This window comes from Helianthus annuus, chromosome 14 (assembly GCF_002127325.2).
Source record: "Helianthus annuus cultivar XRQ/B chromosome 14, HanXRQr2.0-SUNRISE, whole genome shotgun sequence".
In the NCBI taxonomy this organism is placed as follows: domain Eukaryota; kingdom Viridiplantae; phylum Streptophyta; class Magnoliopsida; order Asterales; family Asteraceae; genus Helianthus; species Helianthus annuus.
In genome coordinates this window covers 34,342,107-34,414,195 of record NC_035446.2, presented here as the reverse complement: position 1 = coordinate 34,414,195, position 72,089 = coordinate 34,342,107, and the positions used below count along the sequence as shown (strand labels likewise).

The window sequence follows — 72,089 nt, the reverse complement described above, 5'->3', positions numbered from 1 at the left end:
CACTTGAGCATAAACGGGTTTTAATCATGTAAGAAACCCATGATTTGAGACTTATATGATAGGAGATATTGAAATTATGAATCTCATGAGTTTATAGATCAATTAAACATGTTTGTTTGATAAAAACACAAACGGGTCAAAATTTGGTAAAAAGGGTAATAAGTCGAGGACTTAAAAGCCTGAAATTTTATTAATCTGGATGTTGGATTTTAACTCCATAAGATGGAGAATTAAATTACGGACGCGTAGGAAAAAGAATCGGGTAAAACGGATTAAAAACGAGAGAGTTATGCTCGATTCCGTGAAATCGGGTTATGCTGGGAATATGCAGCAACTAGCTTCAACATTCTGTCGAAACAAGGCCGTGGCATAGCGCCACGGACATACCCTTTTGCCGTCACGCGTGGCGACGGCCTAAATGCTGAAAATTTTGATTTTTTTTTATTATTTCGATTATTTGACCCAATTTCCTTGTCGTACTTGTTATTTAACTATCAAAACTGACTTCTAAGTTGGTTTTGATCATAGGTGAATGTTGAGAGTCCTGGATGAAGATCAAGCGTCGAGCAAGAACCAAACACACGTTAAATGAAGCTTCCGCGTCAAATCTTGAATTGTGTTATTATAAGTGAATTATGTAAACACTTATAAATTTGTTTTTGAAACGTTGTAATTATTTGGGAATGTTAGTATAACAAGTTTTTTGTAAAGTCACATTTTAGCATATAAAATGTGTATCTATTTATTAAAATCTTGATAAATGGAGACGAGCGTTACAACAAACATGAGCGATACTGATTTTTTTTACTCCCGCTCCTCTTATGGTACGTGATGTCAAATATGTGGCCGAACTCATGAAGATTTAAAATGTTATTTTTTTAAATTACACTCCCCACTATATAGACCCATCGTTCTCCTGTAGCCTTAAGAGGGGCGAAAGTAAAAATAATCCCTATCTCTCCCTCGAATGCTCTCAATCGTCCCTTCTAGATGAAATGCTTCTTGAAGAACTATTTCAAATGGAAGAACTAATTCTCCGATGGATAAAAGAACTTGAGACGGAAATGATTAATTCATCTCAAGACAATGATCAAGGAGAATTAGTGAGATCGCATTCGGATAAAAACAACATCGTCATTCCCAAAATCACCTCTGACTCTTGCAAAGACTTGAGCAATAGTCGTCCCTGTGTCAATTGTGCCGTGAAGGACTCCCCATCGACTTCCGTCGATGCATACATAGACCTAAGCGATTTGACATACACTTTCTTTAACGAGAGCCCGGAAAAGGGTTGGACTTGTCCACCTACATTTAGCATAGGAATCACCCTTTCCGATAACCTCTTGCGTTCTCGTCTAAAACTAGGGCAACTTAGGTATCTCAGGCACTTCGGTGTTGTTCCATCCAGTAAAGAACCACCGGATCCGGATAAAATCCTTAAAATAGACAAAACTTCATAAAAAGCCTCTAGGCACGAGGCCGTGTCCAGGTCAGCACACCCCCGTGTCCACCAAAAGATTCCCGTCTGACTTTCGGTCAGAATACGGACAAAAAGTGTCAGAATCTTGTCTGCACACGGGGCCGTGTCCAGCCGACACGGGGCCGTGTCCAGCGTGCTGTCGTTTTCTATAAATGCAGCAAGATTCCTTCACACTTTAGACCATTCCAAAGACAGAGATTTGGTGGGATCTTCACACATACCATACTAGGTATATTCTAAAGAAGGTTCTCAACAGCCATCTTGTCTTTTCCACTTTTGTCCATTGCATTCTTCTTCATTTGCTCCTCAATACCTCCATTAGAGCTTGAAATCACCATAGATTCAAGCTTTATTGTGACATTTGTTAGATTTTTATTCAAGGAATCTTGTTAAAAATAAGTTTTACAACACCGTTTTAAGTTATTTCTGCTTAAAAATGCTTCAAAAGTCAGAAAAATAATTTAAAGCTCCAAGATTCCTTGTTCCAAAAATCTGCAGAGAAGTGAACACGGGGCCGTGTTCGAGGTACTCTTTCACTAAAATGAATTCTTTTCGGTTTGTTTTCTTAGAATGTCGAGCAGAAACAGTGGAACATCATCATCACACTCCAGAAACAACCGACAAGGGAGAAGGTCATCGGTAGAAGACTCCCTCGTCAACTATGTCTATGCCTTGAGAGAGGCCATAGATGAAATGACGGGGGTTGAGGAAGCTCTGGTCGACCGTATCAATCATTTATCGGTGGGCTAGAAGGATGTCTTAGAGAGGTCAACCTTTTGCACCAAAGGTTGAATATTCTTGCTTCTCCTCCTTTGGTACCAATCGTTACCCAAAGGGCATGGAATGTGGTACCGGAAGTTATCATACTGGCCGAGTGGTACGCCATATATGCGGACCCCCTCGAGATATACTACATGGGGTCCCGGTTGCCACCGCTCCTTCCCCACAAGATGTTGTGGAAAATGAGCCCGCATTCTTCCTCCCGAAAGAGATAGAGGAGTGGCTCAACGACATCTAGAGGACACCTTTCGGTTCCGAGTTCTACAATGACTATGAAATACCGGGAATCTATTTTCGGGCTTTTGTTATTCCTATAATAAGGGTAGAACTCGTTAGGATGATTTCACGTATCACTTAATCTAACTATCTTAGGAACTTTCTTTTTAACTTTCTTTTTTTCTTTATTTTTCTAGGACCTTATGTAACTCTCTCTATTTAATGAATGATGGTTTTAAATTATTTGGTGTTTGGATGATGTTGTAATGGATAAAACACACTCGGGATGGTGAAGGATACTAAGGGAAGCTTGAACCAACACCCCATGCACAAAAACAGAGCCACCCGACACTTTTTCTTCATTACAGCAAGTTCAGCACGGGTCGTGCTCAGTCAACACGCCCCGTGCTCAAGGATCTACATAAAAGCGCCCAGTTCAGGTAACTGGACACGGGGCGTGCTCACTGAACACGCCCCCATGCCCAGCCTTCTGTTACTTTTTGTTACTGGCAATCTGAACACGGGGCTGTGCCCGGTCACCACGGTGCAGTGTCTAGACGCCCAGTAACATAAATTTTTGTTTTTTCACACCTTTTTACACATTCAATCAACCTAAAAACTTATTTTTGGGAAACATTGAGGATAATGTGTAATTTAAGTGTAGGGGGATGCGAAAACCTTGAATTTTGCAAGTCCTAGTTACAAGCCTTACACAAAACTCTATTGGAACCGCTAAACACCCCAATTTTTTTCAAAAACTTTTCATTTTTTTTACTTGTCTTGGTTTAAATTGGGAATAACAAGTTCTAAAAAGGTTATATTTTTACAAATTTACAACCGATAGCATCGTGATAAAAAAGAACCAACATAATAAAATTATGAAACGGCATGACAAATCTAGTTAAAATTTGATTATATATACTTGATCACATTAATAAACCCATTCCCACAAAAAGTGAGTTTTAAACCTTTAATTAAGCATATAAATACACATCTTTAAAACTAAATACTCATCTTTCGTTTCTTGTGTGAATAGCCGCTTGGTTTCTTACGACTCTAGAACTTGCCATGATGATACATTCCCGGTCCTTACCAACTTAAACCCAAGTAAGTAAATGATGGAGGCATTAGGACTAACCCTTTTTCTTTCAACACCATTATTTTTTTCCTTTTTTACCACCAACCCAAAATCCCCTAGTTAACCCCTTTGAGCCTAAACCTTTTCATTTCTAAACCCTTAAAACAAACACCCTTTACCCACCAAAAACCCTTTTTTTCATTTTAAACCCTTTATTTTAGTAAAAAGCTCGGTCTTCATGTGACATCCTTATAAAAAAAAATTATGAAGTCTAGCAATAAACAAACAAGTTCATCAAAATAAACTTTGTTTGAAAAATGTTTCATTTGAATAAAAAGTCACAAAAACAAAAAGTTTTACGAAAACCGACTTTTTACGCCTTTTTCGCCCTTTTCTACTAACCACTAACCCAAAACCACCTACCTTTAACCCAAGCCTAACCCTTCCCCAAAGTTCTCTTGATATTTACAAAGGTTTATAGTTAAAAAGGATGAGGATTGATTGCTTGGCAAGCATATGGTAGAAGTAAGTTCCATGCTGGTCTCGAGTGTTTCACAAAAATACATCTTCGGCCGAGTGTTGAGTGATCTCCCGTGAGGTATGTGAACTTGTATATAAATGGAATTTTAAAGAGGCATGTTATGCCAAAATAAGTAATTTCTCTTATGAAATGTTCTAAATAAATCATAACTAATAGGACTGTAAATAACATAAAAAAAGCCTAATAAAGATCTTGGAATCCCGACACTCAAGACAAGCCCAAAACCTTCTCTTCTACCCATTCCACTTGGGTGTGTAAGCCACATTATAAAGAGTTTTGCTTGAGGACAAGCAAAGATTCAAGTGTGCGGGTATTTGATGTGTGTAAAATGCAACATATAAATTACATCAAATGAGGCATAAAACTAAACCTTTTTTTAGTACTAATGTTGGAAGAAGTATGTTTTTGTCATCCTTTTGTATTTTCAGGGTTAAATGAGCTTAAATGAACAAAAGGAGCAAAAATGCAGCCAAGTCTAACATAAATACAAGAAAATGAATAAACGTGGCATGCCCGACCCCTCGACAGCATCTTCCCAAGCAAAAACAGGATATCAGAAGGCTGAACACGCCCCGCCCCGTGCCCAGCGGACACGGGGGCGTGCCCAAGTGTCTGCAGAAAAGACAAAAGTGTAGAAGCTTCTATTCCCCAACACGGGGGTGTGCCCAGCTCAACACGGCCGTGGTCAACACTAAGATTCGCAGAATCTAAGCAAATCTTGATAGTACAGATACGCTTCTGCACACGGGGCCGTGCCCAACGGACATGGGGGCGTGGTCAACTAATGCAGACAAACTGTAATTAATGAAGAAAGAGAAAGTCGATGGACACGGGGCCGTGTCTGGGCTTCTGTGCAGGCTATAAATAGAGGTGCTCTCTCCCACTTCACCCACACTCCACCATCATCACAACACCCACATCCACCACCATCATCCATCATCCATTATAGAGTGTGTGTAGTAGTCTCGGGATCCAAGATTGATAGTAAGAGTTCTTAACAATCAAAGGCCATGTTTGCCTAAGTCTCTTACATCATTTGGTGAAGACAAGCATTTAGTGTGATACTTTTGTTTTTTAATCTTTTCACACTTTTTATTTGGTTTGTATTAATGACTTTAATAACTAGTTTCTTATGTTGAAGGTGAAACTTCCTTATCATTTGTCTGTGGTGTCTTGGCGTTATTTTACTGTCTGTATAAAATAAAAGATTTACACCATTCATATCTCTATGGTCTATATAGAGATATGTTGGCTACCTGGTCGGGGGTTAAGGGAATGGTTTGGTAAGGTTCTTGCCTTGTTCAGTGTATAGATCCTGCAAGGACCTGGGTCAAGCTTACTAGGACCTCCTTCAATGCCCACTGGTATTAGATGGCGGGGGTGCGAATGGCTTGATCCCCTCATATGTAAACTACTATTAATACATTAACCCGGCTACTTGGGATTGTATCCCTGCTGACTCAAACCAGTTAGCCGAGGGTAACGTCACCTTCAAAAGAGGGGCCTACCACATTACACATTAATAACTTAATTAATAATCTTTCAATAATCCAACCCTTTAGGATTGTATCCTTGCTGACTCAAACTACTGGGTTGAGGGTAACGTCACCTTCAAAAGAGGGGCCTACTACTATAACTAAGATAATCTCTTAAAAAGTGCAAAAGTGCGAAAAACATCAAAGGTTACACTAAAGGCGAGTCGGATCCATGTGATTCATCTTGTCTATCTGTTTTATTTTATTTTTATTTTCAACATTTTTAGTTTTTATTTTCATGTTTAAACCTTTTTCTAAAATTTTTATTTGATTAGACGTTGAGGATAAACCGGTATTAAAAGCTCTTGTGTCCTTGGACGACCTCTGTATCTTACCAACGCTATACTACGCTCACGATGGGTGCACTTGCCCATATGTGATTTTGCTGTTAGTAGAATATCGTGTTTTATAAATTTAAAACTTGACTAAAGTGTTAAAAAGGGCTAAAAATATAATAAAAAATATATAACGCTACACACGCATCACCAAACCACGGTTCGAGGCATCGCAGTACACCACGAAATCGTCATTCGCATCGGGAAGGATAAGGACAGGAGCGTTACACAGAAGGGTCTTAAGAGTCTGAAAAGATTCCTCTTGCTCGGGACCCCAAGCAAAAGGTTTCTCTTTCTGAGTCAACGAAGTGAGAGGAACGACGATCTTAGCAAAGTCCAAAACGAATCGACGGTAATAACCCGCCAATCCTAGGAAGGAACGAATCTCGGATGCAGATTTAGGCGTACCCCAATTCTTCACCGCCTCAATTTTTGAAGGGTCAACATGAATGCTCTGTTGACTAACAACGTGCCCTAGAAACTGTACTTCATCAATCCAGAACTCACACTTAGAGAATTTAGCGTATAAGCGTTCACCACGTAAAAGCTCAAGCATCAGGCGTAAATGGCGTTCATGATCAGTTTTATTTTTAGAATAAATAAGAATATCATCAATAAAGACTATAACAAAACGATCCAGATAAGGTTTACAAACTAGATTCATAAGATCCATGAACATAGCGGGTGCGTTGGTCAAGCCAAAAGGCATAATCACGAACTCGTAGTGTCCATAACGAGTGCGAAAAGCGGTTTTAGGTACATCATCTTCAAGAAAACGTAACTGATGATGATGATAACCAGATCGAAGGTCGTTTTTCAAGAAACAGGACGCGCCTTGTAATTGGTCAAATAGATCATCAATACGGGGGAGAGGATAACGATTCTTAATGGTAAGCTTCTTAAGTTCACGGTAGTCGATACACATACGAAACGAACCATCTTTCTTCTTGACAAATAGTACGAGAGCACCCCATGGAGAGGTACTTGGACGAATAAATCCCCTGTCGAGCAGTTCTTGCAGTTGGCTAGAGAGCTCTTGCATCTCAGAAGGTGTAAGTCGGTAAGGAGCCTTGGCGACAGGAGTCGCACCAGGTACGAGATCAATACGAAAATCAACAGATCTCGGAGGAGGAAGACCAGGAAGATCTTCAAGAAAGACATCAAGGAAATCACACACTACTGGAATGTCGCTTATGTTCTTTCCCTTGCCCTTTTGTTCCACCACGTGGGCTAAGAAGGCAAGGTTCTGTTTACGTAAGCACCTGTTCGCTTGAGTGCATGACATCAACTTCAGTCCTCTTGAAGGTCGGTCTCCATAGACATGCAAAATATCACCGGATGGAAGAGGCAGACGAACAAACTTCTCGTGACAAGCAATCTCGGCATGATTCTTAGGCAACCAATCCATGCCGATTATGACATCAAAACTACCCAATTGCATGAGTATTAGATCAATAGTAAATACGTGGTCGTTAAGAGTTAAGGGACAACCACAGAGAATAGAATCAACTAGAATCGATTTACCATCAGCAATTTCAACCGAAAACGACTTAGGTAACTTAGAGCGTGCACAATTTAACAAAGATTCAAAGTCTACGGACACAAAGCTTTTGTCGGCACCAGTATCAAATAGTATCGAAGTGCAAAGGTTATTGACAAGAAACGTACCATTAACGACGTCATTGTCATTACGAGCCTGATTAGCATTAAGGTTGAACGCTCGTCCACGAGCGGCTGGCTGTTGCTCCTGGTTCAACTGAGGACACTGATTACGAAGATGAGTAATATCTCCACACTTGTAGCATGCACGAACAACATTGACTGGCCTAGGATTCTGTTGTGGAGCTGGGAGTTCTGGTAGAGCTGCCTGAACTGGGGATTGCTGAGCTGGTTGGGCCGGGCTGACTTGACGGCAGTAGGGAGTCATGTGACCATAGTGATTGCAATTGGTACACAAACGACAAGCAGAAGTAGCAGGATGATGGAAGTTGCAAGTTGCACACTTAGGATGAGGCCCAGTGTGCTGCCTTTTGATTTCAGGAGCAGGAGGCTTTGGATAAGCAGCAGCAGGAGCAGGCTTAGCAGCAGGGTTTGCAGCAGGGACAATTGCATTGCATCCTGAACCCTGAGACTTTCTCCTCTTGTTCTTGCTGCCACTTGACTGCTGAGTAACCTGGTTTGCTGGCTTAGAGGGAGCAGGAGTAGCAACCAATAATGTAGCAAGTGTCGAGTCCACAGGTAACTATATATGAACACACTTCTTTTTCTCGCCTACCGATCTTTGAAGATTTCATTCGTTAAGGGCAGCTGGCGAAATACTAATACATGTACTACAATAACCCAAACATTCGCTCAAAACCTTAAATGTCTTGATCATTTACTGTATGTTACTGATCCTAGATTTTGTAGTTAATGTGATTTCTTTTATCTCATGGGTAACGAACGACTACGATTTTAATCCCTTCGCCGGAGAGGTAATCATTCTTATAACTGCTCTTGTTTGTAACTTGTGAGTTATGATTCTGACGATGACCGGTTTTTATTACTCGGTTAATTAGGACCTGAGCGCCAAGGTGAAAGAACTCGATGCCATGGAGATCAAAGTAAATCAACGGGAATAGGTGTCTATTTTTTGTGTCTTATAATCGTAATTTTTAAATGCACATTATAGGTTTCTGTCGAAATTTTATATGGTCAACAGTGCAATTGTGATTGAATCTTGATTATAAATGTTGTTCCTAATGGTCATAGGTTATAGTTATATGTGACTTAGTAATTTGGTGGATTATTCGAAATCCCAATCAAATGATTCAGAAAATCAAGAAGGACTGTGTGTTTTTTATAAGTGTCTTAACACAAAATAGACCAAATTAAGATAACTTTAATATAAGCATCGAATGATAACTTTAAATGGCACAGTGAAATCGATAATCGGATTAGTCTTCACACCTCCTAAGTCGTCAGATGAATTTATAACACTAAAATCTCCTACATCTTATGGTAGTAATTTTTGTGTAGGCATTAAAGAAGAAGGGGACGCATCACAAGAGGTAATTTCATTTCTTTATAAATTAAATTTGCTTGAATCGATATGAACTTGTATATTTTGCAGCTAGAATTGGTGTAGAAGAAAAAAAAACTGGCCACCTTTTTCCCCTCTAATTCATCATTACATTCCAAATGAAATCCCGATTCATCTACAAAGAACACAGTATGTTGCCTTCACAGCATTGCTTGGTACGTAAATCGAAAATTGTAATGTAATTTGTTATGTTCTTAGTCTCATGAAGATTTCCATGCAAAATGGGTAGGGGTGTAGTTTAGAAGTGTTTGGCTATATGCCTATGAATAAAACTAGATCAATACTGTTTCCCTGTCACTAAGTTGGAAGAATGACAATATGACATAGGACCGAATTGCAAACAGTCTCGAGTTGGAAGAAAAAATGGCTAGATACGTTGTAGCAAACTTAGAATTTAATTAATGTCCCTTTTAAACGTCTTAACGTGTTAAAGTTAAAATGTTTCTGTAGATCAAAAAACAAAATTCAGTTTAAAAATCTGCCTCATATGGAATCTTGTTGCAGTCACAACGGCCTAGTTTAAAGGTGCAGGTTATAACTACCCTCAAAGATGTCCTAAAACGCCCCACAATCGAAAAACTGGACTCGCGTAACGTTATTTAACTTGAAAAATGAAAAAAATTAAAGTTTACATGTCTGTCGCGACCCGCGACAGACTAAAGGAAACACTCCGCGGGTCGCAGAGACCCCATAACTTGCCGGACACTCATAGGGACACGTGTCGTATATGTGTCAAGTCTATACCGATGATTGGTCAACCCTAAACCCTAGCTAGAAGGTATGGCGGCCGCAGTAATTGTAGAATACGACAAAACTCCAATGTAGTTTACAAAGCATAACCTTTATCAGGCAGCGCCTTGGCATCCGTTGCTGGGTTCAAGATCGATCGGACATGATATCGAATCAGTGATCAGGGGTTAAAACACTTACAACGGGGGAGAGCTTTGTGAAAATATGGGTATTAGGAGTATTATTTTCGTGCAGAAAGTTTAAGAGAGAAAGAGATTTTGAATGATTTGAAACTGTGACTCGAATGCTCTATTTATACTTGTTTTTGGACCACGTCGCGCCCCGCGGAGCACAAGGCTAAGCCCGCCGAGACGAGTCGAAACAAACGTGTATGCCATTCTAAGCAAGCATCGCCTTATATCATGATTGGCAGAAGGGACAACACCTTGTGCATGTCACAACCTAAATGTTAAAGGTTACAAAGATTATAACCTTAGAAAATTCAGGAATTGTTCTTTAAAGAAACACTTTTAACTCTAAAATCATATTATTACATCCTAACAAGTAATTTAAACTTTCGATTCTTTTTTTAACCACCAAGGATATAAAAGTGTGGCTACCCAAGATAACCCAATAAGAAAAAGCGACTCATATGTGTCGTGACCGTAGACAAGGTTGGGTAGCCCATGAGTGGGATGAAAAAGGGGTGATGAGTCATCAGTCTCCGAGCGATAGAAAAGGGTGAGAGCCGACATAGACCACCATTTCCCCACCACCCACAATAATGGAAGACGCCAAATCTTCTCAACAACAACAACAACAACAATACCTGATGCTTCAGCAACAGAATCAACAGCACCAGCAACAACAATTTCTTCTCTTACAACAAATCCAGCAACAACAACACAAACAACAGCAAGTAATCTCTCGCTTCCCCTCCAACATCGACGCACATCTCCGCCCCTTACAACGCCCGATCGCCAACCACCACCAGCAGCAGAACTCCAACCCTAACGCTATGGCCTTGAATTCGCAGATTAGGGCTCCCAATCGGACGCAGGTGCCGTCTCCAGCGAACCAGGTGGAGTTGCAGATGGCGTACCAGGATGCCTGGCGTGTTTGTCATCCCGATTTTAAGCGCCCCTTTACGTCCTTGGAAGACGCTTGTGAGAGGTCATTCTTTTGCCTAATTTTCTTACTAATTATTTATATATTGATTATTTTGTTTCCAAACTGATTACGTGTTTTTGCTTAGGGTTCTTGTTTTCTGGTGTTGATTGACCAAAAAAATAGGTTATAATAAGTTTTTGTGATTTGTTAGAATCAAAATTGTCACCTGGTTGTCCAGATAAATGTGAAATTATATATCCATTGTTTTCTTTATATGTTAGGGTTTGATGTGTCAATTCTATAGGTATGTCTGGATGTCTAGTGCTGTGTATGCCAGATTTGTTTAGAGGTGTCGATGCCAGATTTGTCGAAGATATTTGCTGATCGTTGAAGCCATTACAGTACATGCAATAAGACAAGACAAAAAAATACGTTTTTTTTTTTTGAAAAAGAGATGTGTTCCTAGACTAGGATATAAGACCGTGGGGCATGGTGGGGCGAGGGTTTGGGGCATGGGTTGATAGGTGGACTTCGAGGGGCACCGCTGGTCAGTTGCATGTTGGGTCGGTATGGCGGGGCGTCGGCGTGGCTAGCCCGCGTGGGTTGGCCACGTGTTATAATTTTTTTTTTCAATTATTATAAAAATACACACAAAATTAAAAAAAAAAAAAAGCCTAGCCACCTATAGCCTAGCCAACCCAGCCAATGAGAGCCGGCCACGGAAGACCGCTAGGCCCGCCCAACGCCCGGGCTGAAATCCCCGCCCAAGGGGCCACGCCGAAACCCAAGCCCACCCGGGGTGGTGACTTGGGCGTTTGTACCCAACCCACGCCCCAACCCCCGCCCAATACCCCATAGTCTAAGACCATGCGTAGTGGTAAGGGTGAATAATGCCTCCACCCTTGGGCGTTTTCCGTCATGTGGCAGTACAGTCAGCAAGGGGCATTATTGGGCGTTTTTCTAAAATGGGTGTAGTGGGGATGTGGGCATATTATGTTAATAGTGGTGTAAACAATTAAATAAATTAAAAACCCATGAAAAAAAATTGATTGGCCAAAGGAAAAGGAGATAACTCTCATTGGTCACCCATTTTCTTCTCCGGCGTGATATATAAAACGGCTCAACTTATTTTTTGCAAAAAAAGCCCAAACACGCCCACGGGGGTGGGTTTGCTTGGCGTGATGGGGTGTGTTCCCAGTACGGGTGGTCTAAAAGCGGTTTTATAGGCTTTAAGTGTGGAATTCGCTGTTTGGCTAGCGGTTATCTTGTATGTTGAGTATATAATGAGAATTAACACACATTTTTCTCGAATATCTTTAAGTAATATGTAACATTAGTTTGTTAATTGTGCAAGACATCGTGTCAGTTGCTACGTTCATGTAGCTTACAGATTTATGTTTCTTCTTTGGTTGTTATTGGTAAAATGATGCGACTATATTTCTATTCAGTTTCTTAATTAATCGTAACTTGGCTTAACATCTTAGATTTAGTAAAATGTGCAAGTACTGGTATGTTGTGCAAATTCAACTGCTTTACTTTTTTATAAAAATGATAAATTTATTTTATAATGTCTCCAGGCTGCTACCATACCATGTAGTAGCAGACTATGAAGCCGAAGAAGACGACAGAATCCTTGATTCAGACACCATGGGCCAAGTTCTATCCCGCACCCAACAATGGGACCAAAGCATCGCCAACAAAGTCTCAGAATTCACTGCCACCTTCGAGAAACAAGTACTCGCCTTCAACATCATTTCTCGAAAACGAGCCATCGGGGAGTTCCGCTCAGAAGAAAGACTATTAATCGAACAAGCTCTCTTTCAAGAAGAAAGACGGTCATTAATGGAGGCGAGGGCAGAAATGGAAAAACAACAAAAGGCTGGCAGAGAAGCTCAAGCGGCTAATATGAGAATGGCAGCTATGGCTCAAGCCGAACAGGCTCGGGCCGAGATGATGGCCCGGGCCCCAATACGGGCCAGCGCAATGGGTGAGCAAGAACAGGAAGTGAATGCGGATGAAATGATGAATGGATGGAATGATAATAACAATCAGAGAGATGAGAAAGAGCCATCTGAGGATTTCTTGAATGATGAGGAAAGGGAGAATGGAGACACAGGTGTGCAAAGTGATTGGCGTGAAGGTGGTGAGTTTGATTTAAATACAAGATAATAAAAGAATATATAATGTTTGTATCTTAACTCCAAACTATAATTATTCTAGTAATCGAATTTGGCTTTTCGTTTACTAATTTAATTTAGTACTGAAATTCTTAAATATAGTTTGCGTTTATTTTTGGCATATTGTGAAACTGATTATTGTACCTGGCAAAATAGGCGGGTCTAGGCCTGTAAACGAACCGAACGTTCATGAACTTGTTCTTCGTTTATGTTTCTTTATTTAATAAATGAACGAACACGAACAAAAAAATTTGTTCGTTTAATTAAATTAAATGAACACCGTTTTCGAATTAACCGGCCAGGTATAAAAAAACCGGGTTGAACTGGAGAACCGCGAACCAGATTGTGTGGATCGTTTTTTTCTTCTTTGCTACATCATTTCACATCTAAACCAGACTTGCTAGATCCAAATTTCTTTGTCAGATCTAGACGCTTGACGATGTTTCTTCGTTTCAAATGCCAGTCATCAAATGCCATATTTAACATTGAGTTAATTACACAAATGGGTCCTGTGGTTTATACATAATTTCGTCTTTGGGTACTAACTTTTTATTTTAACAGATTTAGGTTCTATGGTTTCAATTTTGTAACACCTTTGGGTACTAACACCAAAATTAGTTAATTAATGACTAAAATACCCTTGCATTTTTTTAAGTTTATCAATGTAACACATTTGGGTACTAACACCTAATTTTATTTAAGTTTAAATCAATTTTACAAAATCTATTTTTTTTTATTTTCATCTTTTTATTATATCTCTTAATTAACATAACGTCTATTTATTTTTTATTTTCATATTTTTATTAAATTTCTTATTTAACATAAAATCTACTTGTTACACCAGTATTTTTTTAAATAAATTTTTTAAATAAAATCTACTAGCTATATAGTTTTATGTAAATTAAATTTTCGTTTTCAATTTTGGATTGAAATGATTGATAATAATAAATATCTTTCATGTAAAAAAATTTAAGCCTTTTTTTAACTAGTTTTTTTGTTCATTTACATTTTACTATTTTAGAAAGATATTTAATTTACATAAAACTATATAGCTAGGTATTTTAGATAAAACTAAAAAAAAATTAAACCTTTTTTTAACTCGTTTTTTTTTTTTTTTGTAAAATAGATTTTTAATTTACATAAAACTATATAGCTAGTAGATTTTACTGGTGCAACTAGTAGATTTTATGTGAATTAAATATCTTTCTAAAATAGTAAAATGTAAATGAACAACAAATGAGTTAAAATGGCTTAATTTTTTTTACATGAAAGATATTTATTATTATTATTATTATTATTATTATTATTATTATTATTATTATTATTATTATTATCAATCATATATATCCAAAATTCAAAACGAGTAAGGTTTACATTATTTAAAACTAGTAAGAAATTTAATTTACATAAAACTATATAGCTACTAGATTTTATTTAAAAAATCTATTTAAAAAAAATACGGGTGTAACAAGTAGATTTTATGTTAAATAAGAAATTTAATAAAAATATGAAAATAAAAAAATAAATAGACTTTATGTTAATTAAGAGATATAATAAAAAGATGAAAATAAAAAAAATAGATTTTGTAAAATTGATTTAAACTTAAATAAAATTAGGTGTTAGTACCCAAATGTGTTACATTGATAAACTTAAAAAAATGCAAGGGTATTTTAGTCATTAATTAACTAATTTTGGTGTTAGTACCCAAAGGTGTTACAAAATTGAAACCATAGAACCTAAATCTGTTAAAATAAAAAGTTAGTACCCAAAGCCGAAATTAGGTATAAACCACAGGACCCATTTGTGTAATTAACTCTTTAACATTAAAAGAAACATCAAAGAAAATTGGGAAAAGAATCATCATATTTATATTGATTGCAATAACTTTCATATATGTTGACCAATAACATCATTTACATTAATGGCATCTTCTTTCATGGCTGCTTCATTAAAATTCTCTTCAGTTTCTTTACATCTTCAACAGTCTCTTATGCTTTGTTATTTCACAGGTTTACTGTGTTCATCAAGAACATCAACCACAAAACATCATATTAACCTGTTTCAAACACAATATGTAACATTAATATTTAGATATAAAACAAATGTAAATAACATTTAGAACATTCAGTAATTCACATGTGAATTCAACAAAAAAAGATGTTAAAGATTTACAAGTGAAATTCATGCAAATCTTTATAATAATCTCCATACTTCACATGCAAATCTTTATAATAATTTCACATTATATTAATAAAGTATGAAAATAAAAACGAACCTCCAACTCTGATTCTTCTTGAGCCACTCTTTACTCCCAGATAAATTCTTAATTTCGCAAATTTCAAAATTTTCACATTTTTTCATCACTCCAAAAGTTTATTGCTTGAACGTCTTAACGATGTTATATCAAGATAGATAAGCTGAAAATATATGGGTTTGCATATGAAATAATAACTAATGATAATAATAATAATAATAACCAAGAATAGTTAAAACTTGAAAGAACTTACGATCACTACAGTGTCCTTCACGAGCTTCCACACAAAAGATTTCATTTCCATCATCATTTTCTTTATCTTTGTCACCATTATTGTCATTCTCCCCTTGAGCACGTGATTTGGATAATAACGAAGCTACTAACACTTGTAGTGTTTCGATAGCACCTTGTTGTGAATCCACGCTAGATTCAAGAGCTGCAATCTGCTTGTCTTTCTCTGTATCTTGTGACTTTGATGATAAACGCTTGTTCTGTTCTTCAGATTTTCTAATAAACGCTTTGAATGATTTTCTATCATTATCATAAACTTCAATTTGTTGTGACTTTGCCGCATCTCGTGCTTAGTTCTTTGATTTGTTCGGCTTGTTGATAGACTAAATGTGTTAGATAGAGCAGTTGCATTTGCATAGACATGTTTCCAATATCTTCAATGTTTGGAAGTTGAAACGGTGAAACATTAGGAGCAGAGCTAGTTATAGGTGCATTGACCGTTGTAATTTTTCTTTACGCTTCACCTTCTTCCCAAGATTCTCTGATAGATGCAGAAATAACATTCCCGAAAAGTTGAACGGTTTGTTCAGAACCAAAGCTACCAGTGCTGAAATCAACGTGTCACGCGCCACATCATAGCCTGATTTACGTGGCCCCAAGCAGCGGATGATAACATGTAACAGATACTTCAACTGTTTCGGGAAATTTGCTTTGTTGGGCATCGATTCTATCGGATCATTAGAATACTTCATCCGCATCAATCAACCTTTCAATAATCGACCCGGTAATGTAACAGGATCGTTTGGACTGTCATTGAACTGTAACGCGTTGCGTATGGTTTCCTCGGAAATAACAATGTCTTCGTCAAGAATTTGTCCTCGCATAACCGGCGGATTCACAGAATCGTCAACACGTGCTCAGTGGCGGACCCAGGAATTTTTCCCTGGGGGTGCGATATATTTTTAAAAATTTTAGGCCCCTAGGTATATAAAAAAAATTCGGTTCATATCGGGTGGGCTCGGGTCGGGCCATATAAACCAAAAGAACATCAAACTAAAAATTTATATAACCATCAAAACACGTCAAACGTCATTACAAATATGTTTAAAATTACGATCAGAAGAAGAGAGCGGGAGAAAGAATTGGAAGGGGCGGTTGGGTTGGGTTATTTTATTTAACTTCAAATTTAAATGGGTCGGGTTAATTGGCCTTGAGTTACAACTGTTTATTGGGCTAATGGCTAAATTGTTAAATGAAAGTTAATGGATTAAATTGTTAAGTAAAGTGGTTAAAGAATAATTATATAAACTAGTTTATATTTTAATAAATATTGAATAATGACTACATATAATAATATCTCTGTCATTTTTGGTCTTTGTCTCTTTTTGTATTAGCGCATATATTGTATATATTTTGTATAGCATATCTTTGATATCGTTTCCATATTTAGCGTATTGCAATGATGTATACATTGTAACCTTTACTATTGAATGAAGGCAAGAATTCACATTCCTATATGGTATCACGAGTCCAGTGACCAAAACCCTAAATCGCTGTCGCCCTCCCCCCTCTTCTTCTTCCCGTTGCCGTCGCACCCTCCCCCTTCCTTGCTGCCTCTCTCAATCTGCTCCTATGGAAACCAAGATTCACCCGGCCATGACGGTCAACAACATCAAAAACATGATTCCCATCACCCTTGAGGCCGAAACTTCTGACTACACCACCTAGACCGCCCTCTTTGAGGTCCACTGCAGCGTCTACCAGGTCCTTGACCACCTCAAACCCAAGACACCCGCTGCCGCCCCTGCTCCCGCCGCCGGCTCAGCTGAAGCCGCTGCCCTGGCCGAGTCGGAGGCCCTCTGGAAACGCCTTGACTCCATTGTCCTACAGTGGATTTATGGCACCATCTCTACTGATCTCCTCCGCATAATTCTCACCCCAGGCTAAACCGCATGCGAAGCTTGGACCGCGGTTGCTGATCACTTCAGTGATAATAAAAGTGCTCGTCAGGTTCAACTCCAACAGCAGTTCTCCAACATTCATCTTGATGCTTTCCCCTCCATGTCCGCCTACTGTCAACAGGTTAAGCATCTGGCAGACCAACTAAAGAATGTCGGGGCACCGATTGACAACCAACGTCTGGTCACCCAGCTTTTAAGTGGCCTGACCGACGCCTATGACAGCATCTCCACGGTCCTACAACACCGGGATCCCTTACCCGAATTCAGTGAATGTCGCTCCCGTCTTACCATGGAAGAAACTAAAAAGAAAGCTCAGGCCACACGCGCCGCCTCCGCCTCCTCCACCGCTCTCGCAGCCGCGGCCAGCCCTTCCGCATCGGCTGACCAGCCTTCTACCTACTCCTACACTACCTCTCGCAGCCGCGGCCGGGGCCGTTCCCGTGGCCGTGGTCGTTCCGGCTCTAGGGGCGGCAGTCGTGGTTACGGGGGTCAGTCCCAACATCCTTACATAGTTTTTCCCAACTCTTGGACGGCTCAGCAATGGGGTTCTCTCATCAATAACACCGATCCTCCCTATGGCACACCGCCTTGCCCCTACCCGACCAACCCGCGGCCACATAACCCCACTGCCGGCATCTTAGGGCCACATCCGAATCAAGCTCACACGGCTGCTGCATTCACTCCTACGGATATTCAACAGGCCCTCTACACTCTCTCTCTCAATCAACCTGACCCGCAAGACATCATGGATACGGGTGCAACGGGTCACATGACCACCCCCCAAGGTAACATCTCTCCGTCTATTTTTAATACTTGCACTAACAAGTTTATTACTGTCGGTAATGGCATGACCATTCCTATTATCGGACAAGGCAACATCACCCTACCACCTCCTTACCCCCCACTGAAATTAAACAATGTCATGATTGCCCCACATCTTATTAAAAACCTTATTTCTGTCCGAAAACTTACCACCGACAACTTACTTTCTATTGAATTTGACCCTTTCGGTTTTACTGTGAAGGACCTCAAGACTAAGGCACCCTGTAACAACTCTCACTAAAATCCATAATTAGGATAATAATTATCTATTAAGGAAACCCTAATCGAGACACCCAAGTAATTCTGCATTAACCCTAAAATTTTCAGAACAATCGGAATCAGGATCAGGGCCCCTAAAACCCAAGGGGGGCAAACCCTAGTTGGACGTTTATCTAAATAAAACGTTGCTACAATCTGATTGGTCAAATTCATTGATTCAGCCAAGCTAGTCCCGAGCCTAGGCAGCCTATAATTAGACTGCTTAGCTTACGGACCGTAAGGGAAATGGCATACGGTCCGTAAGCGAGTCCCAAAAATCAGTATAAATAGCCGACCTTGGCACTTGAAATCTGTTGTTAAAACGACGCACAAAGCTTCTGTGTACGTCGAGTTATACTCAAAACAGTCCACAACACACACACGATCACGAAGTGCTGCCGCAATCAGGGTAATAACTCGATCGCTATTACGATTCAACGTCCGATTGATTATAACTATCCAACGATTGTCCGAGTGCTGCTCAAATTGAGCTTGTACTTTGATTATTCGTCGTGATTTCGATTTAAATATTTGAGTGCTGTTCGAATTCGGACTATGCTCTGTTATTCGTTGTGAATCCGATTGAATTATTAAGTATCGCACTTGTTAATCGATGTGAGGGTTTGATCTCGTGAATTGACGTAACTGGTGTATTAGTTACTAACCCGTTTGTGTGTGCATCGTGTTAAATTAGGTTTAATCAAGGCTAATCAGTAGGCTTATATCTTGCTCGTTAAATCTGCAATGTGAGTCATTCTCTTTTCTCACAGTTTGTGAGTCATTCTCTTTTTATTAATTGTTTTACAAAACTCCAAGTTATTTTTCAAAGTTATAATTACAGGGATTAAGCCTTTGTAATCACCAAGTTACAGCCGGTATGTGGGGTTTTGTATACATTACTTGATAATCTTCACCATTGGGGCAGCCAATGGGTGATATGACCATAATCACAGACACCACTGGACAGGTGGGCCAGTGGGTCGAGTGATAAAGTACCGTGGGTAGTTGGTTTGATATCAGAAAAATTGTAATCGCTCTTAATACTGTGAATTATAACTAATGGGTCGTTTTAGTAAAATGAATGATTCACTCAGTATTTCCCCGCTGACAAACCCTTTTCAAACATGTTTCAGGTGATATGTTGTGAGCAAAGAAAGAGAAGTGCCGTGAAGCACTCCCAGCTTAGAAAAGTGGCTCAGTGTAAACAAATAAAAGAAACATGTTTTGAAAAATAAAGATTTCCCTGGGAAATCACATTGTTGTAAATTTCGGGAGTTTATCCCTAAAGTTATAAAGCGAGCAGTTTAAATTATTAAAAGATCCTGTTTTACAAGACTTCTGCTGTCGCCTAAAATTTAAATACCGCAGGATTTCTGTCCCGCGGCTCCGGAAACGGGTAAAACCGGGTCGGGGGCCATGATAGAAATAAGGTGGTATCAGAGCCACTGTTTTAAGCTTACTGATTAAGCTCACTGTTCTAATTGATTTAAGCCTATTGAAAAATAATTAGGAAAATTTTATTTGTCATTCTGTGACTATATGTGCAATAACTTATTAATTGTTGAAATTACAGTATGGGTAAACAAAAGATTTCTGCTATCTACCGCAAATTAGATAGTACACCTAAAGAAAAGGGAACTTCTTCTTCCAAATATCCCACAGATATAGAAGAAGGAATCTTTGTCCGTAGGGCAAATTATGAAAATCCTCTTACCCCAGAGAAAAGGAATTTGATTATTAGAAAGGGGCAAGAGAAAAAGAAAGTCAAGAAAGTGAGATTTAATCCGGAGATTCAGGAAATTAGCAATAATCCACCAGGGGAAAATAACCTAGATGAAAAATGGGCAAATCTATATCTGCTCGCTACCGTAGCAAAAAATGCAAATCTTTAAACTTTAAATCTAGAAATAAGTACTTCCCAGTAAATAAATAAATAAATCTGAGTGTGTTCTGTGTGCTGTTATGTTGTACAAATTAGTGTGCAATAAAAATGTTTATTTGTTAAGCTTTGTTCCAAAGTTTTAACTTAGCATTTTTGTGCATTTTGCATATATGCTACACAGCATGAGTGAGCTATCCGAGGCGTTTCAGAACCTCAACCTCTATCCTGTGCCAATTGAAGTCTCCCACAACTTCACTGGTTACATTGCCGACATAGAGGAACCTCTGGAATTCCAAGCTCCACCGCTGGAAAAAGCAAAACCTAAAAAGAGGAGAAGATATGTAGGGTGGAGAAAAGTGCGCAGAAGGAAACCTGCAACTAGGAGACTCCCAAAAATAGAAAATCCTGTAAGTGTGAGCAAGGGAAAGGAAATAGAAACCGGAGAAAGTTCCAAACCAGTAGGGACAGAAATAGGGATAGACCTAAAGCAAAAGGGAATAGAGATCGGAGAAAGCTCTAAACAGCCTGAGGAGATCACATTCCAGGACGAAATAGACCGTCTACTGGCCAATTGTGATGTCATAGAACCGGTCAACAATAATCTCTTCTCTTACCCTGCCACAGCCCAATTCCCAATAAACCTAGAACCTGTGATTCTAGACCCACTAGTTCACACACGACCATTAGGCCAAATGGAAGAATGGTGGACCAATGACCGGCAATTCCAGAATATAGTCAATAGTCCCTATAGTTTTCTCCCACAGTTTGATCCAGAACCTGTCCCCAATCCGCCAATGAGCTATGAAAACCTGGCCGAGCTTCATCAGTTTGGTGAAGAACTGATAGGCACTGGGAATAGGATCAGGGAAATTGGGGAGCAGATTTCCTGGAAGTATGACGAAAGGGAACGTCACTACTGAACTGTCAGTTGATCCAAGAATAGTGGGGAGGGTTGGAAAAGTTTGTTTGTATTATAACTAATACAGTAAAACTAACTCTGTAAAATGAGCAATAAAACAATGTAAGATAAAAAGTGTGTATTGAAGCAGATATAGTATATAAAACAAAACAGAAGTCGAGGCATCGACAATTTTGGTTATATTTGTATGTTGTAATAATCTATGTGTTTATCTGTGCTGATTTTATTACCAATAATTAGATACTAATAATTCCTATCAATATAAATTAGCAGATGGAAAACGCTAGTAATGAACCAGTTAATGAAGAGAATCAATCTGAGCAAAATCAGGAAAACCAATACATGACTAGACAAGATATTGAAAATATCATCACTCAAGGGATAGCCAATGCTATTCCAGAAATCATGGCTGCTGCTAGGAAACCTGTTGAATCACAACAAATCATTCCTAGTAAACATACTCAGGAAGATAATTTTAGCCATAGTGTAAATGGAGGCGGCAATCATGATAATCATGATAACAATCCGCAACAGGCTCCACTCCCTAAGAAAATGAAAGCTGCAACACCTGGTTGCACTTACAAGGAATTTCTTACTTGCAAACCCGCAGAATTTGCAGGTAACGAAGGAGCAACTGCAGTACTGCGTTGGTTAGAGAAAACCGAAGCAGTAATTGCAATAAGTAAATGTGCGGAAGAAGATCAAGTTATGTATGCGTCGAACTTGTTCAAAGAAGGGGCGCTAGAATGGTGGAACACAGTGCTACAAGCAAAAGGAAGAAGGGTGGCCTATGCAATGAATTGGGAAGAATTTAAGAGTCTTGTTGAAAGAAAATTCTGCCCCGAATACGAAAAGGAACAAATGGCAAACAAGTTCCTGAGTCATCGTATGATAGGCGTAGATTGTCGAGGATATACTTCGACATTCTTCGAATATGCGAGAGTGGTACCTAACCTGGCTTCACCAGAACCGGTACTCATTTCCCGTTATATTTGGGGATTAATCGGAGAAATCCGTAACATCGTTAAAGTTGCAAGACCACGCACTATTGACGATGCTGTAGAATTAGCCAACACCTTAACCGATGAACTGGTGCGCACAAGAGAAGAAGATCGAAAGAAGGAATTAGCTCAGAAGATTACCCAGGGATTTCATACGGGTAATAATAACCGCTTTAAAAGAAGAGGAACAGGGCAATCCTCAACCCCCCATTCTACAGAAATTGCAAAAGAAAGCATTTTGGAAGATGCAATATAACCTGCAATTTTTTCAAATCAGTAGGACATAGTGAAGATAACTGCAAAAAGAAAGCCATAGTCTGCTATAACTGTAGAGAAACCGGACACTACAAAACAGAATGCCCTAAATTGGTTAAAGCCGCAGATAATAAAGGCAAGCAAACTGAAGGGGCAACTAAGAAGAATGTTCGCGCATTCCAACTGACCACTCAAGAAGCCGAACTCATTCCAGACGTGATAGCGGGTACGTTCTTAGTACATAACGTCTATGCAAAAGTATTATTTGACTCTGATGCAAACCGAAGTTTCACTAATACTTCATTCTGCCAAGCTCTTAACCTACCTTTAACTACCCTTAGGCAGATTTTTACAGTCGAAACGGCAGATGGAAATTCTGTCAACATAGACAAAGTATTGCAAGAAGGAAAGATAGAACTGTTAGGCCATAAGTTTTCTGCAAACCTGTTACCTATGAATTTTGCCGGATTCGATGTAGTATTAGGAATGGATTGGTTAGTCACCAATCATGCTTGAATCCTGTGTGATAAGAATTCCGTAGAAATCCGTACCCCCACAGGAGAAGTAATCTTAATTACAGGAGATAGACCTCGGAAGCCATTAAAATTCATTTCAGTAATGAAATTGGCTAGTTATTCAAGGAAACAAGAAATGGTGTATATGATTTCTGTAATCATTGACACTAAAAGTAAGGAACTCCAGGACATTCCTATAGTTTCAGAATACCCAGATGTCTTTCCCGAAGAATTACCTGGGTTACCACCGGATAGGGAAGTAGAGTTTAGAATTCATCTAATTCCAGGTACTACACCAATAGCTAAGGCACCTTATCGATTAGCACCTACTGAAATGCTAGAATTGAAGAAGCAGTTAGATGAATTACTAAGCAAAGGATTTATACAACCTAGTTCATCCCCTTGGGGTGCACCAGTGTTGTTTGTGAAAAAGAAAGATGGGTCGATGAGAATGTGTATCGATTATAGGGAATTGAATAAGGTTACAATCAAGAATCGATACCCACTACCTAGGATTGATGATCTTTTTGATCAATTGCAAGGAGCTAAGTATTTCTCTAAGATAGACTTAATCAAGGCTAATCAGTAGGCTTATATCTTGCTCGTTAAATCTGCAATGTGAGTCATTCTCTTTTCTCACAGTTTGTGAGTCATTCTCTTTTTATTAATTGTTTTACAAAACTCCAAGTTATTTTTCAAAGTTATAATTACAGGGATTAAGTCTTTGTAATCACCAAGTTACAGCCGGTATGTGGGGTTTTGTATACATTACTTGATAATCTTCACCATTGGGGCAGCCAATGGGTGATATGACCATAATCACAGACACCATTGGACAGGTGGGCCAGTGGGTCGAGTGATAAAGTACCGTGGGTAGTTGGTTTGATATCAGAAACATTGTAATCGCTCTTAATACTGTGAATTATAACTAATGGGTCGTTTTAGTAAAATGAATGATTCACTCAGTATTTCCCCGCTGACAAAACCTTTTTCAAACATGTTTCAGGTGATATGTTGTGAGCAAAGAAAGAGAAGTGCCGTGAAGCACTCCCAGCTTAGAAAAGTGGCTCAGTGTAAACAAATAAAAGAAACATGTTTTGAAAACTAAAGATAAACAAATAAAAGAAACATGTTTTGAAAAATAAAGATTTCCCTGGGAAATCACATTGTTGTAAATTTCGGGAGTTTATCCCTAAAGTTATAAAGCGAGCAGTTTAAATTATTAAAAGATCCTGTTTTACAAGACTTCCGCTGTCGCCTAAAATTTAAATATCGCAGGATTTCTATCCCGCGGCTCCGGAAACGGGTAAAACCGGGTCGGGGGCCGTGACACACCCCTCCTACGATGCAATAGCTCGGGCGACCTCTATCCGCTGACTGCTCCTCTCCCTTCCAACACTTCTACTGCTTTTGCTGCTACCTCTTAAGATCGTTGGCATCAATGACTCGGGCACTCGGGCGCTTCTTTATTGCATTCGTTATCTTTACCTATTTCATCCACTATTACTAAACATAATAAAACTTTATGTGAACCTTGTATTTTTGGCAAGAGCACTAAGTTTCCCTTTTATGATTCTCCCAATACTACTTGTCTACCTTTTGATATTATTCACAGTGACCTATGGACCTCGCCAGTGCCTAGCACCGGGGGCCATCGATATTATATTTTGTTTTTGGATGATTTCACTAATTTTTTGTGGACATATCCAATTACGAATAAATCACATGTCTTCTCCATTTTTTCTCAATTTAACGCCTTAATTACCACCCAATTTGAAAAGAAAATAAAACAATTTCAATGTGACAATGGGAAGGAATACTCCAATTCTTCCTTCCAATTTTTTTGCAAACAACAAGGCATGCAATTCAGGTTTTCATGTCCCTATACCTCCTCCCAAAACGGCAAGGCCGAACGTAAAATACGAACTATTAATAATATGCTACGTTCGCTCCTCGCCCAAGCCTCCCTTCCTCCTAATTTTTGGCACCACGCTCTTGAAACGGCCACCTACTTACTTAACATCATCCCCAACAAACACCATAACTTTCTTACCCCTACCACTCGGCTCTACCACCATGACCCCAACTTATGATCATCTTCGGGTATTCGGTTGTCTTTGTTACCCTATACTTCCATCCACGACTATCAATAAACTCGCCAACTGCTCGAAACCTAGCGTTTTCCTCGGCTACCCACCTAACCATCGGGGCTACCGTTGCCTCGATCTTTCCATGAACACCTTCTATGTCTCCCGTCATGTACATTTTGAGGAGACGATCTTTCCTTTTGCCTCCACCATGCCACCCGCTCCACGGGCCTATGACTTCCTGTCTAATGGCCTTCATCCGCTTCTTTGGGATCGGGTTTCCTACCCCTCCACTAGCCCGACCGCTACCTCGCTCCCGACCTAAACCAACCCCTCCAATACAGCCCAACCTCCCTCTCTCACCGCCCAACCTCCGGCCCAGCCCACTACTGCTAACCCGCAACCAAACCCAGCCCCTTCCCTCACCCGCTCCACTGTTATCCCCCCATCAACTCACAGCACCACTGCCCAGCCACCTCCCAACTCCACCAACTCGACCAACCTACCTCCGTCCGCTCCCTCGTCCACTATTCCCACCCAGACCATGCGCACACGCGCAATGGACGGTATAGTTAAACCCAAACATCCGTTCAACCTTCATATCTCTACCATCGTCCCTATACCCAAAAATCCTCAAGGTGCCTTGTCTGTACCTGAGTGGTTTAATGCCATGTCTGACGAGTTTAGTGCACTTATTAAGAACGAGACCTGGGAGTTAGTTCCTCGGACACCCGACATGAATATCATCCGCAGCATGTGGCTCTTTAAGCATAAATTCAGGTCCGATGGGAGTTTGGAACGGTACAAGGCACGACTGGTTTGTGACGGTCGGAGTCAACAGGTTGGTATTGATTGTGGTGAAACATCCAGCCCGGTTGTGAAACCCGCTACTATTCGGTTGGTTCTTTCTCTGGCTCTCTCTCAAGCTTGGCCAATTCATCAGCTAGACGTCACGAACGCCTTCCTGCATGGCAACCTCGCGGAAACGGTCTATATGCATCAACCCATGGGGTTTCGCAGTCGAGATTTTCCAGATTATGTCTGCCGTTTGCGCAAGTCCCTCTACGGTCTCAAGCAGGCACCTCGAGCCTGGTACCAACGCTTTACTGACTTTGTCTTGTTGCAGGGGTTCGCACAGAGTAAATCAGATCACTCCCTCTTTATTTACCGGCATGGTCGAGACACTGCATATCTCCTTCTGTATGTCGACGATATTATCTTGACCACCTCATCAGACGATCTACGAAGACGTCTTATGTCTGCTCTCGCTGGCGAGTTTGCTATGAAGGATCTTGGTCATCTGACTTATTTTTGGGCATCTCGGTTACACGGTCTGGCAATAACATGTTCCTTTCTCAGCAGGCTTACACTCGAGACATCATCCATCGTGCTGCCATGGATTCTTGTAAGCCAGTCGCAACCCCTGTCGACACCAATCCGAAGCTCAGCGGTGCCTCTTCCTCTCCGTTTGCCGACTCCACTACTTACCGGAGTCTTGCTGGTTGATGTATAAGAATTTATACATCTTTTAAACGTCAAATTCGCCCCGTTTATGCGAAACTCTTTGTATTTTCATTGATTTTGGTACTCATTTGAGTTGTTTGTGAAAATACAGGTCCGGGCTTCGGCCCGATGATGAAACGGAGGCTTTTGGAGCAAAATGGAGCGAAAATGGTGCATTCCAGCAAACTGCCAGATATGGCACTACCGTGCCAAACAGTGGCACGACCGTGCCAAGCCTTCCGACATCGGCACTCTCAGCCAGCACTAGCATCTATCAGCCAAATCATTAAAATTCAGGGGAGCACGACCGTGCCAACCACTGGCACGACCGTGCCAGGCCAAAATCAACTCCTGATCAGCTTGTTTCCGAGAACGATGTGATTGTTATCGAGCACTATCGGCTCGCACGACCAGACCATGCCCGAGCACGGTCGTGCGGCCTCGGGAACTTTTGAGCGGGATTTTTCCAGAAATGGTAGCAAACAAGATTGACAGACGAAAAGTGATTCTGACACTTGCCAAGCACGACCGTGCCAAAAGGTGGCATGGTAGTGCCAAACGCCCAGCAGTTTAAATACGAGTTTCTAGCTCATTTGCAAGGGAGTTGGAGCATTTTGGTGACTTTTTCTCTCAAGAATCTGGTCTTGGAAGCTTGTTGGAGCCAAGAGGAAGCCTTGAAGAGGATTAAATCACTTGAAGATCTACTCAAACACCATTTTAATCTTGTCTTTAACTTGGTTAGCTTACTACATTATGAACAATTTATGTTTCTTTGCATTTGATTTGGTAGCCATGAGCCTTATGGGCTAAACATTTGAGTTGTCTAAACTTTGTTGAAGCTAATGAATATGTGATAACATGGAAGTAGATGTGATGATTGTGCTTGTTAATCTTCATGTTGACATTTAATCTTGTTCTTGGAGTTCTTGCACATGCTTAAAGTTCTTGTTCTTGAATGTTTGCTCATAAGTATTTACATGTTGTGTTGGAAAGCCCATGTAGAGATTATGATTATTGAATCTTGTTAACTTGTTAGTATGATTCATAGCATGAAACTAGGAATGGTGAGTGTAATGTGATATGAACAATGATTTGAGCTTGTGTGTGAATTCTTGCATCTAGATTTGGAAAGATCAAAAGTATGTTTATATGGATTCTATAGTTTGTGTTCATGTTAGGTTGATGATTTAGGCCAAAGTTGTTAGCTAGCATAACCATGCTTGTGGTTCATATCAAGAACATGATGATAGTGCCAACTACTTGAAACCAAGTTAGGGTGATTAGTGTGTTTCTCATATTAGTTTTCCCTAATTTGTAGAGTTAGGAGTTTTGACAAACAAATAACTCATGATTAAAGATTAACATCAACTTAGCAAGTGAGCTTAAAAGAATAATTTTTAGGTGATTAGAATGTTAATTCATTTTTAGTTTTCCTAAGAATTATAGACTAGGAAGCCTTGATTGGGGACTTAGTTAAATCTAGAACTTGCATCGTCACAAATCTTCCACCTTGTTGTCATATGTTTGTTAGTGGAAACATAGTTTAGGCAACCCTTTCTTAGATATTGTTCTTGTTAGAATTTTTAGTAGTTTATTTATTTGCATGCTAAGTTAAAAAAAATCAACCCAAACATTTGAAAAGGCTTTAAAGTAGCAAAAGTTTAGTATCGAGACACCGCATCCACGTATTGATATCCGGTTCTTACCGATTAGCTATATTACCACCCGACGGGTACACTTGCCATTTTGTGTGTGTAGTTAGTTTTTAGGTGAAAACCCATTTTTAAAGCTAAATTTGTGTGAAGAAAAACTCAATTAAAAATATATATATAACTAGGTTATCACCCGCGAACTTCGCGGGTCGGAAAATTTAATCTACATTATCACAAAATGTATAAATAATATAAATACAAATAAAGTGACATATTACATAAATTACTTATCGACAAAGTGAAAATTACAGTTAAAATGCATAGAAGTATAAAACATTATATATATATATATATTTTTTTTTACTTTTATCAAGGATCAAGGTGTCTTCCGATAAACAACATTTAATGTTTCTCTAAGCCATCTAGAATTTCTGGCTACAGCCATCACTTTCGGGTGGTCGACCCGAGAACCTCATGGCGGGTAGAAGCAAAGGGAACCTTTAATGTATAACTAAAATGTATAACTATTTATTCCCAATAAAACATGGATCTATAGTCATTGTAATACATACAATCTTCCTTTGAATAATGTAAATTTAAAAGGTCTGGAGCAACTTGTATGCATAAATTAAACACTATATAGAAATCTCAAATATGACTTTGTTCAGCCCTATAATCATACACATCATATGATGGGCCCTTAGGGAGAATGGGTAAGACGAAAATAATGTAATACATACATATATATTAACACATTACCTTTCCGTTTGAGCGCCTGCAACATGGATGATCTTCATCTGCGAAATCTACTTCTCCAAATCCAAAATCTAAATAAATGGAACCATACATTATCAAAGGCTTCTTAACAATCATCCAATTCCATCATATGAGGAGCAAAATTGAATTAAACTAATTCTACAAGTTCATATTTCAGTTTGAAATATTACCATATCTTATATTAAAATTCAAACTTTAGCTATCTTTTTTATAAATATAAACTGCAATATGAAAGAAAAATAGTTAACAATCACCTTAACATAGTCAAACACCCGCTCAAATCTATGGTCAGAGACTGGTTTACGAGAACGACTCTTTTTGGTGATGGTAGAAGACAAAGCATCCATGGCTTCATCATAAGCTGAATTCAAAACGATACCAATCCACAAGTTAATCTCAGTTCATTTACTTCAAATTAAAATGTGAAAATCACGAATTCAAGACTTCAACTACAGTAGATGTTAATTGGGTGTGTAGAAAATCACAGGGGGAAACCTACATAAAGAAATTCATCAGATGTCATACACTAAATATGAAGGCCACAATAGCTAAAATTTGGTGTATAGAATAACGCCTCGCATACGTGAAGCCTGGCCTCTCGCCCTGACTTTCAAGATCTAGAGTCAAACTGTAGTAACCCAATAATGTAAAAGGTACGAATGTTAGTGAAGAAACTTCACCTCTTCCGGGATAAGGAAAAGTAAAGCATTTCGTTTGCACCTTCTCCTTAGCTTTCTGCAAATCAACTAAGAAATACATAAATAAAACTTTTTTTTTTTACAACAGTCAATAATAACCACAAAAAATCTCAAAACAAAAACATAAATTATAGAAAAAGAAAGAAAAGAAATCATATATAAATTATAAATATGTACTAAATGTGTTTACAAAATTTAAATTACGTAATATAACAATCTAATTCTTTAATAATGTAATAATACACCTTAGGCAACTATAGACCCGTTTCCTTTACAAATTATATATATTTTTTTTACTTTACACAGTGCAAACAACAGATTATATTTTTTATTTTACTTTACTAATGAAATAATGCACTTATACACCTTAGGAGACTATACACCCGTTTCCTTTACAACTTTTCTTTTACTTAACACATTTGGCCCAAAATCCTTTAGTTAGAAAGAGCAAATAACAGTAAGCGATTAAAGAAAGATTACCAGTTTAGGGCCCTCATCATAATCGTAACATAATGCTGCAGCTGCTAGTTCATCCATGCTGTTATGAACAGGCAGATTCCCCTAAAACATCCATAAATATTAATAATTTAAGAAAAATAGCAGTAAAAACAATCTAAATCTGAACTCAAAATCATTTAATCAATTACTCAATTCCATACCCAAATCTGAACTCAAAATCAATTACATGGCTCCATCTCATGTGTGAATTGGTCCAGTGGACCTTTATCAAGTTCCACATGAAAAACCAAACTCCATACCTACTAAATAAAAAAAATCCATATTTTAATTGGTCAACAATTTGGGAAAAAAACTCCAAGATTCAACCTTTCAAACACACCCATGATGTTTGACTCCCAAAAAGTCAAACCCACACCCAAACCATCAATTTTGACCCAATTAACAAACTTTTTGAGGATAGAGAAACAACCCCATTACTTTTTGGGGATAAAGAAACAAATTGAATTAGACAAAATTACTGAACAAAAACCTTGAATAATCTCAAACTTTTTGAGGATAAAGAAACAACCCCATTACTTTAATTGGTCAACAATGTCACTGAAACAAATTGAATCAAACTTTTCCCCCAAATCGACAAATTAGACAAAATTACTGAACAAAAACCTTGAATAATCTCAAACAGGTGATGAATACATACCACTGATAAAAACGAAACTGATGCATCCAAACATGAAAACTTTGGCACCGGACTTACCTGCGTGAGCGGAATTCGGCCTGAACCCTAGCCAACTTTGCGATTCGCTAACCCAAGACACCAACAACACTGACAACCAGAAGCCATTAGAGAGCGAGAAAGAGAACCATGAAAGAAAAAGAACGTTGTCAGTATATTGAAATCTGATTAGGGTTTTTAGCATTTGAATGAAGGGGGAATTTAGAGGCGGGTGTTTAAAATCCATTTGAATTTTGAAACAAAAACTTTAACAATTGCAGTTTTAAGCAAAGATAGGGTATGTATTTCAGGGAGAAACTGAGATACAGAAGGGTTGTTTTTGGGTTTTTTGAACCCTAGCTCGAAATGGAAAAGAAAAGATGGAGAATAGATGATACAGAGAAGAAGAAGAGGATAGGAAAGGGAAAGAAGGGTGGAAGAGTGTGTAGGGTTTTTGACGTTTTCTTTGATCTGCAGGGAAGAGAGATAGAGAGCTCTGTGAACACGTGATATGTCATAGCAGTTTGACTTTTAGGGTTTCTTCAAAAGATAAACCAAAAACCGGGTTCTCAAAACTTGAAAACGTGGACTCCTTCTTTGTTGAACACGTTAGTAAAGTGAAGGAGGGCTTGACATGTGTATAGGTTGAATGTGGGGGTGCCAAGTGGCAGAACCTTGTTCTTTTATTAGATATAGAGATTCACGCACATCACTGGTGCTCTCCAGTATCTTACTTTCACCAGACCGGACATCTCCTACGCTGTTCAGCAGATTTGCATGCACATGCACTCACCTACTGAAGATCACTGGCATGCACTTAAACGTATCATTCGTTATTTACAGGGCACCTCAGAGTACGGGCTTCTTCTAAGTCCTGCTCCTAATTTATCTCTTCTTGCGTATACCGATGCTGATTGGGCTGGATGTCCTGACACTCGTCGCTCCACTTCTGGATATTGCGTTTATTTGGGTGACAACCTCCTTTCATGGTCTTCTAAGAAGCAAGCCACAGTTTCTAGATCCAGTGCTGAAGCGGAATACAGGGGTGTAGCTAATGTTGTTACGGAAATTTGTTGGCTCCGAAATCTGCTGCTTGAGCTTCATCGACCATTGTCTCGTGCCACTTTGGTATATTGCGACAATGTTAGTGCTATTTACTTGTCTGGTAACCCCTTCCAACATCAGCGGACGAAACATATTGAGTTGGATATACATTTTGTTAGAGAGCAGGTCCAACGGGGGTGTGTTCGCGTTTTGCATGTACCATCGCGTTACCAGATTGTTGACATATTTACTAAAGCGCTTCCTCGTGTCCTGTTTGACGATTTTCGCTCCAATCTCAACGTCCGGAAGCCTCCCGATTCGACTGCGGGGGTGTATTAGCGCATATATTGTATATATTTTGTATAGCATATCTTTGATATCGTTTCCATATTTAGCGTATTGCAATGATGTATATATTGTAACCTTTACTATTGAATGAAGGCAAGAATTCACATTCCTATATTTTGAAAGAAGATTTTCTACCACGTCTAATTATGAAGATCTTCGAGTCTATCGAAAGAGAATGTGATGGTAACCCCTCACCTTTAAGTTTTGAAATATTGTAAAACTTACGGTTGATTAATGTAGTTTAGTTGTGTCATCACTCCACTTACTGTAAAGAATAAAAAAGAAAGTAATTTTGTTTAAAGAAATAAAAAAAGAAAGTGATAAATAATTATAAACATAGGTTTTGAATATTGTAAAACCGAGTGTACTTTATTTCTTTGAAATGTAAAAGAAAGTAATAAATAATCTATCTCTTATACTAAAGCAAAATAATGTTGACTTTTTGACTTTGATGTGGCAATGCTCTTTGGCCAGATAATTATGAATTGAGCGGCAAATCCTTTTTCTCATTCCTTCGCCAATTGTGAAACCGCCTATTGTTCAATATGGAAACCTAATTAATTCTCAATCAGTTGAAATTGTTCTCCAAAATTATGAATACCATTCAAACGCCAATTCATTGACGCTTCCTTTTTCTTCATTCTATCTAAAAGTTGTATGTTATTCATCCGATTTGAGTCCTGGTTTCTTTCAATCGGTGTTTCAGACTTACAATCGCCGGCCGTTTCTTTCAGTCGGTGTTTCAAACTCTTTGATCGTGCCGTTTACAGTTGATTTCAACAGGTATGTTTATCAGGCACACTAATTTTAGGGTTTCTGATGTAAAATTGTTCATCAGACACACTATTTTTTTGTTGAAGAAAATACAAATTGTATTTTTTTTGTTGATTCAAGCATAAATACGGATTCCTCAGGAGCGGGTTGGATTAGTCCCTTGAGTTCATCTCTCTTGCTTCTTATTTGATTGCAAAAACTAGGGTTAGGGTTTTGATTTTTGTTGATTTAAGCACTTACCAATTTTTTTTTGTTCAATTTGTGTGGTTTCAGGAGACAATAACGATTGGATATTTTTGTAGGATTCTGGATTATCTGTAGGAAAGGGAAATTCTGATGGATTCAAGGAGTTTGAATCGTTTCCAGCCAAGGCAGAACGCAAATAGTCTGCTTCGAGCCAGGTTATCTTGATTGTTCTAAAGTCTTTTTTGTTTGTTGCAATTATTTTGTTTATGGTAGTATACATTGAGAAAGTTGTAATGACTCTCTTCAATGTTCCATGGCATGACTTAAGCTTATGTGATTAACTATTACTTTGACATCATTGACGTGTGGTAGGCGTCTGTTGAGTATGGACTATGTGAAATGCTGAACAAGCGCCCCATACGGGCTGAGAATGCACCTAAAGTTGGGAAATTTGCTTTTAATATTTCAGAATCTGAAGCTTTTACAACAGGTTCATGCACGTGATGTTCGTGTTCTTGAAAGAGCTGACAATGAAGAACTCTTGTGTTACTTACTTCTGCTGGTACAACCTTTGCGGTTTGAACATTTGGTGGTTTACTTATTATGAGTCAATGATGGGAGTTCACTTCAATAAGTTTTAAAGACTTTAACATTTTCTTTTGTTTAAGAAATTAGAGTGAACTTCCCAAATTTAAGAAATTAATAAAATTCACATTATGATACATATAAGTTTATTTTAGTCAGAGCCACTAAGACACCGAGTAACTACAGAAATATGTTAGTTAGAGTCGTTAAGAAACTAAGTTTATGTTTTTTATTAATCTTGGTTGAGAACGGGTCAAAATGGCAAATGACTTATTTGCCCAAGGTTGGGTGGGTTGGCTAAAGGGTCGTCGGTCAAATCGAGTTCAGGTTAAAATGGTTTTTTTAGTACCGGGTTAGATTGACCCACAAATGCTTTTTTATCTATTCTTTAAAAATAGTTATATATAAATAAAGTGTTAATTATCCTTAACTCCTTCATGCATTACTAGAGTTTAAATTTGTTTCACATCTTAAGTTATTTAGAATTTTTCTTATTAGTTCTGTATTTAGAAAGATGCCTTTTTTTAGAAACTGATGTGGAGCAAACTGAACTGGCCTAGACAGTTATGGAACACTAGGGTGAAGTGTCATTTATGGGAAAACAAGCGAAATTTAAACACGTTTAATTATCAAATAGGCCACCGCAACCATCCCATGAAAAGTTCTTGATAGCCTACATGCGTGGGCAAGATGGCTTTGTTATGTTGGCCCAATTGCCGGGCCTAAGTAGTTCCATTGTTGGGGATCGGATTGCAGATTTCAGAAAAAAAAATATTTTTTTTTGTGATTTTTTAACCTGTTTTAATTTAAATATTTGGGTTTAGGGATTTTTTCGGTATGTTTTGCATACTTTTGAAATATGAATTTTTACTGTAAATGTGACGTTTCTTTCAAAGATATTGTTGTTTCTCTATGTCATGCTAGAAAGCATTTAGGCTACTTCTGTCCTGCACCGGAAATCCTAACTGAACCCTTACTTCAACATATATTGTGAAGCACAGGTGCTCTTGAATGATGCAAGCCCATTAGGAAAGACAAGGTATGATTAATTCATTAGTTTTCTAATTTTTAATTCAGTTTAATCTATCTCTATTGTTAAAGCAAAATAACTTTGAGTATTTGACTATAATGTGGCATAGCTACTTATTCGGAGGTGTACAAATCAGTTTTTTTTTTTAAAATGGTATGTTTTTTTAACTTGTTTTAGTTTTTTATGGCACAAAAAACATTTTTTATAACCAGTTCGGTTTTTTAAACCGATTTGATACGAAAAGAATTCGACCTGGTACTAACCAGTTCGGTTCGGTTTTTAAACCGGTAACGACGAGGTATGTTTTGCCACAAACAAACTGACTAAGAGTATGCACTTAACTGTTTATATTACCCGGTTATTAATTTGCTATTTTTTTTATAATATTGTACTGTTTTCAAGTAAATGCATTGCTTTTAATTTGATTTGTTCACATTTCTGATGTGAGATTGTTCAACAAATACCCTTGCCTATATCTTTAGATTTGCCAATGGTTCTAATTAAGCCTCCAAAGGCATGCTCCACACTGGAAGTTTACAAGGTAATTTGTCTCTTATGACTAGAGGCCACCAAATGGGTAGGTCATGTGAGTTGGGTAACGGGTCAAAAACAGGTTTGGATTGAAACGGGTCATAATAGACCAAGTGAGGTTAACATTTAAAATCCTTTTTTTTCCGCTTCTTTTTAACTTATATATAGTTATAAACAATAAACGGCTAATTTTGATTACAAAAACCATATTTTTCTAAAAACGAGTCTGAATAAAATGATTTAGTGTAACCTTTAACCCATTTGACATGTTCTATGTTTTTCATTTGACCCTTTCGAGATAGAACACGACCAAATTTAACCTATTGATTCTTAATTGAATGTAAATTGCCACCTCTACTTACGACAATGATTTTGAAATGTTACTTATCAGAAGTTCCAGTTAGATGTATCAGGTACTGTTGACCCTTTAGCGTTGCTGGAGAAGATATCAAAGAATGGAATATCACAAGATGTTTGGCGAAGAAGAACCGGTCTATAACCGTCGGGTGGGGTTGTGCCCGAATCGGTTTTTTTAATAATCGGTTAACAAACAGTTTTGGTTTTTTTTTTCAATTTCGATCCTAAAACCAGTTTTTTTTGCATGTAGAAAAATTGAATATCATAATAATGCCATGAAATCTAATTGTGTGTAGGTCATGGAATCTGCACAACAAGTTGGTAGAATGTCAATACAATGGACCACATATGTCTTTCATGAAAATGATCAATGTGATGAACCAATAGAGGTTAGGTATGCGCCTATCGCACTGGTAACGGTGAGGTATGTTTTGCCACAAACAAAGTGACTTAGAGTATGAACTTAATTGTTTATATTATCCGATGAGTAATTTGCTATTTTTTTATAATATTGTACTATTTTCAAGTAAATGCATTGCTATTAATTTGATTTGTTCACATTTCTGATGTCAGATTGTTCAACAAATACCCTCGCCTATATCTTTCGACTTGCCAATGGTTCTAATTAAACCTCTAGAGGCATGCTCCACACTTGAAGTTTACAAGGTAATTTGTCTCTTATGACTAGAGGCCACCAAATGGGTAGGTCATGCGAGTTGGGTAACGAGTCAAAAACAGGTTCAGACTAAAACGGGTCATAATAGACCAAGTGAGGTTAACATTTAAAATCTTCTTTTCACTTCTTTTTAACTTATATAAAGTGATAAACAATAAATGGCTAATTTTGATTACAAAAACCATATTTTTCTAATAACGAGAGAGTCTGAGTAAAATGATTTAGTGTAACCTTTAACCCGTTTGACATGTTCTATGTTTTTCATTTGATCATTTCGAGATAGAACACGGCCAAATTTAACTTATTGATTCTTAAATGGATGTAAATTGCCACATCTACTTACGACAATATGTTGAAATGTTACTTATCAGCAGTTCTGGTTAGATGTATCAGGTATCGTTGACCCTTTTGCCTTGCTTGAGAAGATATCAAAGAATGGAATATCACAAGATGTTTGTGTAAATGATTTGGGTATAAATTTATTATCTTTATTATAAATTTGACATAACATCATATAGATTTATCCATAGAAGATTAATACCACTTTGCATTTGTTATTACCACAGAACTGTCTGCATTTGAGCGTTTCCTCTGAAAAGATTAGAACAACGCATAATTGTTGCATGCCGTGAAAAATATGATGTTTTTATGTCTCAAAGGAACCAAGAATTCCTAATAATTTGTCAATAGTGAGTTCATCAGACTCTTAACGAATCGGTTTGTGGTTAGTTGAATGATTTACTTCTTTATATCTATTATTGTTTGTTTTCTTCTTGAATCATTGAGTTTTGCTCATTTATTCTATTTATTTAATTTTGATATAGTGATCGTGGAACACTAACTTAAGATATGTTTGATGAATGAAACTGTATGGTTTCTCTGACTCGATTTATCATTCTTCGTATAGTGTAGATCTTAAGTTTTTTGATTGAACATTTGTTGGTTATGCTTTATGTGTTTAGTAGTAAGGATTAGAGTCATCGATAGTATTAAGTAATTAATATTATATTGTTGTGCTTATCGGATCTGTTGGTTTGCCTATTTATTCATTTAATTTTGGTTTAGTAAATTGAAGTCATAAGAATTTGAAGCCGAAGGCGGTTTATACTTTGCATTTGATAAAATATTAAATATTAACTGTTATGATCCACGATCTTTACATCTCTGACTGGTTGCATCGAGCAGGTTACAAGTGTGCTATTTGCAACGCCAAGTGGAATAATCAATCTAGAACAAACCCATGCAGGTACGTTGTCAAATTAAAGTATTTTATTTTTCAAACACGGGTGACTATGGGTTTTGGTTTGGTTATGGGTTACAAGGGAAACTATAGCTGGTGTTTTGTATAAAATAGATAAGTTGAGATGGGTGCGTGAGGTAGGGTAGGTTAAAGGTGTCAACATATGGATTACAAGATTCAGTTGCAGATAGATATTGTGTCAGTTTAAATATGGATTACTTTTTTCTATGATGAAGATTTACACATGGAGATAGCATTTTGTGGCAGTTTAAAAGTTATATTTCTTTATTAAATGATGAAGAGAGGTAAAACTTTAAATCATATAGTTTCATCATTTCGATATGTTTTTAATTCACTTAGCTATAAAATGGGTTGAAATAGCCATCTAGAGGGTACTCCAGGACTGTTTTGCTACTATTTTAGCAGCTGGCGCGGAATGATTTTTGGTCGAGAAAAGGGCTGCAAAACAACTATGTAAAGACTTATAAATAATATAATTAAGGGGAAGCTGGTTTCTTAGCGTTTAGAGCGGTTCATTGCCGTTGCTTTGTTTTATCTTCGCTCGCCAAGTTTGCTTCATATAAAATATATGTGAACAAGTATTTTCAGGATATATGTTCGTCATGTTTGTAATGTAGCTTTTAAATCTTCTTACTTTTTTTTTGTGTATTTTAAGGTATTCACATCACTATACACCTGGTGGCACTAGCAAGCGGGGGAGTCAAGGTATGTATGTATCTTAGTCGAGCAGATCAATTTGATGACAATGATATGGCTTATAAAAAGGTCAAGATTTTTTTAATTGGTATATTAAAGTGTATAGCCATTTGACGATTTGTGATTTTTTCGTATTACCTTTTCTTTAGTTCATTGTAATTTAATATTTATATAAGTAATGAAACGTTTCTTTCTTTTCAAAGTTTATGTCAACACTGTTAAATGATATAATTTACTTTGAGCCACCCGTGTAACACACGGGTACTTAGACTAGTTATATATATATAGGTTATGAGTGACACTAGGTTAGGTGATAGGTTCTCTACTTTTACACAACTGGCATGTACAAACTCCAAGAGAAAAAGAATGATGTATATATCTTACATGAACCATCATCTTCTTTCCTTTATATTGCAGAGACCTTCAAGGTCGCCGACTCCGGTCACCAGAAAAAACTCAGGCGATTTAGTATTCTTTTTTTTTTCTTTTCTCTTTAGTTGCAAATGTTTAAGGGGGTGCGTTTGCAAAATTTTATGGGGGGCGCTCCTGATTTTTGGTTAAATATAACACTAATTTTTTTTTTCAAGGGGTGCGCCCGCCCACCCACGGATGAATGTAGGTCCGCCCCTGCACGTGCTGAATTCCAGAACAGCGTTTGGTGGCTTCGATAAGCAGTGTGACGTGTGGAAATAGCGTACATGATCCTTGATCGACGTAGAAAACTGATTATCTCGGTATAATCCGTATACCGAGTATGTGGATCCAACACACGTTATGCTTTTGAGCCATCATTGATTCTGAAATCAAAAACAATAAACGTTAAGCCCAATTAGCAAAAATCAAATAAACATTTTAAAATGACCATTTTGCCCTTTATAATTTCAAACATTCCAACTAATCGTTTAATGGCCCCTTAATCAGTAAAACATTTGCTAAACAATTTGACTTAATCGTGTAGATGATAATGATTATGTTTCGATTACGTGTTATATACCTGCTGCCATCTTAAAATCGATCAACAACACACGGTTTTCCGGTTTTTCAAACACTCAGATCACAAAACCACTAATGTTGTTCAAACGTTTAGAAGATATCAAATTTTGACAATCGCTAATAGAATCTCAAAAGATCAGCTTAATCGCTCATTGATGTAAACAAATATGCAAAAACCCTCAAACGATATTCAGAATCGCTAAACGATTAGACTTAATCGTTTAAAGAACTTAAACGATTAACTGAACCACTGAAGACTTAAACGAATCACACAATCGCTAAAGATTTCTCAAACGATATGACATAATTGTTTAGACAACAACAGACTAAATTGCTAAACATTTCTCAAACGATATGACAGAATCGTTTAGTCAAAATAACATATCAGTTACATGTCAAAAAGAATGTAAAAACGTAATATACAAAAATAAACAGTAAAAAAATTAAAAAAATACATACCTTTCACAACTTCACCAAGGTTTATTTCTTCAATTTGATGTTCTTTAAAGATAACCTTAGATAAAGACGGATCTCCTTTTAAGGCTAAAACACAAAAACAAGCAAACCTTAACAAAAAAAAAAGGATTTTTACATATTTCCCCATTCTAAGCTAGCTTATTACATATTTCCTCAAACAAAAAAAAAAAAAAAAAAACAATTACGCATTTCCCTTTTTTTTTGAGAAATTACTCAGTTACCCTTTAATTATTCCCACAATATTCATATGGCTTGTTTCACCAACACAACAAGGGATGCTTGCTACTCAGTTGAATGACTTGGCTAGATCTCAACAGTCGCAGAAGGGCTCGATTGTTCAATTGACAGAGTACGTTTGTACCAACATACGTGGACGAGTGTGAGGGTCTATACGAATTGTATGTGAAGAAGTGAATATTAAAAGGGCTATAATGGATTCAAAGATAAAAAAAAGTCCATGTTAGTGGATACTAAAACATATAACAGGGGGAGGGGAAGGAAAATTTTCTCTCCTAGTCTCTTCAATTTTGGAGAATGAATATATGGTCATATTTTCTTCCCTTTTCCCTCCCCTCCCCCTGATTAAATGAAGCTCGGGAACATGGTTTTTTCATATTTTCATCTCTTTTCCTTCCTTTTCCCCCCTCTCCCCCTGTTAAATGAGACTCGGGAACACAGTGATAAAGAAGCTTGATTTTATCAATTCTTATTTGTTTTTCTTGTTCGTTGCAGGTACCCTATTTTTTGTATATCCCATCTAAGGAACAACTCATGATAATCACTGAATTTAAGTTAGGTTTAAAGAAGATTCATGCATTGTAAAACTTTAATAATTTTACTCCGTTTACAGGACCTGAAACCTAATTAGACTTGGGTAGTTAGGTAGCACATACTAAATAATCTTATAGTCTAGCTAATTTAGTTTCTAGGTTCGAGATGGCAGTATATTTCGTAAGTTATGTCCCGACTATTCATTATACAAAACAAACATATATGCAGAGTAAACTGCCAAAATGGTCCCTGAGGTTTCGGGTAGTGTCCGGATATTCGTTTGGTTACCGGTTCGTTAAGGTGCTAAATTGCGCAGTTTTGTGTGTTATGAGATACTGTAGAAGATTACGGTTCAATGCTTGCCCCATTCTCATTGATCAAGTCATATAAATACACAATACAATCCCAATATTATGGGAAGAGATAATTACAATAATATCCTAAAATACATAATTGATAATATATTCCATTACACCCCCGCGGTCGAAACGAGAGGTGGCCAGATGTTGAGACTGGAGCAAAAGTCTTCAAATAAGATACGTGGCAAGCCTTTGGTGAAGATATCTGCAATTTGAAACCTCGTGGGAGTGTGTAAAATTCGAACCGTGTCGCGCTGAACATGCTCACGAACAAAATGTATATCCAACTCAATGTGCTTGGTGCGCTGGTGCTGTATCGGGTTACAAGACAAATAAATGGCACTGATGTTATCACAGTAGATAAGAGTAGCCGACTTGACCGGGCGGCAAAGCTCGAGAAGAAGATTTCAGATCCAACAGACCTCGGCAACCACATTTGCAACTGCCCGATATTCTGCCTCTGCACTTGAACGGGAGATGGTAGATTGACGTTTAGAAGACCAAGATAACAGATTGGGCCCCATGTATACACAGTAACCGGAGGTGGAGCGACGAGTGTCTGGGCAGCCTGCCCAATCTGCATCGGTGTATGCCCGTAAAGAAAGATCCGCAGAGGCCGAAAGTGTTAAGCTATGATCCGCAGTCCCGTTAATGTAGCGGATAATACGTTTTAGTGCATGCCAATGGTCAGTTTTAGGGTCATGCATGTGCATACATATCTGTTGAACGGCATAACTAATGTCGGGTCTGGTGAACGTAAGATACTGGAGAGCACCAGCTAGACTCCGGTAAAGAGTAGGATCGTCAAACGGTGGGCTGGCCGCGACACTGAGCTTCGGGTTCGTATCCACCGGAGTGGCAACTGGGTTACACGTGGCCATGCCAGCGCGAGAAACTATATCCAAAGCATAGGATTGTTGAGACAAAAACATTTTGTCAGCATGTCGGGAAACTTGAATGCCTAAGAAGTAGGTGAGAGGCCCAAGATCTTTCATAGCAAATTCAGCCGCGAGGCTAGTAATAAGATGCGAGCGAAGGGTGTCAGATGAACTGGTGAGAATAATGTCATCCACATAAATTAGTAGGTAGGCAACGTCACCCCCGTGATGATATGAAAATAGCGAGTTATCACACCTGCTTTGGATGAACCCAATAGAGAGAAAAAAGTCTGTGAATCGTTGATACCACGCCCGAGGAGCTTGCTTAAGCCCGTATAGCAACTTCTTAAGAAGGCATACATGATCTGGATAATCCCGGTGCCGGAAACCCATAGGTTGGTACATGTAAACGGTTTCGGACAAGTGACCATGTAGAAAAGCATTTGTGACGTCCAGTTGATGGATGGACCATGACTGTGAGAGCGCCAATGTTAAGACCGTGCGAATAGTTGCGGGTTTAACAACTGGACTGAAGGTTTCACCGCAATCCACACCTACCTCTTGAGTGCGTCCATCACATACCAAACGGGCCTTGTATCGTTCCAAAGTACCATCCGACCTGTATTTGTGGCGAAAAAGCCACATACTACGAATCACCTGCATGTTAGCCTGCCTCGGGACAAGTTCCCAAGTCTTGTTTTTAATTAAAGCATTAAACTCGTTAGTCATAGCATTATACCATTCCGGTTTGGACAGGGCTTCAAGTGGTGTTTTTGGTATGGGAGAAATTGTGGAGGTGGAAAGGTTAAAGATATGTTTGGGTTTGGTAATGCCGGACATGGAACGAGTTCGTATGGTGCGGGTGGGGGGTGGGGGCGGTGGTGCGGGAATGGGACTGGGCTGGATGGGTGATAAGGGTGGTGTGTCAGGGGAGGTAACAGGTGGAGTGGGTTGGGCCGGTGAAGTGTGAGTGGTCGAAGGGTGGGTTTGGTGCTGGGCCGAGGGAATGGGTGTTTGGGCGGATTGGTGGGCTGATGTAGGAGTTTGGTGTTGGGCTGAAGGGGTAGGTGGTGAGGAGGAGGTTCCGTGTTGGGCTGGGTGGTGGGTTTGGGCTGGGGTAAAGTTGGGCTGGTCATTGGTGGAGGGGGCGAGTGATGAGGGAGCAGGTAACAGTAGGCTCGGGTGGATGGGGTCGTCCAAAAAGGTGTAATTGTGGAGCTTAGGTGTGGGTTTGTTAGCAAAGGGGAATATTGTTTCATCGAATAGGACATGTCGGTTAATTGTGATTTTATGGGTTTTGAGGTCAAGGCACTTGTAACCCCTATGGTTGGGTGGATAACCAATGAAAGCACAAGGGGCGGAGCGGAATTCCAGTTTGTGAATTGTGGTGTGGGGTATTAGTGGGTAACACATGCAACCAAATACACGTAGGTGGTCATAGGTGGGTAGACATTTATAAAGGCGTTGGGTGGGTGTTTGAAATTGGTGTAATTTGGTGGGTATGATATTGAGTAGGTAGGTGGCAGTTTCAAGGGCATGTGGCCAGTATGTATTTGGCATGGACGAGTGGGCCAGGAGTGTGCGAATAAGGTTGTTTATGGTGCGAATTTTCCGCTCCGCTTTTCCGTTTTGAGAGGAAGTGTGTGGGCAGGAAAAGCGAAAGTGCATTCCATTTTGGTTACAAAATGTGTGAAATTGATTATTAGCGTATTCACGGCCATTGTCACATTGTAGTTGTTTTATTTTAGCACCAAATTGTGTTTGAATGAAGGTGGTAAATTTAGTGAACATGGAAAAGACATCAGATTTATGGGCAATGGGGTATGTCCATAGGAAATTGGTGTAATCATCTAAAAACAACACATAGTATCGATGTCCCCCATTACTAATAACTGGAGAGGTCCAAACATCACTGTGCACAATATCAAAAGGCATAAAGGTAGTAGTAATAGAAGTAGCAAAAGGAAGGCGAGTATGTTTGCCAAAAATACAAGAAGAACAAACTTTATTGTCTAAAACACCATATTTAATAAATTTTGAAGTTTTCAAAGATAAAAAAATAGCTGGTCCAGGGTGGCCAAGCCGTTGGTGCCATATGTCTTGGGAAAGAGCTGCAAAGGTAGAAGCGGTGGTAAGGTTGGTAATGTTGGACGGGCTGAGAGTGTAGAGATCCCCCGAGCTATTGCACCGTAGGATAGGTTTCTTGGTCTGGAGGTCCTTCACAGTAAAACCATAAGGGTCAAATTCTATGGATAATTGGTTGTCAGTGGTAAAACGACGAACAGATATTAGATTTTTCACAAGGTTAGGTGCATATAAGACATTTTTAAGTTTGAAAGGTGGAAAGGGTGGGGGTAAAGTAATGTCACCCTGTCCGAGTACTGGAATGGTTTTACCATCACCAACAATAATGTTTCGAATAATGCTAGAATTAAAAATAGACAGAAATTTATCATATTGAGGAGACACTGTACCTGTGGCGCCCGTGTCCATGGTCCAAGACGAGTCATTGTTATGTAGTGCCAAGTTGTATAGGGCTTGTGCGATATCCGTAGGCGAATACCCGGTGCTGTACGAGTGAGCCGGGTTGCCTGGGCCGCTGCCAGTGGAGTTGGGCCTTGGGCCGAGAATGCCTTGGGCCGAGAATGCCTTGGGCTGGACTTGGTCCACTGTGTTGCTGAGATTGGGCCGAGGGGTATGGACAAGGTGGCACAGGAGCCCATTGATTCCAAGGAGTAGTTGGGCTGGCCCACGATGAGTTCCAGGAGTGGTAGTGGGGGCCGCTGTTGTTGAACCGTCCTCGGCCAAAGGAGCCGCGTCCACGGCGCCTCCGTCCACGGCCGCGTCCCCGGTTGCGGTCATAGTTTTCATGGCGGGATCGATCACGGTTTTCGGTGGTGGCGCGGTTGGAGGTGTCAGGTGTGGCGGTTAATGCGGTACCCGCAGCCTGTGCCGATATCTTGGCTTGAGCCGTTTTACGTTCCTCAACTTGGCAAAGGCGAGAACGGGTGTTGTAAAAATCAGGTAAGTGGACGGTTTGTTGTAGGATGAGGGCGATATTTTCGTATTGATCGTTTAGGCCGGTCAGGATTTGCATGACAAGTTGCTTTTCGGTGAGGGTAGAGCCAAGACTGGATAGTTGGTCGAACATGAGTTTCATGGCTTGGCAATAGGCTGACATGTTGGGAAATTGGTCAAGGCGGGTGTTGGCGAATTTGTTTTGGAGGTCGATGGTGCGGGATTCTTGGTTGTCAAGGAAGATGTTTTGAAGGGTAGTCCATGCGGTATAAGCGGTGGTGTCGTTTTTCATAATGGTGTGTAAGAGGTCCTGAGTTATGGTACCGTATATCCATTGTAAAACAATGGCGTCGATACGTTCCCATGACTCGGAGTAGGTGGGTTTCGGTGGTGTGGGGGCGGCTTGTTTGTCGGAGGAGGTGGAGGAGTCGGTGTCGCTTTTTCGTGGTTGAAGGTGATCATAAACTTCATACGCTTTGCAATGGTTTTTGAAGAGTTCAGCCCAGGTGTTGTAGTGGTTTGTTTGTTGATCAAGAACCAAGGGGATGGAGTTCTTGATGTTGTTAACAGTGACGGCTGGATGTATGGTGTGAGAAGACATGGCCACTGTTTGTATTCTGTAATGGACAAATTTCAATCTATGATGAGATAATAAAGAAGGATGGATGATTTGTATTTTATAATGGACAAAATTCAATCTTTGTATTTTCGGTGGTCAACAAAAAATAAGGATGGATGATTTGTGGGTACTGGCGGCAGCAATCTTTGTATTTTCGGTGGTCAACAAAAAATAGAAAAGGTGGATGATTTGTGGGTAGTGGTGGCAGCAAGGTTACGGCAAAGAAAAGAAAAAAAAAGAGAAGGTTGGAGGGTGACGACAAGAGAGGAGAAGGAGGGCTAGGGTTAGGCTCTTGATACCATGTAGAAGATTATGGTTCAATGCTTGCCCCATTCTCATTGATCAAGTCATATAAATACACAATACAATCCCAATATTATGGGAAGAGATAATTACAATAATATCCTAAAATACATAATTGATAATATATTCCATTAGATACTTTTTATGACAATTTTCATTCCCGACACTTTACAAGTTATTCTGGACATCTAAACCTTGTTTCTGCACAATATTTTGATGTCCAATTGCCGATCTTTGCTGAATTTTGCAGAATTCTGCATTTAGAGTGTGTTTCGGGTACTTTTTAGTGTTTAATCGTCACTCGGAAGGCAGTTTCATAACCCTTACTTTCCTACATGAAGTTTTAGTATAAACTTTGGTTCTAAGCCTCAATCTATGTCCTAACATGATGTCTGTCTAAGTACTGAACTCCCGTCAGTACTACTTATTTATCTGATAAGTGTGCTAGTTTCGTCTGTGCACTAACTGAACTATTTCGGATTACATTTAACAATAATGAGTAGCATGCATCATGCAATGTATTTGTGAGCCTTTTGAAAATAAATCATGAAATCATTCATATCATAAGTTCATCATGCACAACCATATATTACAAATTACTGTCCACATTGTACGGAAATTACATGAAAAAAGTGTCAGTTGTCACAAACTTAAGACATAATTAATGTTTAAAAAGGAAATTAAAAAAAGGGAGAGGGGAGATAAAACTTAAGAATGAGAGAGAAATTTTTAGGGATGACAATGAGTCGGGTATTGGTAATCCCATACCTATACCCGGTTATAAAATCGTGTCCCATACCCGACCCAATACCCGTCGGGTATCAGATATACCCATTAGTTTGTTACAAGATATACGCTGATTTTTCCAAATCCATTTTTTTACTATTATAATTATTATATATTTTTTTATACAACAACTATTATAAATTAAAAATATACATTACATACATATAATTTTTATCATGAATTAATAATAACTTTACAATACTTTTAATTTATATACATATACTTTACAACATACAAATATTATTATAAATATATATATTAAAAGAAAATTTATTTTTCAAATTATGATCGTACTAAATAAATCACTAATAGACAAGGGTTAATGAAACATAAAAATATAAATTAAAGAATTCGGGTATATATTTCGGGTAAACGGGTATGTGGTTTCGGGTAATCGGGTCGGGTATCACCTAATCCCGTACCCGAACCATACTCGCGAAAATTTTTAAATCTAATCCCATACCCGGCCCAATACTCATCGGGTATCAGGTGTACCCGTCCCATTTGTGTCGGGTTTCGGGTATAACCGTCGGACTCGGGTATTTTTGCCATCCCTAGAAATATTAAAAAAATTAAAAACTTTTAACAAATTAACATAAACAAATGAACATGAAAAAACGTAAACGAACATATTACCGAACGCTCATGAACTCAATTGAATGAACGAGACCTTTGTTTGTGTTTGTTCATTTAATTAATCGAACGAGATATCTTGTTCGTGTTCGTTCATTAACTAAACGAACAAACAATGGCGAAGTATTGTGGGTGCCCGGGGGTGCACCCCCCCACCCCAATATTTCGATTAGAAGTGTATAAGTTCTGATTTTTCGTCCGAAAATTTTAAAATTATATAGGATCGCCCCTCCGATTATTTTTCCTAAATTGTATATCCTAAATATTTATAAACTTTGTATATAAATGATGGGTAGTTTGTTAAATATACATTTTGTTCTATTTGGAACTATTATTATTTGACCCGACTTGAATCGAATAGCCAACCCGACCCGACCCGACCCAAAACATAACGATAGGAAAAAAAATTTTGGGTCCCATCACTTTACGCCCCCTCAAAACTTTTGGTCAAACTCCGCCACTGCAAACAAACATAAACAAACTTCCTACCAAACGAATATAAACGAACTTCTTACCAAACGATTAACATTCGTTTACAGTCTAGTGCATGATTCAACAATTTTACTATTTATTTTTTATTTAGTTTAAGAGTCTCAGTGTCTCACCCAATAGTTATTTTTGTTTTCACAAACAATTAACAAATTAACAAAAATATATATTTTTCTAAAACTCTTTCCAAAGGAAATCGTAAAACCCAAATCCAACTTCTTAGAGCATTCACATTCTATCCACCATTTTATACCCTATAAATACACTAAAAACAACTATATCTTCTCTCTCCTTTCAATTCAATAATAATATTTTATACCTTTATTATTACCTTTTCTCTCTCGTCTACTCACAACCACTTTCAAAATATATTAAAAAATTATACAGGGTGAACAGTGTCCCCCCAAATATACAGATGAACAGTAACATTTTCTCTCTCCTCCACTCACAACCACTTAAACCACTTTTTATAATTTAAAAACCTCTCTCTCAGGATTTGATGGATAGAATGTGAATGCTCTTAAACCCTCTTCCTACACCATTGTAGTCCTAAAACCACTCTTATCCACTTCTTTCTTCCTCTCACACAACACCATGCTTCTTTCTTCATCATAATCACAAAGACAGACAGTGTTTTCCAATCTCAACAACAATGGCCAATTTACTAGCATACCCACAAAACCCCTTAACTTTGACCACCAACAAATTCACGATTTCGAAAACCCTTAACCGAAGCACCTTCTCTGTCCGTGCGTCCGCAGTCACTCGGCGAAAGAAGCAGTCGCAGCAGCAGCAGCAGCAGCAGCAGAAGGAGGATGAGGCAACATCGACGGAGAAGGGGCTGAGGTTAGTGTTTATGGAGGATTTGATGGAGCGTGCCAAGAGGCGTGACGTTGCTGGAGTATCGGAGGTTATGTATGACATGATTGCTGCTGGGATTAACCCTGGACCTCGCTCTTTTCATGGCTTGGTTATTTCTCATACGCTTAATGCTGATCATGAAGGCGCTGTAAGTATACCTCTACTCTACTACATTGCTTTAGGGGCTGTTTGGCAACATCTGAATATCTGAATGGTTAAGTGCTGAACAGTAAGAGGTCTGAACCATTAAAAGCCTGTATAATGCTTAACCGTTCGAGGCAAATGTCTGACCAATTCAGATTAAAGGTCTTAACCATTCAGACTCTGTATAAATCTTAACCATAGGCAAATGTCTGAACCATTCAGACATCTGCTCGTGAAACAAACAGTCTGACCATTAAGTGCTGAACCAAACCAGTAAGAGGTCTAAGAGGTCTGAGGTCTGAACCATTAATAGTCGCCACAATAGTTTTCGAGAATATCTATTAGGGTGTTCATGGTCAGCTTCTGCCGGTTTTGGCGGAAATTTGGGACGAACTAGTAACTACGGTTTTGGGAAAATACAAACTGGACTGGCTGGGTAAGCTGAACTGGTCACGGTTTGGTTTTACGGGTTGAAGGCACTGTAAGTCTGTTTTGGTTGGTTTAGAATTGGTCCACATTTCTTTGATTTTTTGAACTAGGGCTCACAGAATCGTGACGCGCTCGTTTTAGCCCAAAATCTGATCTGTGATGCGCAAAGCTAGGCGTCACGCATGCCAGGTGATAGGCGTTTGTTATTAGTAGGATAAGTTATATAATTTTTAACATTATTGTAATTCATATATATTGAACGAGTTGAATAAAGGTAACATTAAATAGTTAGCAATGAGATTTAGGAATTAGAAAATGATATTTTGAGATAATATACATATTTACAACTATGCAGTTATAGCGGTCCAAAATCGAATAGCGGTCAAGGTCCACTATATGATATATAGGTTATAGCGGTGGTATAGCGGTAATTTTTATACTATGCATAATTTATGTATTTTTATATACATAAATATATCTTTGAAAAATATTAATAGTAATATCAAAATTCATAGCAATATCATTCCAAATATTAGTAGTAATGTCTCCACTTCAAAACATAAAAACATAAAAGTGTCGATGTTCCAAATAGCGGTATTTAGCGCCGCTAATAGTGGAACCGCTATAGGCCACCGCTATTTGGACCGCTACACACCCTGAGGTCCGCTAACTACTATAGCCGTGCTATAGCACCGCTATAGCACGCTATTGACTGCATATTTACAAAAAAAAAAGAGATAGGATATGGAAGGTAAGAAGCAGGAAAAAGTACTATTGGGCTTACAAAATTGTGACACATGACACAACTAGTTACTTATTTATTAGGTATAGATTATATTCATATCAATTACTAGTAATGTTGGAAATTATATTGCATATCTTATTGGTTACTTAAGATACTAAAAAGTTATTTATAGATATATGTTATATAATTAGTTAACTTTTAAACACTAAAATATAAGATACTTTCATAATCTCTAGTTAGACTTGTTGAATCAATTGTCTAATTTGCTCAAATACTCGACCCCATTGCTCAATCAATGGTCAGATTTGATTAATTAAATTAAAAAAATTCAAACCTGTTGCAATCATGGTTCAATTTGTTTAAATATTGGTCAACAGCATATGGCGCTGCATTAGACTACATCATGTGATGCGCACACCGTTGTTAATAGCGAGCATAGCGCCCGCTATATCGAATAGCGTAGCGATGCGATACTATGCTGCTATCTGATTGTTGGCGCCTAAAAAGCGAGGAAATAGTGGGAAAATAGTTTTTTTTTTCTTTTTAATAAATACAAGTAGCGACTGAATAAATAAGCATATTTGTAGGTTTTTTTTTTTTATAAAATGTACATGTAAAATAATTTCTAAGTATTTCTTCTAGTGTATCGCTAAACATGAAACGGCACCCGCTATTTCATTGCTATAGCTACGTACTGTATAGGCAGCTTGTCGCTATCGTCCGCTATTCGATATCGATAACTATGGATGCGCACATTATAAAACTAAGAAATGGTATAGTATTCCTTGCAAGCTAAGGACGAGAATGACCTATAGCTTGAAATGTATAAGAGAAGGGGCTTTATATATAGAGAATAACATTACATTACACTTGATTACCTTCTACATATTATAATTATATAACTAGTCTAATACCGTTAGCTGGTATGATTCTTAATTCTGTCGAATCTGTCCTCCAAAATGCATTTATTGACCACTGAATAGTCAGATAATCAGAAGCATAATCTGTTTACCTGCTAAATGCAGATGAACGCATTGCGAAGGGAGCTAAGTGAAGGCCTTTGTCCCCTTCCTGAAACCTTCACCGCATTGATCCGCTTATTCGGTTCAAAAGGATATGCTACAAGGGGCTTAGAGATTCTTGCAGCAATGGAGAAACTGAATTACGATATCCGTAATGGATGGCTAGTTCTTATTGGTAACTAACAACAAACCATGCAATAGAAAAATTTAGCTTTTTAAGACCGGCTAATTGTGGTTTGTGAGCAGGGGAACTTATTAGAAACGATCATTTGGCTGATGCCAACAAAGTATTTTTAAAGGGTGCTGAGGGTGGACTCAGAGCTTCTGATGAGATATACGATCTTCTGATAAAAGAAGATTGCAGAGTTGGTGATCATTCAAACGCGTTAACCATAGCGTATAAAATGGAGGAAGCTGGCAGGATGGCTACCACTTATCACTTCAATTGTCTTCTTAGTTGTCAGGTAAGTTAGTTATTGTGACAGACTGACAGCCTCTTCTTCTTTCTTATTTAACTTATGAATGTGGCAAAATTATCGGCTCGGGCAGGTTGGTAGCTTGTCAAACTGGATAAATTCTGGTATTGATTAAAACGTATTGGGCTGACCTGAAACACTTTATGTGGAACTTCTTCCAATTTTTGTAAATACAGATTAATTATATATATATATATATATATGGTTCTGGCCTGTTAGTAAGTTATGATGCATATATAACATATAACTCGATATGCTTTTATTTCTAAAATATTTTAATTGGAGGGTAATTCTGCTCTAGATACGATCACACGAGTCTTAGGCGGTGTTTGTTTTTTAAAAAAAGATATGCGTAGGCTCTTCTGTCCGCGCCACGCAGACCACGCGCAAACATTGCTATCTGCAGACTGTTTGTTTTTCTGAAGACGTTTCATTAAAAAACGTCTGCGCGAGCTCTTCTTAGTGCAGACTTGGCCCAGTCACATCTAAGATCTTCTAAGGTCTGCAGAGGGTTAAACACCACCACCGTCCATCACCACCACCACCACCACTGTCCACCGTCCATCACCACCACCACCACCACCGTCCACCACCCACCACCATTGTCTACCACCACCACACCACCACCACCCACCGTCCACGTCCACCACCCACCACCACCACCGTCCGTACACCACCTCCAGTTTATTTTAGAAGTCTACTTTCATTACAAAACAAACAACCTTCTTCTTGCAGAGTGCAGAGGTTTGGTCCACTTCTACAGATGTTTGCAGATGTGGTCCGCAAACTGCAGACATTTTACCTCTTAAAAAACAAACAACACCTTACTATATGTAGTTCGAGAAAACCTATCCAATTATGATTCATGATCAAACTTTAATAACTGAAAAGCAGCATCTGGGTCTGGAATGCATGTTTCTTGGCATTGCTAGTTGTTTATTATAGTTAACATCATATCATTTGGGGACTTCTTTGATGCGTGTTTTGTGTACAAATACTTTGTAATTGTTATTTGGGCTGCAGGCAACCTGTGGAATACCTGAAATTGCGTTTGCGACGTTTGAGAACATGATTTATGGGCAAGGTATTTAGAAAGATAACTAATAATATCATTACTTTCACAGATATTTTTATCAAATATACTTTCCTATTTATATTGGTTACCATTTATGTCTTTGTATCACAGAGTATATGAAACCTGACACAGAAACATATAACTGGTTAATCCAGGCTTATACAAGGGCAGAATCATCTGACAGGTAATTCATAGTATTAACGTTTTAACCTACAGTAGTCAGTGTTCTGTTATTGTTTTGTGTTTTTATATAGTTATTTATATCTTCCTCATATTCGATATTTCCTTGTAATTCAGTAAAGAAGATTGTTATAAATGTTTATTTTCAGTTAAGTAGTAAATTAGGCTGCAATTACTTCCATAACTTAAATTGGTAATCACAGTATATGCATGTTTAATTGTGTTTTGTATGCTTGATTTGATACAAGGGGCGGTTTCATACTACCCATGAACATTAGCATAATATCATATTCACCTAACCAAGCAAATTAATATTTAATGTAACCGTTCAAAATACTTTATAATATTTAATATGCATTTTATAATATGACCGTTATACCCTTCTAATCTTTCCTTACATTCCAAATAATACAAGCTTGAAGGAAAGGGTATAAATGTCACAAATTTGAAATTGGGTATATTTGATATTATGATTTTCTTGGGTAAATATGATATTATACCAAATTTTGAGGGGTATATATGAAATCATCCCTTGATAGATATTCTCGGGTTTAATTGGTCATCACAAGGAGATTTAAGTAGACTCTTATCTAGGAGAATCTGCCTATCTCTCGAGAGTATGTACATTATTCTATTTATTTAGTTGTTATATTACTAGTTTATTTAGTTCTCTCATTCTCAATAAATATTATCTGTAACACTTGAATTATTGTGAACATATAGGGTACAAGATGTCGCCCACCTTCTTGGCATGATGGTTGAAGATTACCATCGGGTACAACCTAATGTGAAAACCTATGCGTAAGTCAACTAGTCCATCTTTTCTTTTCTTTTGGTAAATATGACAACCCATTAGGGAAAATTCACGGGACCCCACCAGTACCCTGCTAACCAGTGTGAACATGTTAAACCGCAACTTACACTATAAGTTGTATCATAAATCAATTTAGTATCATTTCAGGCTATTGGTGGAATGCTTTACAAAATATTGTGCTGTAAGAGAAGCTATCCGACATTTCCGGGCCCTTATGAGAATCGAAGGGGGAATTAAAGTTCTATACAATGAAGGGAATTACGGAGATCCTCTTTCTCTATACCTTCGCGCTTTATGCAGAGAAGGTACGGTTGACTTTTGAACCTTTCAATGTTGACTTAATAGTTAATGTCTATGCTTTATTGGCTTCAGGAAGGATTGTTGAGCTTCTGGAAGCTTTAGAAGCTATGGGTAGAGAAAATCAGCGTATCCCGGACCGAGCAATGATACTTAGTCAAAAATATCGAACCTTGGTTAGCTCTTGGATTGAACCTTTGTCGACAGAAGCCGATGTAGGATACGAGATTGATTACATCGCCAGGTATTCATACCAGGACTTGAGCAGATAATATTTTCTACATATATTTTATAATTAATGTATCTATGTTTAGTCAAAACACTTATTAAGTAAAGCGGAAATATGATATAAACTGATATTTTAATATACGAATAAATTTAACTAGTTATTTTACCAACCACGCGTTGCTGCGGGGCCGTACGCATCGTGATGAAGTCTAAACTACAATCGGCCTGACTCGTTTCCGAACTAAATTTACGACGAAACATAGAGTAACTCAAATTTATACTGTCGAACGAAGACGTGTTATATTTGACCCAACTCGTTTCCAAACAAAATTTACGTCGAAACGTAGACAACCTTGAAATGTACATAGGGCTGTAAACGAACCGAACGAACACGAACAAGGCCATATTCATGTTCGTTCGTTAAGGAAATTAACATGTTCGCGAACTGTTCACGAACGCATACCGAACATAAGTTTATGTTCATGTTCGTTCGTTAAGGAAATTCAGTTGTTCACGAACAGTTCGTGAACACTGGTCTCGAACACAAACGAACGCAAGCGAACATAAACGAACGCAAGCGAACAAAAACAAACGCAAGCAAATAAAAAAGAACGCAAACGAACATTTAACTTGAAAATAAAAAAATAAAAATATTGTTATCCTTAAACATTGGATATAAGTAGTTAAATACAACCATCAGATGATAAATCAAAACACAAGAAGTCTAATACACCACCAAACGATGAATCAACTTTAACTAACTTATACATAATTATCCCCAAAAATGTCTTAGCATGTCCAAAATTTAGCCAACTTAAAAAAAATAGGGTTTCAAGTTTTCAATATGTTCAGATAAAAGGTTTATTATTTTTTTTTTAATATAATCAAACGAACACGGACGAACGTAACCGAACATATTACCGAACGTTCACGAATGCAGTCAAACGAACGAGACCTGTGTTCATGTTCGTTTGCTAAGCTAACCGAACGAAATTTTTTGTTCGTGTTCGTTCGTTAAGCTAATCGAACGAACATAAACGAACTTCCCGCCGAACGGTTCACGGACGGTTCACTGAACGTTCGGTTCGTTTACAGCCCTAAATGTACATAAAAAACACGAAAATGTATTATATTTGACCTAGCTCGTTCTCGAATAAAATATATGTCAAAACGTTGACGAACTCGAATTTATAACGACAAAAAATAAGAACGTAAGAAATTAATTTTTGAAGTAAAAATGTACATGGGTTAAACCCGAAATTTTAGAAACATGAGGGGGTCAAAGCGATATTTTACAAACCTTTAAGAAATTGAAAGGGTTAAATGTGTAAAACCCAGAAAGTTAAGGGGGTGGCATGGCCGGTAAGAAACCCCACTGACCATACCTTTTAAGAGTATATACAATGTACAATGTATCATACTAATGTTGTACATCTACCAGATATATTGAGGAGGGTGGGCTTACAGGTGAACGCAAGAGATGGGTCCCACGGGAAGGAAAAACGTCACTAGATCCCGACGTTGCCGGATTCGTGTACAAAAACCCGTTAGAAACTTCATTCAGACAACACTGTCTGGAGAACTGGAGAAGATATCATAGAAAGGTGTTACGGGCTTTACGCAGAAGAGGCCCGTCACTTTTGGGAGATGCTTCTGAAGCTGATTATGTACGGGTCGTGGAGTGGCTATTTCATGTCCTTAAACGGCCCAACAAAAACGCGTTGAAACCAAAGGCTGCAAGCAAGATGCTTGTACCTGAGCTTATGGAAGAACTTGAAGCACAAGGTCTGCCCACTGATGGTAACCGGAGCGTACTTTATCAGCGTGTTCAGAAGGCTAGAAGAATTAATCGATCCCGAAACAAGCCTCTGTGGGTCCCTCCTGTTCAAGAGCAAGAAGAAGAGGTATATTCTAGTGGTTAATTTTTGGTATGGGCCGAAACAGGCAGGTCGATTTAGGTTAGCGGTGCAAATGAGCCAAGCCCGAGCTCAAGCTTGTTTAACTTATGAAAGCTCGAGTTCAGCTCGTAGGTGTTTTTTCAAGCTCGAGCTCGGCTCATTTATCATTTGTTAGTTAATTTATATTATAATTATTTTTTTATATGTATAATATAGCTATTTATTTGTAACTTTATTATTATTATATATATTATTTATAAAAATTATATAAAAAATAGGCTCGAGCTCGTTTAAGCTCGGCTCGTTCGAGCTTTTTTTCGAGCCGAGCTCGAGTAGATTGCGAGTAGCTCGGCTCGTTTTCACCCCTAATTTAGGTTATGTCTTATTATAACGGGTCAAAGGGGAAAACTAAAGAAAAGTTTTATTTTGGTTTTCCAATGTTTAGTTTTTTTGTTTTTTAATTTTTTTATAGTAGGGCAAGAAGCGGTTGGTTTTCTTATAGTTAATTATGGTTTAAGAACTGTGGCAATCTCTTATGAACAGGTGGATCCGAGTTATGTATTATTTATATTGGGTCAAACCAGTAAATCGTAAAAGTTTAGTTGAAAGGGAAACATGTGAAATTGGTACTTAACTGGTCAAAAGGCGCCCAAAAACTATTCTTAGTGCTTAAAATATCCTAAATCAATTTATTAAAAGCTAGACCACTTTTGAAACAATATAAAGTTATAAACCTTTTTAGTCATATTCAAGAAGTGTCTTTCTAATGCATAAAACCTCCTAAGTCATTCTTTTCATTAAAAAGTCTTCTTGAAATAAGATAAATATTAGGATCATCTTTGACGCCCTAAATATTTACAGAAAATTTAAAATTTGGGATAATAGTATTTTTGGTCAACCTGACCCGTTTCGATCGGTACAAATTACCTGTTTTGCCGGTTACCCACCCTGCTCACATTGTATCACGTTGGACCGGAAAACCAGCGGTCGGCCCGGAAAACTGGGAGGTTGAACTGGATTTTTGGTTAAATTATTTCCATTTCACCATATTTGTTTTACAATATTTACGAATTCATCCAGTTCTTATATCGGGTTCGACCGATCTGACCAGTGAACATGTAAGACGACCGATTTGACGTTCTGTCCGGTCATGAAAACATTGCGTTGCATTATGCATGTATCTCTTTCATTTCCAATAAGCCACTCATTATATGTTTTTTTTTCTCAGATTGATGAGGAGGTGCAAGAATTAGTATCACGGGTGAGGTTAGAAGAAGGGAATACAGAGTTTTGGAGAAGACGTTTTCTCGGAGAAGGTTTAGAAGCGGAACTCGGAATACCAACGGCAATTGAAGCCGAAGTGTCAGATGTCTCTGATAATCCTGAGGAGGATGTGAATAAACAACAGGCTGATGACGATGAAGCAGACAAAGAGGAGGTAGCTGAACCAACTGAAACGCAAGCTGGCGATACAGAAGCGGTCAAGGACAAAGAAGAGGCTGCAAATCCCCTTCAAATGATTGGCGTCCAGTTATTTAAAGGTCCCGAGACTACACCAGCTAAATCAAAAAAATCTGTAAAAAGATTGGCCCGAATTGCTGCAATGGAGGTATGAATCGTAACAGTTATGATATTGCCGAAAGGTGGAAGTTTTTACCCGTTTACTTTTGAATGGGTCGATTTGGGTGTTGTTTAACCAAGAAAACGATCTTAACAAGAAACAGTGCGAAAGGGGCCCAAACAATGTTTTAAAAACCAGTTTTTATACCGTACCGGGTCGGGATCAGAAACAGTTAAGCGGTTGTACCGAGCGCTTTAACCAGGTTGACTAGTCAACCCTACAATAATTCCATAAAAATACAACTTCAACTCAAAAAATAGTAAAAAACTACACAATTCCGTAATCAAAAATCAATTTTCCAACAAAGTATTATTTTTTTATCTATTTTTTAAATTGAAGTCTATAATAGGTTTATGGCACTGGATTGTTGAATGCATCAAGTTCACGATCGCTTAAAAGACAAAATTCATTATCATCGTCATCCTCATCAACAAGAAAATAACTATTTTTGTTTCTTATAATATAAATTGAGAAGTTTTAGTTACCAAAAATTAACCAGACTAAAATTACGGAAGATAAGTAACATGGGTATAAACCGCTTCTTTGGTTTGCACCGGTAATACCGGATTTTCTGGCGGTTCAAAAACTAAACAGGTACCCTAATTAGACTAGACTCTATCGTACCGGTGATGTCTCCGGTAGCTGGTTCAATCGGTAATACCGGTCGGTTTGAACCGGTTTTTAAAACATTGGGCCCAAAGTTTATTTTTAGTGCATAAACATCCTAAGTTATTTTATATAAAGTATTTGATAAAACAATTAACTTTTTAATGCTATAGGACACACTAATTATTTATGAAAAAATATTTTTTTGGACAAAGTGTTTAGGGTCAATCCAACTTGTATAAAAAATACATGTTTTGACCCGTTACGCAACCTGCTAGTATCTATTTGATGTTTATTATGAACATTTTCTAATGAATGCAGAACGATGACGATGAAGACTGGTATCCATTGGATATATTGGAGGCATTTAAGGAGTTGAGAAATAGGAAAGAATTCGATGCGTCGGATATGTACACAATTGCCGATGCTTGGGGTTGGACATGGGAAATGGAACTAAGGAACACCCCTCCTCGACGTTGGTCACAAGAATGGGAAGTAGAATTAGCCGTCAAGCTAATGAAAAAAGTAAGTTGTTTGTTACGCATTCTTCATTCACAAAATAAGTCAATATGGTCAAAAGCTACTGACACGTCAGATGCCATGTCTGAATAAACTGGAAGTTGGTTACGCCCAAATAATATTTTGAGTAAATTGTCATTTTCGTCCCTGTAGTTTAGTCACTTTTGTGAGTTTCGTCCAAACGTTTTTTTCCGCATCTGGGTCCTCGTGGTTTTCAAAATCTTGCCCCTTTCGTCCAATTGACTAACCCTGTTAATATTTTACCGCTAAGTCAGGGGCAGTTTCATCCATTTCAATTTTTATAAATTTAAACTTTTTTTACCTATTTGTTTATTTTCTTTTTTAAATAAAATCCTTTAAAAACAAAATAGGTTTAGATTAAAAAAAACTGAAATGGACGAAACTGCCTTGACTTAACGGTAAAACATTAATGGGGTTAGTTAGTTGGACGAAAGGGGCAAGATTTAAAACCACGAGGACCTAGATGCAAAAAAAAAGTTTGGACGAAACTCGCAAAAGTGACTAAACCACAAGGAAGAAAATGGCATTTTACTCTATTATTATTATTTTTTTTTTTAAAAACTTTTATGGCTTTTTTTGGCCAAAAAAATTATAGAAATTGGACCCTAATTGTCTAACATGACATACAAGTAGAACATATTATGATGTCTTTTCTTCATTTTTTTCCTCTTTTGAGATTTTATCTTCACATTATAACAGTTTCTGATGTATTTTATTTGCATTGCTGCATGATCTTAATAACCAATTGATTTCAGGTAATAGAGTTGGGTGGGAAGCCAACGATCGGGGACTGTGCGATAATTCTGCGTGCAGCAATAAGAGCTCCATATCCTTCGGCTTTCTTAGAAATTTTAGGAACATCACATAGCCTCGGTTATGTGTTTGGGAGGTATGCTGGAAACTCATGAACTATCACTCTCAAGTCATTTTTTACAATTATAACTGCAATCTTTTACTGCTAATGGGCCAAATGTGCTTTAAATAAAAGTATCCAACTTTTTTCAATATTTTTGTTGATGTTTAAAGCTCTTACAAGCTATGCTGGTCTTAACAGTTAAGTTTTCATATTAAAAAGCTGCAACTTCTATATTTACTAGACCTGTATTACAAGGATATTTTCATATACACCTCAAAATGTGGTATAATATTCATCAAAAAGTTCATAATATCAAGTATGACATTTTCAAATTTATGACATTTATACCCTCTTAAAACTTGCATTAGGATAAGAAGAAGGGTATAATGGTCATCTTATAAATCATATACAATGAAAAGGGTAAATATGAAATTTTGAATGGGTATATTTGATATTAATATTTTGAGGACAACTATAGGTGGGATACGGGCGGGTCATGTGGGTTGGGTAACTGGTAAATCGTTTAGATGGTGACTCACGAACGTCACATTATGATCGAATAATTCTCTGAGAAGTAATATCTCTGATTTTGTTTGTATTTTGCAGTCCATTATATGATGAGGTTATCAGTTTATGCCTTGATCTTGGAGAGCTTGATGCAGCTGTTGCTATTGTTGCTGACCTGGAAACGAGTGGTATAACGGTTCCCGACGAGACCCTCGATCGGGTCATTCAGGCTAGACAAACAACAACTCGTAGTAACGTAAATGGTACATCTTTGTAAGTTGAGGGTTAGTATTTTCTTTTGTTGTATGTTGTATCATCTCCGATTGTAATAGAAACCAGCTTTGCCTTTGTGAGAATTCCTCAAAGTAACACTAGGTTCTTTAGTGGTAGCTAATAGTTATTTTTTAAAATCATCGTTCTAGACTGATACGATTCCAACATAGCCCAATAAACACAACTGGACCCTTAACTCCATTGCAGCCCATACCCAATCAAACCCAGTCAAGAAAGCAGTTAATGAGAATTAGGGCTGGTGGGTAAATGTGTAGTTGAAGTTTAGAAGCAGTTATCTCTATTTATGTTTATTAATATCTCTTGTTCTAGTTTTGAGAATTGTGAATGTTTACGTTATCTTAATTGGGTATCTATTTTTTTTGAACATCTAACAGAATTAATCCCGAGCACTCTCGGGGCACCCACTGGACAAACGGAGTACTTCGAGAGTAACTCGAGTCTACCACCAATTCCGGGGAAAACTCGGTAACCCACCCGTCCGTAGGCACGGCAGTGAAATTACCGATAAAACCCGTTTGCCTCAAGGATCCAACCCAGGTTTCCCTAGGTCTCTTATTATTGCCCACCAGTGTTTCACTCTACACCAAGTGGGAGTTGAACTTGCATCTCTCAAGAGAAATGCAAGCCCTCCACCACTTGATCTAGAGATCATTGGCTAATTGGGTATCTATACCTTTGTTCTTGGAGATTAACCCATCTCGAATCGGGTCTTCTATCTTATAGTATTTAAGTTTCCAGCAGTTAAATCTATCAGTTATGTTTATTAGATTTTTGGGTTCTATCATAGACCTAATGGTTTAGGTGAGTTTATAAGTGGCAAAATGGACGGGTTTAACCAGGTTTGGTAGAGCCACACGTTTATTATAACTTTTTTTTACTAAACCAATCTAGGAGGTTTTATGTGCGACCTTTCATGAGACCGATCACCATTTTGACCATGGCACACCTTGACCACTGCCACCTTCCGTCTGCAACTCAACCTATTTTTGCTGGTCGAATTGAAGCTCGGATATTCATGTTTGGATTTCATTGTAGCGAATGCATCAATGTGTCGATCTCGGTCTTCTATCTGTCAACCCAAATAAACGCCCTAGAAAGAAACCATAAACCGATTGATGCTCACGTCCACATCTACATTTGTAAGAAATTTCTTTTATCACCACCATCTTTCTAAAGGTTTAAACTGGTTTTAGATTTGAAACTGGATCAACTAGGGTTGACCGAATGTGGCGGATCTAGAAAGTTCGTATATGGGCAACATTTAAAAGAAAAAGGGTAACGAAATCGAAAAAACGTCAAAATTTTTCAAAATTTACACTATCGCCGGAGCGTTAAGGGGTCATGAAGGCTACCCCTTATTACACAGTAGGTCCGCCCATTCAACCCATCTGGTTACCTTCCCCGTTAGAAACAGATTTTGGGGGGAACTATGCTTCTAATCATTTTTAAACTAATGATGTGACATTAATTAAGATGTGTTTTCTGGTGAGACATGACCCCGCTTTATTTTTAAACAACTGTCAACTCAAGTATGAGTCACCCTTAACACATCTCCCAGCATCCCAAACTGACTGCACCTTTACGCTTCTCCGCCTCATAATACGAATGAGTGAATGATCGAACAAAGTTTAGAGCTCCATAAACTCCTGCCTTGATGTGAAAGATTTCTGATCTGCTGTCTCTTACGACTAGCGACTCTAATTCATCAATCATTTTAAGTTGCAAGAAAAAGTAAAATAAAGCAAGGGCTTTGGACCCTAGTACTCTTGAGCTCCAAATTATGGGCCATAGAGAAACACGTGTTATAGGGATTTATTGCGTGTTGTAGAGAGTGATAGTGTTACATCGTGTTTATAAATTTAAAACTTGATAAAAGAGTAAAAAAGGGGTACTTCAAAATATAGTAAAAATCCGTACACGCTCTAACACGTACCAATGGTGGTTGAGAAGGTGTTTGCTAGTGAAAATTTTCAACGCACACCAAATATATAAAATGATAGAAATGCCAAAATAAAGTCTATTGGGCTAAGATAAATTGGCCAAAAACTCGCGAGCAATCAAGCCAATATCTTCCCCTCTCAATTTTACTGGTCCACTAGTTCTTACACGAGTAAGACTAGCAGATTGACCATGTTAAAATAAGAGACTATGGCTAAAGCACATATTCCTACTAATGGTAGTGGTTGAAAAGTGATAGTAGTGGAAAATTGTCCCTCACACCAAAATATATAAAAATAGTCTTAATGAAGTCTCTAGATCTAGAGCTATATAGCCAATTATAAATGAAACCCATTACCAGCTGCGGTGAGTGAGGCTAGTAAATCTAAGACGTATAGATCTGCAAGATCTAACAAAATAAATCTAAAAAGGATCCAAGACTAGTAGATCCAAACGAATATTTTATCTCACATAAACCCTAAGACTTCACAGGAGATTACGGAGCTGTCGATGCCATGAAAGGGCTTGGCGAGATAGAAATCATTAAGATATTATTTTCCAACTATTTATTGAAATTGGTAACGTATATTTATTTTAATAATAAATATATACATTTTTAGTCAAGTTCGAGTTACGGGTTTTGTGATCGTCAAACCACAGAATAAATATGATATTTTAGTTGTAAGATATATATTTATTTGGTTGAATTTGTAGTTTGGGGATTAGGTCTCGACATTGTGTATCAATGTGTGAAATATATAAATATATTTGTTGTAATATATATAAATACTTGGAAACTCATGGATAACCATCCACCAACGCGTTGTAAGAATTAAACACTTTTATTTAAAAGGTTAACATCTCGTTGTCTAAACAAGTTTGGTGAACAACTTGTTGGATAGACACATGCATAGGCCTAGTGTCTTATTGAATTAAAACACGTGTAGGTCGGGAGTTATTTTAGGCACTTTGGTTTTGCTAGCATACGCACGGAACGCTATTTGTGAGTCTTCATGACCCCTTTTACTTATTTAATATTTTGTTTAAATCGGGGGAAATTCATGCTTGGTTACGGGGTATGGTAGAGGGGAATAAAATCGATTTCAGTCTATTTTGTGCGTATAAGTTTGTTGGTTTTTAGAGCTCTGAAGTCCTCGTGTTGCTGTTTCAGTTAGTAACCTTAGTCGTATTAATGACCGTAGAACAGTCGAATAGATCTATTGGGTTTAACGAGCCCCGCTCCTGGTCGGTCGTGACCCTGTGGGAGTGCAATTGTGCCCAATTATTCTTAGATATTGTTATGGTGTACGATGTGGCGAGGCATCAACGTTATGGGTTGGTTACGGGCATATGTCGGCACATGTATCATGGTTTTTGCAAGACCATGATTTGACTTCGTGATTTTCATAAAACTATGCATACTAAATTTTTATCAAATTATTTTAAGTTTCATTTATTACATTTAAACCTGTGAACTCACCGACATTATGCTAATATTTTAAGCATATTTTTCAGGTAAGTGAATGTCGGTTCACGGCTTTTGGAAGTTGCATGCATCATGGATGGTACCTTTTGTGGGTTTTGCCTCGTATATTCCATCGTATATGAAATATACTTGACAAATCCTAGAAATTTCATAAACAATATAACTTTTGGTCATGTGTTTTGAAACTTGGTGTTTTATATTTGGGATATGTAAACTAAATATATTGTTAAGGTATGTAAACTTTAAACTACGATATCGTTGATGCTTAATCATATTAGTTGTTTGTTTATCGTATGTTTGAAAACCTTTCGTGGTCACACTTTGTGTTTCCGTCTTTGGGGGGGGGGGTGTGACATGTAAGACACATGCCAATAAATTTTTGGTCATATTACGTCTTTACCTTTGATTATACGGTCACGACTTTTGTATTATAAAACCTAATACTGCTATAAATAGACTTTAATTTAAATATACAAGTTTCTCCTTGTATCCCAAGGTAAATTCATAGATTTATACATGTTCAATTGTTTAGTTGTGTTCACATCATTCGCTTCTAGGTGAGTGTAACACATCATAAGACACATATGATTGATAAGAACACCAACCCATACGGCCCATATAAACATTAAGGCACGTATCGCGTATGAACTCAAACTATACCAATTAACCATAAATCTTAAAACATTAAATGTTTAGTTTAAATTCTCAACTTCCATTCCAAAAATTTACTTTTTCTGGTGGACAGAGGTTACAATGTGTGTAATTTCTTGCTTTGTATTGATTTTATCTGTCCTAGTAGTGCATAAAGATAACCTCATTGATCACTCATTACTGTCTTTGCATAGAAGTCAACATCAACTCTCATCATACATATGTCCTAGTAGTGCATAAAGATAACCTTATTGATCACTCATTATTGTCTTTGCATAGAAGTCAACATCACTTCTCATCATACATATGTCAGGTTCAATTCCTTATAAATGAGTATTGATGTGAATTTAATCTATAGCTTAGCCATTGGGCATTGTTAATTTTTTCTTATTTCATTGTTGTCTTATTTATCCTTGTGGTATGCAAATTATAAAGGACAAATGATTGGTATAAGTGATTAATGATCTATATATATAAAGCACAAATGATTGGTATAAGTGATTAATGATCTAAATATCATTGTAATATATTTGTAGTTTTATAAATGATTTAGCTATTTGCTCTTTTCTAATATTCATCTTTGATTCTATTGTCTTCCTTTCCTTTTTGTTGGATTGATAATTAGGTAGATCTTCAAGTTGAAAATCATGACGTACAATATTTGGATCGTACATATTAAAATTAGATAACAATAAAACAAGTTAAATGAGTTTAAAGTGATGCGCATGTATCAATTATTTTTAAAACAAGTTAAATGAGTTCAAAAAAATTATATCTAATAACTACTCATTAATTTAACAAAATTCAAGGAACATGATCCATACTACTCATTTAATTTAACAAATTTTAAGTAACATGATCCATAATAAAGATAAGGAAAATTGGTTTTTAATAAACCAACCTTTGTCACATTGGTAAATAATAATCTTACCTACGTAATTGGTATACAATAATCTTACCTATCAACATGTTGGTACTCAGTGAACTTCCGTTAATTTTTTTTAACTGAAGTTAGTTTTTAAGTTTTATTTATTACACAAACAGTCCCTGTAGTTGTAATTTACTAGTTTTAACTATTTTAAAACTAGTATATTATAGTCCCTTGAAGTTTTTTTGTTTTATAAAATAGTTAAAACTAGTAAATTACAACTACAGGGACTTTTTGTGTAATAAATAAAACATAAAAATTAACTTCAGTTAAAAAAATTAACGGAAGTTCATTGAGTACCAACATGTTGATAGGTAGGATTATTGTATACCAATTACATAGGTAAGATTATTATTTATCAACGGGACAAAGGTTGGTTTATTAAAAACCAATTTTCCTAAAGATAAACCTTTAAGTTCTCGTAAACTTGAAGCCTTTGGACCCCACCTGGGCCAGTGGCCCTTGACCATTTTTAAATTACCATGCTATTGTTGGTGTTTAAGTAACATGATCCATAATAAAGATAAACTTTTAAGTTCTCGTAAACTTCAAGCCTTTGGACCCCACCTGGGCCAGTGGCCCTTGATCATTTTTAAATTACTATGCTATTGTTGGTGATAGAAGTATGTTTTATTTTTCCCAATTGCTAAATCAAAATTACCTTCAAAATATTAAAGGCTCCCACCTGAAACATGTGATTGACAGAGATACATTAGTTTAATTTACATTTACGTTAAAAGAATAAATTTCTCATTTTCTAAAAGTTTATTAGAAAACTGAAATTAGTAGTTCGAAAAAAGAAAAATAAGATTTCTATGCGAAGGATGAAAATCAAAGGAAAAAAAGGCCGTGGTAATTAAATTGAAATAACAGTATTTATAAGTATAGTGTAGGAAATGATAACTCTCACTAGACTAAACAAGTTACAAGAGGATCATACATATAGGCAAAGAATAAACGTAAAATTAGCCTACGTATATAAAAATAAGTTGGGGGAATAGTGCCACACAGTTGTGTGGCACTTCCCTAGTGGACCATACCATTTTTAATTTAATTTTATTCTTAATTTAAAATTACGCTTTCGTTCTTCGTTTAAAATTACGTTTTTGCTCTCAGCTCAAAATAAAATTATAACTTTGCCCTTAGCTCAAAATTACGCTTTTGCCCTTGGGTCAAAACCATTTTTTTTTATTTTGTTCTCAGTTTAAAATTACGGTTTCGCTCTCCGTTTAAAATTACGTTTTTGCCCCCAGCTTAAAATAAAATGTTGTTTTTTTCTCTAGCTCAAAATTACAATTCTGCCCTCAGCTCAAAATTATTTTTTTGCCCACAGTTCAAAATAACATTATGTTTTTCCCCGTAGCTCAAAATTATGATTTTGCTCTCAGTTTAAAATTATGATTTCGCCTCCAGTTCAAAATATAATTACGATTTTGCCCTCTGTACAGACATATATGTTATGAGAGAAATATTCGGCTTATTGCCCCGCAACGCGCGCGGGGCAAAAACTAGTTAATAACAAACATCAATGTGAATAAATGAATAATTATGGAGACTCTTGAGTGTTAGGAAGAATGTGATAGGTTGTTATCCCCCCTCAAGCAAGACGGTGGTAGACTGAGCCGGAGCATTGAGCGAAAGCTTTCGAATTGCGGTCTAGGCAAGCTCTTCGTAAAAATGTCTGCCACCTAAAGCTTGGATGGAATGAACTTGGTGAGTAACTTACCCGAAGCAACAAGCTCTCTAATGAAGTGATAGTCAAGTTCCAAGTGTTTAACCCGCTTGTGAGCAACTGAATTCTGAGTTATAAAAAGTGCACTCTGGTTATCACATAGAAGCGTTGGGCACTTTGTAGGTAGGACCCCAAGTTCACTTAGAAGATGAGATATACTAATAATTTCTGCCGCCGTATTAGCCATGGCCTGATACTCAGATTCACAACTAGAGCGAGACACAGTTGGCTGTTTCTTTAAACTCCAAGACACAAGATTGCTTCCAAAGAAGATAGAATAACCATAGGTGGACCTCCTTATTTCTAGACACTTGGCCCAATCCGCATCAGAGAACCCAAGTATGTTAACATTGGTTGGTTTGGTAAAATTGAGCCCATATGATATCGTGCCTTTAACATATCTAGGGATGCGTTTGACTTCTTGAAAATGTTGTGTTGTTGGAGCATGTAAAAATTGACTCACTTGATTCACGGCATATGAGAGATCAGGACGAGTGATAGTTAAGTATTGTAGTGCACCAACTATGGATTGACAAAAAGTCGGATTGTGGTACGGGTCTCCCGTTGAGGCAAACGAGACCGTGGATGAGAGAGGTGTAGCCGTCGGTTTTGCATCCATCATACGAGCTTGTTCAAGCACTTCAGTAGCGTATTTCGCTTGATGTATAAACAAACCTTGATGCATGTGAACAACCTCAAGGCCAAGAAAGTAACTAAGTTCACCCAAATCTTTAAGTGCAAACTCAGTGTTGAGAGCTTTAATAAATGCCTGTAGTTTGTGTCCTTGATTACCTGTCACAATAACATCATCAACATATACAAGAACATACATAGCACATGTGCCTTTGTTAAAAATAAACAAACACGGGTCAGCCCGAGAGCAGGTAAATCCACTACGAACAAGAAAGTCACTTAGTCTACGAAACCAGGCCCGTGGGGCTTGTTTTAACCCATAGAGAGCTTTGTTCAGTTTACAAACATGATCTGGAAACTGCGGGTCAAGAAATCCCAGTGGTTGTTCCATATAAATAGATTCATTTAAGTTCCCATGTAGAAAAGCATTATTAACATCAAGTTGGTGTAACTTCCAATTATTTAAGACAGCAATGGTCATAATAATGCGAATTGTAGACGCTTTGACAACTAGACTAAAAGTGTGAGAGTAATCAAGTCCTGGGTATTGAGAAAAACCTTGAGCAACGAAGCAGGCTTTATGACGATCAATAGTGCCATCAGAGAGATATTTTGTCTGAAAGAGCCACTTGGAGCCAACTATGTGGCGATTAGTAGGACGAGGAACGAGGGACCAGGTTTGATTTTTATGAAACACATCGAGCTCTTTGTTCATAACATCCAACCATTTAGGGTCTTTAATCGCAGATTTATGAGTTTTAGGGTCATTAGCCGCATGCAAGGCATGATGGAGTGGCTGATTAACCAAATGAGAGAAGTTAGCAAAATGGCGAGGTTTAAAGATGCCGGCTTTGGCCCGAGTAATCATCAGATGAGATGGTAAGGGTGGCGGTGTAGGAACCGACGAGACTGTTGAGGGCGGACTGGCGGAAGACGAAGGAGACACAGGGGGCAATGATATGTCTTCAGATGAAGACGATGGAGTAGGGGAAGGAGGTGGCAACTGAAACGGGTGCACCAGAAGTGGTGAGGAGATTGGTGGGGTAGAAGTGTGAGATATCACATCAACAGAGAGTTGATGTTGATCAACTGGTGGAGAGGTAGCCAAAGGCATGGTGGGAGTGGCCAATGGAGTGGGAGTAGGAGCATCATCCTGAAATGCAACAAGATCAAGCTGTGAAAGGTTTGGTGTGGGCGAACTACCTTGAAACGGGAAAATGGATTCATCAAAACACGCATGACGAGAAATATATACACGATTGGTAATAGGATCAAGGCAACGGTACCCTTTGTGTATCGGACTGTATCCAATGAACACACATGGAAGGCTCCTAGGTGCTAATTTGTGGTCGGCATAATCCCGAAGATACGGGGACACACGTCACCCATAGGCACGAAGAGTGTTGTAATTTGGTGTTTTGTGAAATAAAAGCTTATTTGGAGATGCACCTTCTAAAGTTTGAGTAGGTAAACGATTAATAATGTAAACAATGGATGAAAAGGCATCAACCCAAAAAGACGTGGGAAGTTGAGCATTGAACATCATGGCCAAACCTGTTTCAACAATATGTCGATGTTTGCGCTCGACACGTCCATTTTGTTGCAGTGTATATGGACATGAGAGACGATGTAGGGTGCCATTTTGTTCAAATAGAGACCGAACTTTATGATTAACAAATTCTGTGCCACCGTCACTTTGAAACACTTTAACCTTTGATGAAAATTGGTTTTGTACAAGCTTTAAAAAATGTCTAATGTATGATAGAAATCCGATTTTAGACGGAGATGATAGAACCAACAAAAACGAGAGTAATCGTCCACAAATATGACATAATATCTAAAGTTATCATTTGAGTAAACCGGTGATGGACCCCAAAGGTCACAATGGATAAGATCAAGAGGCTAAGTAGCCCTATTATTATTTGACTCAAACGGTAACCTTTTAGATTTGGCTATTTGACATCATTGACATAATTGAGGTTTAGGTAGTAAAGCAGAAACAGACAAACAACCACGTTTATTTAGATTTTTAATAACATCAAAATGGGCATGTCTCAAACGGGAGTGCCAAAGTTCAAAATGTCACACCCTGACTTTTGCGAAAGCGTGGTTATTTGGTGTGACTTCTTAATACCATAGCAAACAATCATAACAATGCTATATGATCAAAACACGGGATGTTTATCCATTAAAAGAGTTTAGAAAATACCACAATACCATTGTCTGAAAACATCAATACCAAATAAAGTTACAAACCATGATGTGTTCAAATGAGTTCATAAAGACTCAACAAAAGTACTTAAAGAAAACCTGAGTTTAGAGACGTGTATCCCGTCCAGGGTTAAGATACACCCCCTAAACTCGACAATCATGGATAACACCATTTATTCAAACGCAACTTGACGACACATGCATACCCTTCCAGATCCACTAGTTTCCTGAAATATATGTAGTTTGAAAAATCAACAAAAGTTGAGCGAGTTCATGTGTATATGAGTATGTATAAACTGTTGTAAACAGTGAATGTATGTATGTCCCGGTATGATTGCAAACAAGGAAAAGATCACCAATGGTTTGCAAGGCCACTGATATGTGTGATGGTGTAGGAAGACTCAAACCTAGCAAAGTTGTACCGGGCTTCCGGCTGGAAGACATAGTCACCACTATGGGCCGCCCCGGCCTCATGGGTGTGGGCTCGCTACACCCAAATAGATCTATCACTCATGCCCCTCGGTCCTGATACGAGGATTAATGGTCCCAAGTATCCGCCTACCTAATCACATGATCTAAGGTTCTTTCCTAGGCTAATCATACCAATAGTATTCGTATGTAATACTTTTGTAACATGTATTTCACCCCCGAAGTTAATAAACAAAATAGTTTAAAGAAAAGGGGGACATGAACTCACTGTAGTGCGTCTTCAGTATCGGCAACTCAAATCTCTGCAGCTAATCACGACTGCCTACAGTGTACTAACGTCTATTAGACGAGCGGGCCATGCCTTGGCTTAGAGTTTAACGTTTTGAGTTGCGTTTCTTGAGTTTCCCAATATTATTCCAAGTTATAATTATTTGTTAAAATAATAATTATTTTAACTTTAAATTATATTTAGTTTGGAATATTTGTTAAATCAATATTTTGTATTAATACTTCTCAAGTATTTTAACTTCGTATTTCCTTCCCAAGGATGGGGGTATTTATACATGTATATTGTAGTTCCGAAATATTGTATTTTTAAGTCCCACTTAGAAAATATATATAACTTATTGTCAAAAATAATGTATTCCCAAGAAAATATATATTTTTCCCAAAAATTATATATCTTCTAAATATACTAGGAAAAATATATATTTTTACCTCCAAAAATAATATATTTTCTTTTCAAAAATCATCCAAACGATCAACAACAAATCACTAACCATCTTACACTTACCAAGTGCAAAAACTATATATTTTACATAATGACATGAACTTGATTCTTCACAAAAATGTGTAGTAACTTGGTAGAGTATTTAGTAGCCTTTGTTACCCTCCAAAATATATTTACTTCTTGGTAAACTTTATTCTTGGAAAATTTTGATGTTTACAACTTGTAAACACATTTCACAAAAATGTTTATTTGTTAGATTTTCTTGTTTCTCTAGTATTTATACACTTGTTTTGTCACTAAAAATAGTGTAAGTTTAATGAAAACCATGATCTTTCAAAAATCACCCTTTTAAACTTGGTTTCCTTGAGAAATCATTCACAAATCTTGCATCTACAAGATTATTAGCCCACTTTGTTTATTACTTTTCAAGAAAATCATTTTACTTTCAAGTTCATGTTTAATCAAGAAGATGATTATTTCATGTAAACACATAATCATCTCCTAACTTGCTAAATCATGTTTTTAATCATAATCTAGCAAGTTCCATGTAATGATCAACATCAATATCTCTAGTAATCAACAAGCAAACATCATCCATATGTTAAACAACATCATTTCAACAAGATTTCATCTTATGTTAGCTTTATGCTTCAAGATTCAAGTGTATGATCTTTAGTGTTCTTGTGTAAATCAACATAATATATCTTTTAACCATAAAAAATATGAAGTAAACAAAGATTGAAGAGTCTTACTACTAGCTTGAAGCTAGGGAAGAACAATGGAGAAAAAGAAGTGGATAAAAGCTTGTAAAGGAGGTCCTTCAAGATCCGTGAGTTCCAAGCTCCGTTGATCACCTTGATACACCTTTGAGAGCAGTTGGAATGGGTGAATGAAT

At 37.8% G+C, this 72,089-nt stretch overlaps 4 protein-coding genes and 1 long non-coding RNA gene across 13 annotated transcripts; 3 read left to right on the top strand and 2 right to left on the bottom strand.

Annotated features, from left to right (window-relative positions):
* The first annotated feature begins 10,427 nt into the window (after window positions 1-10,427).
* Window positions 10,428-13,162, top strand: LOC110908484 (putative mediator of RNA polymerase II transcription subunit 26). Its single transcript, XM_022153429.2, has 2 exons — window positions 10,428-10,949; window positions 12,464-13,162. The coding sequence occupies exons 1-2, from the start codon at window positions 10,561-10,563 to the stop codon at window positions 13,053-13,055; spliced, it is 981 nt and encodes a 326-aa protein (XP_022009121.1). The 5' UTR covers window positions 10,428-10,560; the 3' UTR covers window positions 13,056-13,162.
* Window positions 13,163-14,917: 1,755 nt separating this feature from the next.
* On the bottom strand, window positions 14,918-31,643 carry LOC110905497 (folylpolyglutamate synthase-like). 7 transcript variants are annotated; one of them, XR_004878633.1, is made up of 8 exons: window positions 30,538-31,643; window positions 30,359-30,439; window positions 29,861-29,915; window positions 29,435-29,541; window positions 29,163-29,230; window positions 15,571-16,491; window positions 15,339-15,480; window positions 14,918-15,119 (listed from the first exon to the last, which is right to left on the bottom strand). XR_004878633.1 is itself a non-coding variant. In XM_035982745.1 (5 exons), the coding sequence occupies exons 2-5, from the start codon at window positions 30,413-30,415 to the stop codon at window positions 29,210-29,212; spliced, it is 240 nt and encodes a 79-aa protein (XP_035838638.1). In that variant the 5' UTR covers window positions 30,416-30,439; window positions 30,538-31,601; the 3' UTR covers window positions 28,910-29,209. The 7 variants fall into 7 exon arrangements, 1 of the variants encoding a protein (XP_035838638.1); XR_004878634.1 differs by lacking the exons at window positions 14,918-15,119; window positions 15,339-15,480; window positions 15,571-16,491 and having other exon boundaries at window positions 28,910-29,230; window positions 30,538-30,639; window positions 31,035-31,613; XR_004878632.1 differs by lacking the exons at window positions 14,918-15,119; window positions 15,339-15,480; window positions 15,571-16,491 and having other exon boundaries at window positions 28,910-29,230; window positions 30,538-30,636; window positions 31,035-31,611.
* Window positions 31,644-34,900: 3,257 nt separating this feature from the next.
* LOC118486359 lies at window positions 34,901-36,568 on the top strand. Of its 2 annotated transcripts, none has more exons than XR_004878631.1 (3): window positions 34,901-35,025; window positions 35,952-36,328; window positions 36,478-36,568. It is a non-coding gene; the product is annotated as an uncharacterized LOC118486359 (long non-coding RNA). The 2 variants fall into 2 exon arrangements; XR_004878630.1 differs by having other exon boundaries at window positions 34,902-35,025; window positions 35,961-36,328.
* Window positions 36,569-44,055: 7,487 nt separating this feature from the next.
* On the bottom strand, window positions 44,056-45,923 carry LOC110905495. 2 transcript variants are annotated; one of them, XM_022151199.2, is made up of 2 exons: window positions 44,490-45,923; window positions 44,056-44,232 (listed from the first exon to the last, which is right to left on the bottom strand). In XM_022151199.2, the coding sequence occupies exon 1, from the start codon at window positions 45,632-45,634 to the stop codon at window positions 44,528-44,530; it is 1,107 nt and encodes a 368-aa protein (XP_022006891.1). In that variant the 5' UTR covers window positions 45,635-45,923; the 3' UTR covers window positions 44,056-44,232; window positions 44,490-44,527. The 2 variants fall into 2 exon arrangements, with proteins under 2 accessions (XP_022006891.1, XP_035838637.1); XM_035982744.1 differs by having other exon boundaries at window positions 44,056-44,223.
* A 2,437-nt stretch (window positions 45,924-48,360) lies between these two features.
* LOC110908483 lies at window positions 48,361-60,572 on the top strand. Its single transcript, XM_022153427.2, has 13 exons — window positions 48,361-48,872; window positions 51,068-51,239; window positions 51,311-51,528; window positions 52,564-52,624; window positions 52,727-52,799; window positions 53,519-53,596; window positions 53,757-53,914; window positions 53,982-54,150; window positions 55,576-56,038; window positions 57,261-57,641; window positions 58,581-58,784; window positions 59,555-59,688; window positions 60,262-60,572. Exons 1-13 carry the CDS (start codon window positions 48,516-48,518, stop codon window positions 60,437-60,439), a joined length of 2,646 nt encoding a protein of 881 aa, XP_022009119.1. The 5' UTR covers window positions 48,361-48,515; the 3' UTR covers window positions 60,440-60,572.
* Window positions 60,573-72,089: the final 11,517 nt, after the last annotated feature.

Excerpts from the sequence above, each read along its gene's own strand:
- LOC110908484 (XM_022153429.2), top strand. The coding sequence starts at position 10,561 with ATGGAAGACGCCAAATCTTCTCAACAACAACAACAACAACAATACCTG. Across the intron at positions 10,950-12,463 it reads TTGGAAGACGCTTGTGAGAG|GCTGCTACCATACCATGTAG; the intron begins GTCATTCTTTTG and ends TAATGTCTCCAG.
- LOC110905497 (XM_035982745.1), bottom strand. The coding sequence starts at position 30,415 with ATGGATGAACTAGCAGCTGCAGCATTATGTTACGATTATGATGAGGGC. Across the intron at positions 29,542-29,860 it reads TTTTCCTTATCCCGGAAGAG|CTTATGATGAAGCCATGGAT; the intron begins GTGAAGTTTCTT and ends TTTTGAATTCAG. Across the intron at positions 29,231-29,434 it reads GGGTGTTTGACTATGTTAAG|ATTTTGGATTTGGAGAAGTA; the intron begins GTGATTGTTAAC and ends CCATTTATTTAG.
- LOC110905495 (XM_022151199.2), bottom strand. The coding sequence starts at position 45,634 with ATGTCTTCTCACACCATACATCCAGCCGTCACTGTTAACAACATCAAG.
- LOC110908483 (XM_022153427.2), top strand. The coding sequence starts at position 48,516 with ATGGCCAATTTACTAGCATACCCACAAAACCCCTTAACTTTGACCACC. Across the intron at positions 51,240-51,310 it reads TGGATGGCTAGTTCTTATTG|GGGAACTTATTAGAAACGAT; the intron begins GTAACTAACAAC and ends GTTTGTGAGCAG. Across the intron at positions 52,625-52,726 it reads GAACATGATTTATGGGCAAG|AGTATATGAAACCTGACACA; the intron begins GTATTTAGAAAG and ends TTTGTATCACAG.